This window comes from Globicephala melas, chromosome 6, assembly GCF_963455315.2.
Source record: "Globicephala melas chromosome 6, mGloMel1.2, whole genome shotgun sequence".
Lineage (NCBI taxonomy): Eukaryota > Metazoa > Chordata > Mammalia > Artiodactyla > Delphinidae > Globicephala > Globicephala melas.
In genome coordinates, this window is record NC_083319.1 from 94,562,967 (window position 1) to 94,635,055 (window position 72,089).

General features: G+C 38.9%; 1 protein-coding gene across 1 annotated transcript; it reads right to left on the reverse strand.

The window, feature by feature from the left end:
* Positions 1–19,748: 19,748 nt before the first annotated feature.
* DIRAS2 (DIRAS family GTPase 2) lies at positions 19,749–46,997 on the reverse strand. The gene is made up of 2 exons (XM_030832531.2): positions 46,737–46,997; positions 19,749–23,702 (listed from the first exon to the last, which is right to left on the reverse strand). Exon 2 carries the CDS (start codon positions 23,664–23,666, stop codon positions 23,067–23,069), a length of 600 nt encoding a protein of 199 aa, XP_030688391.1. The 5' UTR covers positions 23,667–23,702; positions 46,737–46,997; the 3' UTR covers positions 19,749–23,066.
* Positions 46,998–72,089: the final 25,092 nt, after the last annotated feature.

Sequence of the window (72,089 nt, forward strand, 5' to 3'; positions counted from 1 at the left end):
CTCCACCAGGAGCACTTCCTGGAGGATAAGGGGGAATGTCCTATCAGGATCAGAGAGGGAAGGATGCAATTTGACAGAAAAAAAAAAAAAAAAAGGAAAGAAAAAGAAAATGCAAGTCATTCTGAAATACCACCCACTGCATTTCCCCTGCCTTCCTCCACTGTTTTTAGTGGACACTCCCAACCAAGATAGAATGCTGGGATAGTGTGTGGTCATTAATTTCTTAAGAAACTGCATCAAAAAATTCTGATGTTAAATTATATAGCAAAATCATAAAAATGTTCTTCTATCAAGAGACTGGTAAACTCATCTCTGCCTCACTTAGCTCCAGGTTTTCCAGTGTGCCAAACTCTCGCTAGTCCTTGCTGTTGATGAGAGAACTGACTTTTCCTTTCCCCAACCCACTTACTGCAAGGCTCTGAACAGATTTCATACAAGGCCAAAAGCATGGAGACACCTAATTAAGCTGTTTTATTCTCTTAAAAATATGAGACATTTATATGCTGAAAGAACCCAATTTTCCCCTTCACCCACTTCACCCCCATTCTTAGTAGATAATAGGACTTCCTTGAGATTCTAATCAAACTTTTATAAGCAGAAGTGTTGCTTTTTCTGGTTTTCATATTCTTAGGAAGTTTCTTATTTCAGGAATTACCTAGAGGCAAAATTTGATGGGAACTGCAGAGAGGGAAATTGAAGGAGTTAATTGTTGCCACCGCAGGCAACAATAGGAGGATCACCTGAGATGACATCCTGCCTTGAAACCCCACTTTTATCTATGATACCCTCAATACCAAGGGAAATTAACTTTATTTATCATTGGTGGGAAAGAAATGGAAGCCAAATGGCATCTGGGGCACTATGAAATAATCATTTCTGCAATGAGTTGAGAAACATGATGAGACCTGAGCCAGCACTTAGCACACTCTGCCGCAGGCATCCACACTGCAGAATCAGAGCCATGGGTGCCTCACGCATCTGAGAGCAGCCACTGAGGATAAAACCTGTTCTCCATTAAATCAATTATGCTAATTTGATTTTAAGTGATTGCAAATATTGATAGTTTTGTTTGAAATTGGTCGGAAATTTTGTTTTTGTTTAAAGATGCATAAAAGCCAAAAGCTTAAGAAGTTCAACCAAGTTCTGTATTTTACATATTAAGTAACAATTAAAATACAAATAGTGTAGATCACTACCCAGAGGTTCACCAACCTCTTTCTTTTCAAAGTTATCCATTCATTATTCAAGTTAGAGAAGCGCTGTTTTGCAGTGAATAATTGAGACTTTGGGTAACTGCTGAGGATAAGAGCATAATGTGGTGAAGTTCAGAGACCCTTTTGTGTGTGTGCATTTGTGTGTGTGTGTGTGTGTGTGTGTTTGTGTGTGTGTGTGTTGGGTGGGAGTTAGGGGTGTGTCCTGAATTTTTTGGAAAAGACATTTTGACAAGGACAGCAACAAAGTCAAGCTAGGAATGAGGTTGTTTTTTATGATTCAGTCGCCTTTAGTTACCCCAACTCTTCAAGGTTTCTGACAGACAAATACAGTTGTGCAGGGTGACAGCGTAAATAACAAAGGGACAAGGCAGGTATGCCCTCTCTCCTTTTCTACCAAAATACCAACTTCATTGTAGGTAGCCTGGTCTACCAGTAGTACTCTCACTTCCTTTGTGGAGGGGTGGCCATGGAAGATAATCCTGGCAATGAAATACAAGCGCAGGTTGTGAGGTAGGGATTCCAGAAAGCTCCTTTAAATGGGGCCTGCCTCTGCATGCTCGCTTCCCCTTTGTCTTTCCTCTTGCTTGCTGCATGGAATGTTGCACAGTTACTGGTGCTGAAGCAGCTATCTTTCAAGTAACAAAGATGGAGGTGCCTGGAGAAATCGGAGGACCCCTGCGATGCATCCCTTCAAGCTTGCTGATTACCAAGAGGAAGATCTTGTTCAAGCTATTGTCACTGGAGTTTCCTGTATATACAACTGAGCACAGGCCTTCAGAAGAAGGACACTCCAGCCCATCACAGCCCTCTGCTGATACTGTGTGGGGAGGGTAGCAACCTATCACAGAGACCCTGACCTGCAGTAAGGTGGCCACTGGCGTCAGTTGGCCTGGCAGCTGGAGGAGGAGGTCCCAAGACAACATGAGGGGCCACTGGAGTTTACATCAGGAAAAGGAAGTGAAACCCTCCCCCGAGCAAAACTTCTTCTCAAAGAACTCAAAGGGAACAGGATCTTGAAGGGAAGGATAAAACTGGCTCTTCCAGATTACCTATATTTAGCACTTCCTGAAAGCAGCTATTTTGAGTTGTGTGTGAATGAAAGCAACAGAGGATTTTAAAAGAGGAGAGAGAGATAGTGTGGAAGGAAGCAGTGTAAATTTAACCCAGAAGAAAAGTAATTCAGGGCGCCACATATTTTGTTTCGATTCTAGTTGATTCATGGAAAACATGGTCTTACAATTATAAAAAGAAAGAGGAAGACAAAGGAAAGTAGTATTCAAGATTGAATGTAGGATTCAAGATAAGGGGATTCAAGGTAAGGAATGAGATACTATCTCATGTGCCCTGGCTGGGAACAGCTCTCCCTGATTGAGGCAATCATTGCTGTGACATTTTGAGTGTTTACTATGTGATGACATTGTGCCAAATCTTTTGCCTCTGGGGTTTTATTCAATCCTAAAAGATATCCTAAAAGATATTGCTCCCAGTTACAGCTGAGGAAATGAGGGTATCCTTTTGCCCCCCATCACAGGGCAGAGCAGAGCTTACCCAGCCCTCCAGAGCTAGGCTTTGGCATTGTTATTTTCTTTTTATCAAGTTTTATTTTAAAAATTTCAAAAACTGTTGTAAAGCTAACTCAGGTGAAAAAACAAGTACAACATGTCAATGAAAGATTAAAAAATAAGTATAATGAGTGTGTATTGTGATAAGTCTAGTAGACAGCATACTAAGGAATGAGCTAAAAAAACAGGGACACATGCTAATGTATGTATGTTTAGATATTAGGAACATTATTAAAATGTGAATTGTTCAATAATTAGCAGCAAAAAACTGTTTAATTTCTGAATTGGAGAAAGAGTCTTACCCCAAACCATATTTCCTCTCTCGTCTTCTCTCCCCAACCCCTGAAATTCAAAAAGTAGAAAGAGTTTCTGTCAATTATTTAAGAAAGGTTGATTTTTAAAATATTATTAAGGTTCTTATAATCATTAGGAAAACAGATGACCACACAGAGAAAAAATGGTTAGAGGGTGGTATCAGGCAGTTCTCCAAAGTAATATGAATGGTCAAAAAATTTTTGAAAATGTATCAGCATTTCTTGCAAATTAAAGTCAGACCTAATTTTTGCATATCAAATTGACTATTTTTATTATTATTATAATACATAGGATTGGTGAAACTGCTGGTAAAATGCATTTATACCTTGATGTTGGAGTATGAATATACATATTTTTGGAGGTCATAAACTGCCAAGTCTCATAAAACAAAATTAAATGTACAAACCTTAACCCTATCTTTTTCTTTCTTTTAAAAAAAAAAAAATATTGGAGTATAGTTGAATTACAATGTTGTGTTAGTTTCAGGTGTACAGCAAAGTGAATCTGTTATACATATATCCACTTACATATATCCACTCTTTTTTAGTTTCTTTTCCCATATAGGCCATTAGAGAGTACTGAGTAGAGCTCCCTGTGCTATACAGTAGGTCCTTATTAGTTATCTATTTTATATATAGTAGTGTGTATGTGTCAATCCCAATCTCCCAATTTATTCCCCCCCCATCCCCTGGTAACCGTAAGTTTGTTTTCTATATCTGTGACTCTACTTCTGTTTTGTAACTAAGTTCATTTGTACCTTTTTTTTTAGATTCCACATGCAAGCAATATTAAGTGATATTTGTCTTTATGTGACTTACTTCATTCAGTATGACAATCTCTAGGTCCATCCGTGCTGCTGCAAATGGCATTATTTATGGCCGAGTAATATTCCATTGTATATATGTACCACACCTTCTTTATCCATTCCTCTGTTGATGGACATTTAGGTTGCTTCCATGTCCTGGCTATTGTAAATAGTGCTGCAATGAATATTGGGGTGCATGTATATTTTCAAATTATGTTTTTTTCTGGATATATGCCCAAGAGCGGGATTGCTGGATCATATGGTAGCTCTATTTTTAGGTTTGTAAGGAACCTCCATACTGTTCTCCATAGTGGCTGTACCAAATTACATTCCCACCAACAGTGTAGGAGTGTTCCCTTTTCTCCACACCCTTTCTAGCATTTATTGTTTGTAGATTTTTTGATGATGCCCGTTTTGACCGGTGTGGGTGATGCCTCATTGCAGGTTTTTTTTTTGCAGTACGCGGGCGTCTCACTGTTGTGGCCTCTCCCGTTGTGGAGCACAGGCTCCGGACGCAGTCTCAGTGGCCATGGCTCACGGGCCTAGCCGCTCCGTGGCATGTGGGATCTTCCCGGACTGGGGCACGAACCCCTGTCCCCTGCATTGGCAGGTGGACTCTCAACCACTGCGCCACCAGGGAAGCCCCTCATTGTAGTTTTGATTTGCGTTTCTCTGATAATTAGTGATGTTGAGCTCCTTTTCATGTGTTTGTTGGCAATCTGTATGTCTTCTTTGGAGAAATGTCTGTTTAGGTCTTCTGCCCATTTTTTGATTGGGTTGCTTGTTCTTTGATATTAAGCTGCATTGTTATTTTCTATCTACACTAACTACAGCAGAAACAGCCCAACTCTAAAGACTCTGCAAAGCTTCTTGTTTTAAATGTGATTGCAAAAGTCTCAGTTAAGAGTCTTCAATTAATCGAGTGTTCCGGGAAATTTAATTTCCTGTCTTAATTGAGCACTAACCAGAAAAACTTTTCCAAATGTTTTTCCAAAGTATACAAGACACACTTTCCTGACTTAGTAAACCTGATTTAAATTTTCTTCTATAATTAAGTCACTGACAGTGCCTCGGGCTGACTGTTCTCACCATCCAATAGCACACAGACAGCTTGGTGTTGTATAGACATTTTTAGGTTTTTCTCCAATCTTCTACTAATTAAGGCTGAAAAGGACATCTCTGAGCAGAAGATTATTTCTTCTATATTTCAAATTAGTTTCAGATGTGCCTAAAATGAAATATTAGGTCACTGGGTTATAACATATTTCAGAGTTTTTTTTAATGCTTCCAAAAGTATTTCCAAAATGCTGAACCAGTTTTCACCATAGTGTTGCCAGCCCTCAGTATTATAATTTTTAAAAAATCTTAAAATGTAGTTGTTTGTGATAAATATAACAATAAACTGGTAACTGATGAGCTGGGACCCCAGTGAAGAAGATTCTAGTCCAAGTAGGATGAAGATGGGTAGCAAGCAGGAGGGTAAGAAAACACTCAGAGAACAAAGTCTCAGAGGGCAAAAGAAGTAAAACACTTTCATACATTGCAAGCAATAGTGTCCTGGTAAATGTTTAACAACCAGCTCTTAGGAGAGGAAGGGGAGGGAAGGAGAAAGGAGGGGAGGTAAGGAAAGGAAAGCCCTAATCTGCAGAGATTGTTAGGATGTACATGTTTCTGTTGTGGCTGATCTCAACTCACTTAACTCAGAGTTAGGAAAAAATGGGCCCAGTTGACTGTTGTGATGCAGTAGGAGCTGGCACCAGCACACCACTGACTACAGGGACCAAGGGGACTATTGGAAGGGGTAGTAGGGATGAGGACCCTTGGGTGTGGATGTATCACCACATCCTCCACACTGTGCCCTGTGAGACTTGCCATCCAACAGTTCTGGACACTTATAGGGACCTCTACACAGAGAGCTGGGGGCTGGATGCTCTGTGTGGTCAAGAAAAACTCATATCCCTTGACCATGGCACAGCTGAACCCCACATGAAATTTCCTATGCTTGAGAAGAGGTGTCCTCTAGGAACCATCATGTCCCCTAATCTTTTCATGAGGTCTTTTTCAATCTGACCAGACAAGGGATGCCTTGAACCATGCATCAGACTTCATAGCTTAGTCAGTATCTCTCTCTCTCTTTTTAAAAACATTTATTTATTTATTTATTTATTTGGCTGTCTTAGTTGTGGCACGTGGGATCTTCATTGCTGTGTGTGGGATCTTTAGTTGTAGCATGTGGAATCTAGTTCCCTGACGAGAGATCAAACCCAGGCTCCCTGCAGTCTTAACTGCTGGACCACTAAGGAAGTCCCCATAGTCAATATCTCTTATTGCTCACCTATTTCTACCAAATTAGAAAAACCTAACAACCTAACAACGATTTTGGTTAGGGAGCAAGTAACACTCAAAAGCCAGAAGTTAAAAGTTTCAATGGAGAGATCACAGCAAATGAATTCTTAATATAGTCACATTTGGCTTTAGAAAGAGCTTCTTCATTGTTTGTTTGTTTGTTTTCTAGCATTTGGATATGGTTTTAAAATATTCATTGCTTTATTTCTCTAACAAAATTAGAAAAACATAAGGTATTGGGAAAATGTTGATGATTGAGCCATCTCATGAAATCTTGATATCCTATCCATGACAGGGATTGCCAGTATATTTATCATGTCTTGTATTTTGTGTATTTCTGATGCTTTGACATCTGGGGCTTTATTGACCCTGGAAGGACTGTCCCTCCCAGGGTTAGCCAATTCCCAGAGACAATAAACAACTCACCTATGAGCACACCTTTTTTATGCAAGTCAACTGATGCAGAGCCCACATCCCAACCACCTACTTTCTGGGGCTTTCACACTCAGGTCCTTCCCTAATCACCCCAAAGCCAGATAACAGACAACCAAAGACAGCCCTTTTGCCCCAGAGTCTGCTGAAATTATTCAAACTAGCCAGTCCTAAACTTGTTCACCCTGTCTTGCTCAGCTCATTCCTTCCCACAGAAACCACTATAAAGGCTCTTGTCCACATTTTCCCTTCTCCCTCTGCCTCCTGGTACTTCCCTGTATGCTCCCCCACCCCACAGCATGGCATGTCATGTCCCTCTTCTTAAGATCTATGAGTATGACAAACTATCTTTTCAATGACAATTGTTTCCTAATCTGTTGGTCTAACCATACCTGAAAAATAAAACCAACATTTTAAAATAGCCAGTTGCCTCTCAATACCCATTTCCCCCCTCTTAATAGCAGATCCCCAACTTCTAGAGAAGCACACTGCCTCCCAGATAGAAAGACAGTCTTTCTGGAGTGTTCCTGGCCACTAGCAGTGGTTATATGAATAATTTCTACTCAGCGAGGGGACAGAAGTGCTGTGGATTATGCATACTTACCTTTGTGTCCATCCTCTTACTGTCAGCCTGCAAAGAGTTTGATGCCTGGAGCTCCAGGAGCCATAATGGGTCATTAGTATGTGTCCCACACCCCAGAGAAGGGGAAGCTGATTCATCTAATGAATCTAGATCCCTCATGATTTCATGAAGCCATTGGACTCCTTTCAATGAGAAGGAAAAATATATATATATTTTGTTTCAATAACTATCATTTGAGATTTTCCTGTTACATTCAGCCAAATAAGTACATATAATACATTCTCCTTAATGTAAAAATATCATAATATCTTGACCTGAAGTAAGAGTTCAAGCCTGTCCAGGTACTCAATGTGTCCCCAAAATATATCACTTGATCATGCTACTGACATTATCAGTATCAAAAAGAAAATAGTTTAACTCATCTTTAATGTCAAAAACTTGGTAAATGCCTTTTCTTTCAGCTGTCAACATACTCAGTGCTGAAAAGCAACATGCTATATGTCCTGGCCTCTCCACTTTTTCTAAACTTAGAAGACTGCCAAGGTGCTGGTGGCTGTGATTTGATCATATTCCCAATTTTCACTTCTTCTTTGAACCATAAATAAGGAATGGGAGGCAAATCATTAACCACCAATTGCTTTGGAGAATAAAGCAGAGCGTGATTTGGCACTCAGGTGAACCCTTTCCCTACCAGTTCTGACCACAGTGTACCTTCTGCAGAACATATTTCCTTCTACAAAATAATCACAAATTAAACAAATGACAGCAACAGAATATCTTCTTTTATAGCATGAATTCTCTGTTGACCCCCCACGTGTCCCACTAGTACACTATGAACTGACTCAAGTATGGAACAGAATCAGCAAACACACTAACACATTGGTCACTGTCCTTCTACATGGTAGGCCATTAGTATTACACAATATCTAACAATAAATAAAGGAATTTTAACAAAAAAACAGTTGTGCTTTCTCTCTGAGAACATCTGTAATAAACGTAGAGTCTGGTCTTAGAGGCCTCTCTGTGATAATATGACTTGTGTCTCGTTCTATGACAAAAATACAATTTGTGGCTTATTCATTTTCTTTATCAACAATTCATTAATTTCACACTTAAAAATATTACTTTGTATTTGTTCTGTAAAAAAAAATAAATCATGATTGCTTTACTCATGATGGTAAAATTTTGATGAATTGATTAACTTTCTGAAAGGACAACTCATTGACCTGATGAGTCCAGACACATAATATCAAATTGTCAGATATTGTCCTCTTATTTCTTAAACACCTTTGTTTAAAGGGTGAGGCAGGAGATTCCTGTCTTAGAAAATGATCATGCTCACAGATTGACAGATTCACTATATTCACAGAGAGACTCCAGTGGTTTATGACATTATATGTTTAGTGTTTTGCTATTCTTTCATCTTGCCATTATGCTTCATTGAATCATGAGTTAGACATTAAAGAATGCAATTTAACAAACCAATAAAGTCCATGCAACAAGTATGAAAACACACTAGCAAAGGTGAAGTGCCTAATACCTGCCCAGAGAACATGGCAAATCCCATTGCCTCTGGAACAGCTGCTGAGAACACAACTATTAGGATCTCAGTGGGATTCTGTGAAAGTCAATTTGTTTTATAGTTCACATCTGTAAATTGTATAGAATTAAACAAAAACTGTTTCACTGTCTTTCCCTTGAAAACTATGAAAATCCCTACAGGCTACTCAATTGACCACATTTTGAATCATACTGGCTTATGGGGCAAAAGCAAGACATCCTGGAATGCCTGAAGAGGCCTCCGATGCACCAACTTTTTTGCATAATTTATGTAAACTAATTCATTTTTAGTTGACATTAGTCAACCTAAAGTTGAGAATTTTTTTAATAACCTGTCAAAGGAGAATAAATAAAAAAAACACAAAACTTGAGGGCTTCCCTGGTGGCGCAGTGGTTGAGAGTCCGCCTGCCGATGCAGGGGACACAGATTCGTGCCCCGATCCGGGAAGATCCCACATGCCGCGGAGCAGCTGGGCCTGTGAGCCATGGCCGCTGAGCCTGCGCGTCCGGAGCCTGTGCTCCGCAACGGGAGAGGCCACAACAGTGAGAGGCCTGCGTACCGCAAAAAAAAAAAAAACCTTTACAAGTGTGACTCTGGCATGTTCTAAGAATTTCATCCTTTATAGTACCATATTTATTTGTATTGTATAGGTTTTATTTATTCACTTGCTATTTTAAGAGGAAAAGTTTGATGAGAAGGAAATGCTAATCTTTCCTAAAGAGATCATAAACCAGGAATAATGTATTAGTCAAGACAGAGTGGGTTACACTTCTATAACAAACAACCCCCAGAATCCAATAACACAAAATAACAAAGGTCTATTTCTCCCTTGGGGTATGTATACACTGCAGGTTAGCAGAGGGCTTTGCTCCCATCTCACCCTTGTCCGCGCTCTGAGATGCAGGTCAATGGACCAACCCCTGTCTGGAACATCGCCACTCCTGTGCGAGAAGTGAAGCAGAGCTCAGAAGGGCCCCTTATTGAGGATTAAATGCTCCAGCCTAGAAATGACAGGTATTTCTTCCATGCACACACCCTGGCCAGAAATGGTCAGATCCAACCTGATGATAAGAGCACCAGGAAGTGCAATCCTACCCTTATCCATAGTGGGAGGATGAAAATGTTTGTAGAACTGCACAGAATCCCACCATGAGTGATCAGGTGGGGTTGGCTGCTCCTTCTAACAAGTGTTTACAGGGCATACCTGGTCCAAAGTACGGTTCAGGTTGCCAAGAGAGTTCAGCAATGATTTCAGGTTAAATAGTATGGAACAAATCCAGACAGACTCAAAACTCAATTCAGAGTAACAAAACATGTCATAAGATCCAGAAAAGACAGGAAAAAATGAATCAAGAGGAATTCTGAATAGGGAGAGAATTCTTTTTTGATTTAAATGACGGGGGAAGTCTTCACAGAGGAGATTTTGGATAGCAGCCTTAATATAGGAAAAGATTTTAATATGCAAGGATGGGACCAGGAGACAGAAAGAAGGGATTTCTGAGCAGAACAAACAGCATGGTGAAAGTAATGAATTTTGACACACCCACTTTATAATTGTATGTTGTCAGTTTTACAGTGACAATGATATCTTAAAGTTCATTTCCTCACCCTCCATGGAGTGCCTGATACTTACCTTATGGTTGTCTTATTGGGGTATTGGGGATACTCATATCAATAGTATCTAACTCTGAAGGCTGTTTTATTACTATGGTTGACTGGGGGCTATTGAGCACTTGGAGAGGTACTTCCTGAAACTATGTGTCTTTGTTATTAGACGAACCATAAAGAACGTAATCTTGAATTTTGACAGGAGGGAAATAACCATTTCACATCTACTTTATATCCCTTGTTGCCCCTAATTAAGAAACTGCAGAAATTTCATTGTAAATTCATTATGAGTGGCTCTATCTCCACTTAGGAAAAAGTAATGGAATGGGAAAGCAAATGAGAGAAATACAGAAATGTGAAAATAGGAAAGCATGCGAGGTCATATCCCGTCTGCAGCAGGACAGCTGTGGGGCAGAGCCATTGCCTCAGGTCAAAGGAATGAGGTAGTCACTGAGTGTTGAATGTAAGAAGCACTGAGCACTGATCACATTCATGTTATTGGAATCAGGGCAATAGCTAATCAGCAGAGCTAAGGCATGATTGATAAGGGGGCCATGGGACTTTGGTATTTGCAAGCACTGAAGAAACATGAGGAGTTGTCAAGAATGGAGTGCATGGCATGCTGGGATTGGGCTAGGTAAGGATGGGACACTCCAGACTGCTGCTGGAGTTCAGACCCAAGGCCAGTGAGATCACCTCACAGTTAGAGCTGACCAAACTGCTCTAGGTGGGGCGGTGGGTGGGCACTCTCTACCTGGATTATAATTTCCTCTCAATGCCAATCTTGGGAGATGCTACACATAGAAGAGGTTATGACCCTCACACCAATTTCACCAGTTTGATTCCTGGAAAATAGTCATTGAAGGGGAACTTAACTTAATAAGCATCTCCCCCACCCCAGGAAATTTATGAAGCTGACAGGCCTTCCCAATTAAACCTGGCTAACAGTAGTGGTTCTTAATCTTTATCCCACACTCCAAAGCCAAAGCCACATTCCAGACCTACTAAATCATGATTTCTGGGGTAGGGCATGGATGTTGATGGGGCTCAGGGCAGGCCGGGGCAAAATATGTCAAAGTGGCATACTGATTATTTTGAATTAAGGTTCCTTAGCAAAAAGCCAGTGCAAGAAGGACACTCTGACCCTCATTTGTCCCCCTGAAAGCAGGAAATAAATCTCCAATGTGAAAGGTATGCTTCCCTGCACCAGGAAGTACAGAGAGACCTTTATCACCAGAAATAGGGAATTCAGGGCCCAGTGTGTAAACAAGCTCTGCTTAGATGCTTCACTAATTAGTACCCAAATCTAAGTTTCTTTGTCATGTCAGTTCTCAAAAAATGTAGTTTCTTTGTCTAAAAGGTATAAAAGCTGTCCGCTTTGGTCACTTCTCTGGGCCTCATATCCCTATGGAGCCCCTATAAGTACATAATTAAATTTGCTTTTTCTCCTGTTAGTCTGCCTCGTGTCAACTTAATTATCAGACAAGCCAGAAGAACCTAGAAATGTAGAGAAAAGTTTCTCCTTCCCAACAATTGGTTTAGTTTGTAGGATCTTCACTGGCTGGAAACTGCTTTCTTTCAGGACTGGTGCAGATAAAGAGATTCTGGGAACCCTGACAAAACGTCACAGAATGTAAGAATTCTTATCGCATGAGTCTCCTGAATCTCTGTTTGCAAGGTCTGGTGGAAGTAAAAGTGGTGAGAGTCCTTCTTCTCTTTTTCTAAATGTATTTATTTATTTATTTACTTGTAATCTTTATTGGAGTATAGTTGCTTTACAATCTTGTGTTAGCTTCTACTGCACAGCAAAATGAATCAGATATATATATATATATATATATATATATATATATATATAGCCCCTCCCTTTTGGATTTTCCTCCTATTTAAGACACCACAGTGTATTAAGTAGTTCCCTGTGCTAGACAGCATGTTCCTCTCAGTTGTCTATTTTATACACAGTATCAATAGTGTATATGCGTCAATCTCAATCTCCCAATTTCTCCCACCCCACCCTTTTCTTTTTCTAAATTTAGATTAGCAGAAAGTATTTGTGGAGTTTGTTCCTTGGATTTAACAACTCTGGTGAAAATTTGGTAATGAGTACGCTTATTCATCCCTTTTTTTCCCCTAGAGATGGTCACTGCTTTCCCTTTCCTCTGTCGTGTTGTTCATCATAAGGAGGAAAAAAAATAGGGCAGAACGCTGGCATGGGCCCCATAAGGCTACTGTTCAAGCCGACCTCTGGTACGTTCAGGGATCTCATCAGACCCACATCTGTTTAGATAAATTTTGCTGGGTGTCTCCTAGGTAAAAACTAGATGAGGTTTTTCCTTTTATTTTACCTTATGTTCTGAGACCTTGGCTTTGTGACCAGTGAGAATATATTTTCTGGCCTCTGCCATTTGGGAGGTGCAGCTTACTGGGGTGCATCTGGTGGCCAGATGAATGAATACACTGGAGTTCCAAGACACAAAGTCAGAAGCAGCACTCTCTTTATCTGGCTGTGCGAGATTTCAGGGGAGTTTGTCACAAAGGGTCACAGTCCATCAGGGGCCTTTGTTGTCTCAACTATTGTTGTTTTGTTAGTGCTGGAAAATACCATTCATTCCATTAGCACCTGCTTGGTGTCATAGATTATTAGATTTGTAACTGGACACATCTCATGGTTTCCCTGTGAGACCTGAGACACCATTTTCACTGCACCATCCTTACTTACCACCTGTGCAATTAAGGTTTTTGCTTTCTCAGGTTATCTTTGAGAATGAACTTGCTGAATCTTGTGAGGGCTGAACTCTTTTGTGAAATGCCTCCCGCATCCTTGGTTAAGCCATAAAAAGGCTTATTATTGGTTTGGGTCACTATTAAGATCCAGCGTGCCAATAGCCAGATGATAACCCTTTAAATTGAAAATCTAAATTGATATTTTTTACAATTGTCTTATTGGTGTCTGTGGACAGACCAAATTAAAAAGTGGATACAAAGAAATATAACAGCTAACCTTACAGACTCCCTAACAAGATGAAAGAACAGAAATTAAACTTAGAACAAAATTGAAGTTCCCATCCAATATAAATTTCTCTTCTTAAAATATAGCCCCATCTCCTCAGCAAATTCCCTTAACTCCCAAAACTCCTTCACCTTTCACGGAAAAGCCTTAAACACTCAGCTGCTTATTTTAACTTCCCTTTCTCTACAAATTTTACAGAGAGAGCTCCAGCCTAATTTCTAGAACCAAAGTCTACAGGTTACTCATATTAGTGCTCTAACCAGGAAATAAATTAAGCAGCAGCACCCAGGATGGACAATAAGGTTTTGCCCTCCTGTCCTCCATTTTGCTGAGCCCTATAATCAGGCTTTCCAGCTTCAGGTCTTCCTATGCAACGTTCTTTGCAGATATATCCTAGACCCCCATCCCAAATAATTAATGTCCTCTAGACAGCAGAACATAAAAAACATAAAAATGTTTTGATTTCCATCTTAGCTGGAAGTTTTCTCCCTGATATAAGAAGGCAAATTCAAAATAGTGTGATTGAGTGAGCAAATCAACCTCGTTTAAACATAATGAAAAAGCCTACCTGATTCTTTGAAGACAGCTTACAGAAATGCAAAAAAGTGTAAAATCAACAATATTCAATTTACTACTTGAGTCTTTAGAAAAACAAAAACATAATCCTGAAATATCTCAGAATCCACTCAGACATTTTCCTATTTACCACCAGACATTTGCAGATATTACAAAAATCAGGATACTGGATGTACAATTGGTCTGTACTTAACAAAAAGAAGATAAAGTTTAAATAGTAATTATGCTAGACTTCTATAATAGTCAAATACACCCCAAACTCCTAAGAGAAAACTTGCATTCTTTCTGTCTTCTGAAGTTGTAAATTTTACCATGTCTATGTAAACATCCTGGAAGGTAATTAAAAATCTGCCCAGACTGAAGAAAAAAAGTGAGGTGGTGGGGGGAGTTGCCTTTTTAAAATACATACTGTTGGAAAGACTGTCTTGTCCAAAATCTAGTGCTTGGCCTTCTTAAGATTACTTGTCGAAAACAAATACAAAGCTTAAAAGTCTTCCCCATAAAGAGTACAAAGCTTTAGCCATCTGCACATGTAAACTTAACTTATTCCAACTGTTATTTATAAACTGGTGAGTTTTATATTGTTATATGTAATTCATGACTGAAATTTTTAAATGAAAGCTATAAGATCTCTGTTTGTGTTTGTATGTCTATATATGTGTATTATAGATATGGTATTTTTCTACCTTCAGGTACAATTGCCAAATTTAATTTGTAAAAGAGCTCTATTTAATTGGCTTAAAATTAAGCACTTATCAATTAAGTATATTTAAATCTCATAAATATAACAGAAACTAACCCATATGTTTTTCAAATTTATGTGATCTACAATAATTTTTGGTAAATAAAATCTAGTTTAAGTTTGTTGGTTTAATTAATACAGGTATGTCTTTAGAGTTATCAACATTAAGTATAACACTTTTTTTCTACCTAGGTATACTAAAACTCAAATAAGTTTATCTTATCTCTGTTATAAAATTTGTTATCAAGAAAAATAAGGTGATGGTTAATAGCTTGAATGTATTGTTAAATCTTCAATCTTCAGGAGTAATCTAAGTATGATTATTTTTTAAAAATGAATTAAATAGATGTAAATAAGATAAGAATGTTTAGGTGAACTTTTTAAGTTAAGTTAATTGCTTTACGATATATCCATTTAATTTCCCAAATCTCTTTAACTTCCACCCTTAGAATTTTGCTAATTGAAATGATGGGGATTTATTAAATGCCTGATAATTTCCAGATAAGATAAAATACTGAGACATTAATTGCTGAACAAGTCTATCTAATTTTGACTTCTTATTACAGAGGCTAAAGATATTTTAGCCTATTCATAAACATGACATATGCCACATTGAAAATTTGTGCTATGAGGAAATGTATGTTTCTAGAAATTATGGAATGTATTCATAAATTTGCCAGTCTAAAGACTGCTGGTGTAATAGTTCACAATTGCTTACTTCATAGTTTTCACTAGAAATTAAAGTTTCTAAGGGTTAAGAATTCTAATTAACATATATGATTAAAGCTACTGGAAATAATAATGGAAACAACTTTATATGCAAGGAAAGTAGGATGTGTTTTTGGTTAGAAAAGGTATGAGATATGAAGATGCATTTTTGTTGAGGGAAAATAAAATAATTTTTTCCTAAAATAAAGCTGAATGGTAAAAAAAAACAAGGGATGAACTAAAATGGACATAGAAAGTTGTAGAAGGTTTATGAAAAAGGAATCTAAGAAAGAAAGTTTATGTGTGATCAATGAATTTGTTATAAAGTTTTTAAAAATAAGCTTTAATATCAATAATGTACTTAGGTAAAACTAAGCCTTAATTTTCCTTCATCTGCTAAAAGAAAAAGGTTTATTGGACTATTTGTCTGCTCTTGTGAAAGGTTTTTTTTTTTTTTTTATCTTTAATGTAATCTGCCTAGAAAAACAAAGATTCTATGTTTTGCCTTTATCGGCTTTTTGATCATTTTTAAAAAATTGTATCTTTTCTATATTAAAATGCTAAAGCTTTGTACAACTATTTAACCTTCTGTATTTGCCTGTGAAGTCTTTGTTGTCATGGTTAAATGAATAAGTATTGTTTCACAATAAATTACGATCCTATTTGGCCAAGTGTTCTAAAATCTCCGATATTTTTGACAAACTTCCCCCAAAATCAAATTCTAAATGAAGTCTTTTTGACCAAAAACTAACTTTGAGAATTTTTAGAGGGCACCTGGAGCATCCCAAAGGATATATTCTCTCTACTTACAAAAGGAGAGAGATTAAACTAATTAGGTGTATTTGATATGTTAAATTACACGGGAAACATTATCAAATAAGTGATAATAAACCTTCTGAGGTTATATTGTATGGGTAAATGTTATTAATGTAAGTGTTCTAGAAAATATATAAAATTCCTAAAAATCTGATATGTCCTAGTATAATGTTATTGTTTGTAATTCTAACTACTATTGTAAAATGTGTGTCACAAAAATAACCAAATTTCCTTGTCAATTACATTAATGAATTCTCATTTGATAATCATGGTCATTTTTAAGTCTATTTGCTTTTTCAAGTATGGTTCATCTTCAGAGAAATTCATGGAAAGGACTCTTAACATATTCTAAAATACTGTCTCTGTTAACTTTCAGACTGTACCACTAAACTAGGCAAGAAGTTACAAAACACTAATAGAGAAACAGATGGCTTCATAAAACTACTAACTAAAGATCAACAAGAATTAATTACATGGGACTGAATGAATAGGATGATTATAAATTTTACGACTTTTTTGTTTGAAACATTGTTAATGTTTTGTTTTCCAGATATAAGGAAAACGTTCCTCTTAAACTATGACTTACAGAAGTTTGGTAAATTATTCCTTTGAAGCAGACATTTACCTTTTTCTCCCTACCTGATTCCTCCAGAATTTGAAAATTCAATGAGTATTCTTTATGGCAATATAGTTATTTGCATAAGTTCACTAAGAATCTGTTCTCTTTATAACAGGACACAATTGGAAGCACTGGCTATATTACCAAGGCTTTGACTGGGATGTCACGCCTTTGAGAGAAGCATGCATAAACTCAGATATGACTAAACAGGTTTAAGGAACTAAGGTTGACTTAATGGAGCCAATAAAGCCCCTTGAAAAAAGTCTGGTACCTTGCTTACAGGGTTCCCGATAGCCTAACCAGGTAAAAAAGGTCACTTCTTGGCAAGTGCAGGAACCTCTGAACATGTTGTGGACCTCAAAATCAAAGGAATTAACCCAAACCTTTAGATATTGCGGGGGAAATCTGATGACAAACAAGTCCTTAGCTTTGCCTCCTAGTCTTGCGAAGCATTTAAAAGTTCAATCTGGGATTCCTTATGAAAAATTCCAGCAAAGCAGAATAAAAGAGTCTATGTGGTCAATCACTATTCTTGCTGCACTTATATAAATAGCCAGGCCAAGTGTAATGAAACTAGACTCATTTTTCAAATAAGTTCATCTTAATTTTTTTCTCTTTGGTAAAAATGAGGGTGATGTTGAGAGAGAAAAATTATGTCTCAGTAATATTCTTTTGTGGATATTAGATTCTGTTGCTGGAGAAGCGGGTGCAGGAGAATGGTCATGTCCCATCTCTCCTGCGAGTTGGGAGAGTTCCTGGGGCGGGTTGCCAAATGAGGAAAGAATTCAAGAGCGAGCCAAAGTAAAGTGGAAGCGAGTTTACTTAGAGAAGTTTTTATGGGCTGGGTAATTACATATGCTAATGAGGGGAAAGAACATTCTAACAATTTAGAAGATGGGGTGGGGATTCCCAGGAATTGGGCCACCTCCCAGGTTTTGGCCTTTTATGGTCAGCCTCAGAACTCTCATGGCACCTGTGGGTGTATCACTTAGCATGCAAATGTGTTACAGTGAGCATATAATGAGGCTTAAGGTCTACTGGAGATCCAGTCTTCTACCTAGTTTGTTCTTGGGCCTAGTTTGTTCTAACTAGTTTTGTACGTAATTAAATTTTGTTTTTCTCCTGTTACTCTCATGTCAATGTAATTATTAGGACTGTTACTGAGTCCAAGCTCGCTCTGCTCGCCACACGACAGGCCAATAAATAGGGAGATGAAGAGTTGGGGCAAGGAATAGTGACTTATTCAGAAAGCCAGCAGACCGTGAAGATGGCGGACTAGGGTCCCCAAAAAATCATCTTATTGGGGCCTGGATGCCAGTTTTTTTTTATAGAACAGAGACGGGGAGGAGGTGAGGGAGTAAAGTAAAAAGGCCATTTATCTTGCAAAATCAGAGGGGATGTGTTAATTTCTTCTTTTCTGCAGCCATTCACAGGTGGGCAGGGTCAGAATGTCTCTCTGTGGGCTGAACAAAGGCCTTTTAGTTTAACAGTCAGGCAGAGGGGCATGGTTCCCTGTGGCAGGCCATTATGTATGCTTACAGCTATAGACAGTGATTATAATAACAAAAGCAAAGAAAAGCAAAGGTTAAAGTAAAAGAAACATATCCAACAAGGAGTCAGAATTGGCTCTTCCCTGTTATAGGCCAGCCAGAAGAACCTAGAAGGGTAGAGGAAAATTTTTCCTCCCCAAAAGCATCAATAAGTTCCAAAACTCCACATGATTCCAATGTGCAACAAAATTGGAGTATAAGTAGATTACAACCTTGCTACTCAAACCGTGGTCGGTGGGCCAGGAGCATCCATAGAACGTAGGAACCTGTTAGAAGTGCAGATTCTTAGGCCCCACCCCATCCTGCTGACTCAGACTCTGCTGAAGCACAGGTCTCAAGTGCTTTATTTGCACGTTAAAGCTTGATAAGCACTGGATGGGATGCCCTTTAATGGGGCCTAATGGGGCCTGCTGGTTGTTAATTATTTCTGTAAATGGAGAAATCCCTGAATAATGTAGTATTAATGATCTTGGGGGGGGAGGAGGGGTGGAGTGTGCCGAGAGCCAGACTGGAGAAAGCTGTTAAAGAGGCTTAAAGAAACTGAAAGGTTCTGGCTGATTGCTGTATCTGCATAGATTAATTTTCACACTGCCACAGACCTTCGAAAGAGTCTTACATAGTCCGAGGGGGTTTATTTCCACTGAAGGCTCAAAATGTGACAAGATAGCTCCAACTGCTTTGTGCTTATAGTTAATTTAATTCTCATGGCCACTCATGCTGCGGATGCTAATGATTCCCATTTTGCAGAAGCACAGGGAGGTTAAGAACCTGCCCACGGTCATCTAGCTATTCAGTGGCTGAATGATGGTTTTGTTGTGTTGATAGTTGTTGTCTTTCAAAATCAAAAGTCAGGTTTATTTTATAGTTGGTGTTGAGAAGAAGGAGTAAGGACCAAGGGTGTCAAACAGAAATTGTGCCCGGGAACAGTGCTGGGACTTTGTACATCAACTCCACTTAACAGCCTGGCTTTCCTGAGGAGGCCAGGAGATTTGGGGGAAACAGGATTAAAGAGGAGTTCTTCTCCACTTCACTACTCCTATTCTAAGCCAAGGAGGGGCCCTGACCCTACTCCTTCCCTCTCACCTCACTCTGCCCGTAGCATCATGTCAGCCCAGTGACAAACAGTGAGGAAATTTCCTTCGAACACCGCAGGGCAGCTGCGGTTGCTGACCCCAGACCTGCAGGGCCTGACAATCTCCTATGTGGTCAACAGGTGCAAGAAAGCAGCTGCAGAAGAACTAGGGCGAGACCACCACAGACCCACTATGCCCTGAAGACTAAGAAATACCACCACCTTCCAGCCGTGTGTCAGAACCGAAGCTTTATTTTAATATTCTTATTTTCAGAATATCACTGGCAACTAGAAACTTGTATGCAAGAATGATTTTTACAACTGTAAATAAAATAGATAATGGAATTGTAACAGTAAATACACCTTAAATATAAATATACACATTGCTATCCCACATGTATAAAAGTCATGCTCTGTAAATGTTCTGTCCACACACTGTGGGGCACTGAATTCCAGGATGGATCTTTGAGGGTTTACATGTGTCCCATTAGTTATGGACATTTCCAGAGAGCTTATGTAGGAGTAACACATTACAAATTTTGAAAAAAAAATTAAGTATCACAGAGCATTTTTGGGGGATATTTAATACTTCTGTTCTATAAAGAGAGCATTTCTTAAATATTACAAATGGTGAAACAAATATACTAGCTTACAGATATGTACAATGTACTACTTTATACTTCAAAATGCAGGAAGATAAATTATATATATTTTATATATATGTAATTTTAGATCTAATGAACAATTCAATATTGCTCTTGTGTTGGTCTTGCTGTATTGCATGCATGCCCAGGGCACGCCCATGGCTTGTCACCAGATGGAAGAGGGATTGGCAGGGACAGAATGGGACCCATGGAGCCCCAAGCTTATTCCCGGAGTGCCATCTTCAAAGCAATATTTTGAGTTTTGTAACTTACTGTGGCAAGGTCAAAATCTTCTGTGTCCGTCTGCAATGCAGGACGTGTCCTCAAGAACCACAACTACTTATTCGGGGACTGGCCCACATAAATGCTAAAAACATCTGGTTCAGTGGGACTAACTCCTCGAGCCCTGAATGTCCATTGGGGAGCTCCGAAAATATTATTTTGAGATAATCATCTATATCCTCAGTGCAGTTCATAAAAAATGATCTCAGAATAAAGACCCATGATTGAAGCATCAATGGCCTTCCAGTAAACTCACAGGCAAAATACAAAGGAAGAAAATGTGTCCTGAATGAGATCAGATTTTCAATAATTACAAGCTTCTCATATTGATCAAGCTGTAAACACTTAAAAATGTAGACACTGCCTTGAGAGGGCTAAATGAATTTCTAACTTGGATTAGGAAGAATGGGACAGTGACAGGGAGCCCACACACTGGGAGCCTTACGGACATTACAGCCTGTGGCAGACATCACATTTTACCATTAGTTTAACCCACCCAAGATCTCTAAAGTTCATTTTGGCCATGAAGTCCTGTTTCTTCTTCCACTTAACCCATATCCAGACTACAAATGGATGACATCTCTCTGAGAATAGAAATAGAAAAAAAAAAGGTAGGGACAAGTTGAAAAGCAAATGTTCTAGAAAACACACCAATGAGATCTCACTGTGAAGGCTGTGGAACAGCCACTTGGAACAGAAGGAGCCCATCAGAAGGTGTGTCCATTGGGACTTGGAGAGGGATTTGGTGGCACCCAGGCCACTTCTCTACCCTCCCTGTCCAAGTTCTGTTCTAGGAGGCCAGAGAGTTGGGCTGACCATGGAGCCAATCGTTCTCAAAGTACCTCCCACACACTAAATACATCACAAGGACGAGTTATTAGCAGAGGAGAGGGGATGAGATGAAGGCAAGAAAATTTAACCAGAAAAAGGTTAATTTAGGATCTGTTGAGAGCACAGAACTGCCCAATAGTTGCTGTAGCAGGAGGCACAGGAAAGACACAGCAAGTGCAGGAGAGAAGGGTATGTGCAAACGTCCGAACTTGACCATCCTGCCCCAGCTGGGCGCTGCTGCCCAGAAGCCGAGAAGCTCCCCTTACATGATCCTGAGGGCATCACTCTCTCTGCCTGCCAGGCAGGCAACAGGAAAGTGTGCTGAAAGGGAAAATTCCAGAGGAGGCCCGAGTGGGATGCAGACTGGAACAAACAGGAGAATTTACAGGCTCTGTCAGTGGGAATTTTCAGGAAGCAGAGCCAAAGCAGCCTTGAGGACGGCAGAAGAATAAGCTGAGTGGGCTATGCCCGGCCTGTGACAGAGCCTGCTGGACCCATTTCCACCTAGCATGCAGGAACCAGCAGTGGCTGTAATTTGGTTTGAAGGATTGAGGATGCACACGAGATCATTAGGAGGAAAAGATAATCATTTCCAGAGTGAACCCTGCATTGAACAGCTCTTAGAAGACATTTCTAATGGAACATGCACGATAATCTATTACTTGAATACATTTCCCAGGAATATACTCGTGATAGATAATCATCAAAACCACAGTGAACAACCTTTGTTTCAACGTATTTCATTAAGATGCAAAGTATGGCACAGACATGTCCGTGTCTGTTAGAAAATGGATGTGGCTTTTGGTCTTCGGATGGCCTTTGTTGGCTGTTACCCAGTTGGATACAGATCGAGTTATTGAAAAGAAGAAAATCATGTTGGAGGACAAAAATGTCTAAAAAATAGCTACTTTAATTGCTTTTATTTAAAATCTGAGGGCTGGAAGAGTTATACCCCTCATGGGTCAAAGGAAGGAAACTTCACATTTCTAAAACTCTCACAATATAACACACAGGAGCGTTATTGCAATGTTTTAGTATTGTCCACAATATCCTTACGCAAACATTTTAAATGGAAATTGAAGAATTTCTGACAGAGCGGCACACTCTTAGTGAATTCATCATTGTATGTGAAAAGAAATACCCTAAAAGGCTAAAACGATACTTGCTAATAACTAGACTTAGTGAGGTGAGGACCTCCCCTCAGAGTGGCAAGGCTCACAGGTCAGCTGGGAACTGACAGTGAACATCCTCTGGCAGGTAGAGAGGCTGTGTTATTTTTAATTCAGTAAAAGAACCATGGAACCGAACAACTTTGGCCTGGTCTTCTCACCTCTTCCCACCCCTCCCCTCCCCAAGGGTTGTCACTGGCTTCTGAGCAGAGGGGATGCCTGGTCTGGGGGTGGTGCTTGCAGTTCTGGGTTAACATGCTCTCACATGTATGCAGATAGTATTTCCCCCTATCGGCACACGCTGCTTCCGAGGGCACAAGCCCTCATGCCTCCTGATGGTGAACGATGCCTCCAGAAATGTCTGGCACCCCATCCGGTTCCCTGCGATGCTGAACATGTTAGTTTTCATTTTAAGCATTTGTCAGATTCCCTGATTCTGGAGAGGGGGTGCTTATTGGTGGTAGTGTAAATTGCCCTCTGAGGACAACAGCGCACATCTCGGTCAAAATGCAATATTTAACACGTGGGCATCTGACATGCTACCCTGACGACTGTGGGTTTCACGTGGAGGGGGAGGGGAGGAGAGGGAGACACACAATTGCTGCTCCCACGGGAGGGAGTTCACATGATCACGCACTTGCCCTTGAGCTTTTCTTTCCTCTTCTGCTGCTTGCTCTTTTTCCCATCGATCTGGAGGCTCACGGTCCTGCGCTTCTCCAGGTTGAGCAGCTCCTGGAAGAGCTCCTTCACATTGTGGTTGAGCTTAGCCGAGGTCTCCATGAAGGCGCACTTCCACTTGCGGGCCAGCACCTCGGCCTCACTGCTCTCCACCTCGCGGTTCGGGCTCTCGTCACACTTGTTCCCCACAAGCATGATGGGGATGCTCTCCACATCCCCTTTGATCTCACAGATTTGTTCATAGATGGGTTTGAGCTCCTCTAAGGACTGCCGGCTGGTGATAGAGTAGACCAGAATGAAGGCATGCCCTTTGGAGATGGACAGCCGCTGCATGGCAGGGAACTGGTGGCTGCCTGTGGTGTCCGTGATCTGCAGGGTGCAGATGCTCTTGTCACAGCTGATGACCTGCCGGTAGGTGTCTTCCACAGTGGGGATGTAGCTCTCTCGGAATGTACCTTTCACAAACCGCAAGACCAGAGAGCTCTTGCCAACACCACCTGCGCCGAACACGGCCACCCGGTAATCGTTGCTCTGCTCTGGCATGTTGCTTGAGGGCTCCAACGATCAACTAGGAAGCACCTAGCAAAGGAACCAGATGTTGTTTGAGAGAATTAGTAAAAGAAAAATCTAGGAAAAGGTTGCTTTACCCTCTCTTGATAGCTTAAAACAAAATCGAAATGGTACAGTTTGCTTTCACTTTCCCAACACAAGAACAATTCAAATTTCATTTTATAATTCTGTAATTCTAAATCCAATAATTATAGCTAATCCCCAGTTTTCAACAGGGCTATTGATCTACTGAGTGGCTAACTGGAGCCAGTCTATTCCTCCTTATTGGACCATGGTTCTGAGCAGCTTTGCTCTCACATCACCCTGTGCTCAGGGAAAAGATGCCAAGTCAGCCCAAGGGAAACAGAATCCAGGAAAGGTAATGGGGAGATGGAAATTAACCAAGCCCCACACACACACACACACACACACACACACACACACACACACAATCACAATCACAATCACAGCAGATCTTTACTATTTAACCTGAAGTACTGTGAACACCCAATACACTGGTCATAATATGTAATTTTTTAAAAGTACAAGGAGGGGGTTAAAGGCGAGGAGAATGCAATTTTTACTCAGTGTTTATGTTAACTCATGAAATCCTCACCAGCCTGCAGAACTGGTGTCATTATCCCTGTTGTGAAATGAGGAAACACAGAAGGAATAGGGGAATGTAATGTCCCCGACTTCACACAGCCAGCGAGAGGTGAGGCAGGGATGCAAACTGCAGTATCTCTGTCCCACAGGCTGCTGTCCCACAGGTTGCTGGACAGAGAGCTGGTCACAGGGGCCTGGGCACTACTCAGGCCATGGTGTGGACTCTCATTTAGCAGTAGAAGTTGACAGTTAACTAAGAAGCTTGGAGGGTCCTTTTATTAATCAAATTTAAAATGATTATGGGTGCTCTATTTTTAAGAATTATAAGAAGTCAAGTGTTACTAAGACAGTGATATAAACCACTATTAATGGTCATTAAAATGGAGTAGAATGGGGTTTCCCTTCATCACAAACATCACCCGTTTCCTGACATACAGATTATCAAACATCTTTCATCCCGTTCCTTCTTTGGTAAGAAAGGACATATGACATGCAAAAAAGTAGACAGTCAAGAAAACAGCCAACATTTTTAAAACAAAGTAGACACGTAATACGGTAATGCGAAGCATGGAACCCATTTTCTCCAGGCAACATTGTGCTGACTTTCACTTTTCTAATCTTAGAGTAACCAAGGGACAGTAATAAAAGGCATTGCTCAAAGTCATTCTCAGAGACCAGTAAAAATTAAATATAATTAGCCATGGAAGGAAATGGGTATGTGCAGCTAATGTCTACTGGCAGACAGATCAGATCAAAGCCCAGGACTGTGGCATCTCATCTCCTGATTTTTTTCTGAGTTCACCATGTACATCTGACTGCAAATCTGCTCAATTAAATACTCAGCTGTTCTGTGTGCACTTGGTATCCCTAACCTTGCAAAAAACCGAAGAAGCATCTATATGTATATACATATATATGTATGTATGTATAACTGATTCTCTTTGCTGGACACCTGAAACTAACATAACATTGTAAATTAACTATACTTTGATGTTTTAAATGGTTACAATTTTTTTTAAAAAAAGAACAAACTGAACCCAAAGGAAGAAAAATGAAAGATTAGATAACAGTGGAAAGTAATAAAGAATAGAAAACCAACAGAAAAAATTAATAGAACCAAAATCTGTTTTTTTGAAAATATCAACAAAATTAATTTTTGCACTAGACTGAAGAAACAAAACAGTGAAAAGACTCAAATTATTAAAATCAGGAATGAAAGAGGAAACATTACTGATCTTGCAGAAATGAAGATTACAAGGGCATGACCAACTGTAAGCCAACAAGTTAGATTCCTCAGATGAAACAGATGGAAACTACTCAAGTAGACACAAGAAGAAATCAAAAATATGAATAGAACTTTAATTGAATAGTAATCAAAAAACTATCTAAAAAGAAAATGCCCAGGTCCAGATGGCTTCACTGGTGAACTCCAACAAACATTTAAAGAAGAATTAATACCAATTCTTCACAGTCTTCCCAAAAACTTAATAGGAGGAAACACTGCTTAATCTTTCTGAATCCAATATTACCCTGATACCAATACCAGACAAAGATGTCATGAGAAAACTACAGACCCGTTTCTCTTATGAATATAGATATAAAAATCAACAAAATACTAACAAATTGAATCCATCAATATACAGAAAGATTATACATCATAACCAAGTAGAATTTATGCCAGCAATGCAAAGTTGGTTTCATATCTATACATATATATATATATATACACACATATATATATATATAAAACATGTATATAACGTAACACACCATATCAATAAAGGACAAAAACCATGATACCTCAGTAGATACAAAAATTTGACAAAATTCAGCACTCCATTATGTTAAAACAAAAACACTTAAGCCAGCAATGAAAGGGAACTTCCTCAACCAGATAATGGGCATATAATGAAAAATACCAAACTAACACAATACTTAATGGTAAAAGATTGAATGCTTTCTCTCTAGGATCAGGAAAAAGAGTTTCCACTCTTACAGCTTCTATTCAACATTTTGCTGGAGGTTTTAACCAGGAGAATTAGGCAAGCAAATGAAATAAAACCATCCAGATTGGAAAAGAATGAAACAAAACTATATTGCAGGTGGCATGACTTTGTAGATAGAATATCCTAGGGACTCCACTAAAAACTATTAGAACTAATAAAATAGTTCAACAAGTTTTCAGAATATAATACCCATTTAAAAATTAATTGTATTTCTACACACTTGAAATGAACAATCTAAAATTAAGAAACTAATTCCATTTACAATGTCATGAAAAAGAATAAGATACTTAGGAATAACCTTAACAAAGAAGTACAAAATGTATACTCTGAAAGTTACAAAATATTGTTGAAAGAAATTGAAGACCTACATTAGTGGAAAGACATCCATGTTTATGTATCAGAGGACTTAATTTTGTTAAGATAGCAATAGTCCCTGAATCACCTACACATTCAGTGCAATCCCTAAGAAAATCCCAACTGACTACTTTACATAAATTAACAAGCTGATCCCAATATTCACAGGAAAATTCAAGAGACCCAGAATAGTCAAACCAATGTTGACTGAAAGAAAAAAAGAACAAAGTTGGAGAACACATACTTCATGATTTCAAACTCACTACAAAGCTACAATAATCAAGACAGTGTGAGATTGGCACAGGATAGACAAATATATGAATGAAAATCTTCAGAGGTGAGAAATAAACTCTGACTTTTACAGTCAACTTATTTTTGAGAAGGATGTCAGAAAATTCAATAGAGAAAGAATAGTCTTTTCAACAAATGATGCTGGACAACTGATATTCACATACAAAGGAATGAAATTGGATCCCTCCCTTATACCATATACAAAAATTAACTCAAAATGGATCAAAGACCTAAATGTAAGACCAAAAACTATAAAACTCTTAAAAGAAAATATAGGCATAAATTTGTGATCTTTGATTTGGCAATGGTTTCTTAGATGTGATATCAAAAGCATGAACAAGATTAAAAATAGGTAAATTTGATTTCAAGAAAGTAATAGGCAACCCAGAGAAAGGGAGAAAATTTCTACAAATCATATATCTTACAAGTGATTAATTCCAGAACATATAATAAACTCCTGTCATTCAATAACAGCAAGGAAAACCCAAAAACTAAAAATGAACAAAGCACTTGAATAGACATTTCTCTAAAGAAGCTATACCAATGGACAATAAGCACTTGAAAAGATACTCAACATTACTGTTACTAATTATTAGGGAAATGCAAATCAAACCACAATGAAATACCACTTCACTGCCACTTGGAAGACTTTAACAAAATCACAAATTAAAAAAAACAAAAACAGAAAATAACAAATGTTAGCAATGTTGTAGAGAAATTGGAACCCCTGTGCATTGCTGGTTTCAATGTAAAGTGGTATAGCTGCTTTGGAAAACATTCTATCACTTCCTCAAAAGGTTAAACAGAATTACCATAAGGCCCAGTGTTTTTCATAATTCTATACCCATGGGAAATGAAAACATAGCCACACAAAAAATTGTATGTGAATATTCATAGCAACATTATTCATAATAGACAAAAAGTGGAAAAAACCCAAATGTTCACCAACTAATGAAGGGATAAGTAAAATGTGGTAGATCCATACAATGAAATATTATTCAAGAATAAATAGATATGAAGTACTGATACACACTACAGCATGGTTGAGCCTTGAAAATATGATGCTAAATGAAAGAAGCCAGTAACAAAAGACCACACATATTGTATGATTCCATTCATATGAGACATGCAGAATTGCAGATTTATAGACAGAGAAAGGATATTTGTGATCGCCTAGGGTTGGGGTGACATGGGCATTGGGGAGAAATGGGAAGTGACTGGACAGAGTTTCCTTTTGAGTGATGAAACATTCTAAAACTGACTGTGGTAATGACTGCATGACCCTGTGAATATACCAAAAACTACTAAAGCGTCTACTTTAATTGGGTGAATTATATCTCAATAAAGCTGTAGTTTTAAAAAAGACATTGTATAGGGCAGCATTCCACTGTATGTGATAACATTGTCTACTGATTCTGAAACTGATTCGATGGGAGAAATAATGTGCTAAACGTTAACAGGCTCGGCTTTATTCCTAATAGCCAGATGATGGAAACAACACACATCTTCACAGTAGAAATGATAAGCAAAGAATGGAATATTCATACTATAAAAAGAAATACACTGAATTAACTTATTCATGCCATAAGAAAAAGCAACACAAAGAACAATACAAAGAATAATACATGCAACAACCTGGTTGAATCTGACAGTTGAGATGTGCTAGGCAGCCTGCTGGGTGCTAGAAATGTGCATATTTTCACACGGGTGGTGGTTACAAATGTTAACACTACACTGTTATAAGGTGGTTATACAGATTATTCTGAATGATTTTATTCTTTTAAAATTATCATGGAAATAAAATCACAATTTTTTTTTAAAAACTGGGAAATCTAATAGGATTCATTCTCAGACCCCAGTTAAAGGAATACTATTGTTAGAGTTCAAGTATGATAGACCTAGAAAGTAAGGCTTTGATTTTGGAGACTAGGAAGTTGTTCAAAGATAGGGATATTGAATAACATTCCCCAAACTGAGAAGGAACTTCGAGACTGAAAAATGAAGCAGGCAACTCAATATATGAAGTTTATTGAAGTGAACTTACATACAGGTTGGATCAGGCAGACAGCAATCCAGAAGCATTCACAGCTGCACTCCACCCTGCTGAGAGGGGTACAGGGGAATTTAAAGGGGCCAAAGTGAAATATAGAATCTGACTACCAAGTGAGAAGCACGTCTGTACCTGTCAGGAACCGGGAATTTTTCCTCCCCAGCGGGGGTCTCATGAACATCTGTGCCAGCAAAGGCACTCTTCTAGTTTTCATATCAGATGAAGGCAAGGGTAGAAGTTGATAGGAAATTTATCTGGCTTGGATGTATTCTTTGTGAGTTAGGCAAAAGCTCAGTCATGCAGAGAAGAGAAGGGGTAGGATTGCAGAACTAAGATGGAGCTGACAAAATGGAGTCAGTGTGGCTCAGCCGCACAGAAGTAAAGGAAGATTGGCAAAGTTTCAGTTATGTGGTGTTGGGGAGTACAAGTCATTCTGCATTGGGTATGAGAGTGACGAGATGAGACAGCTACAAAGACAAGAAGTGTAGATTTCTCTTTAAGGAAATTTGGAGATTAAGGAAAGGAGAAGGGACAATTGGCAAAGGTTAAGGTAAGGGTTAGATGGGTGGGAAAGAGTATCTGTCTGGGTCTGCTGATGGATATCTGATGGAGCAAATGTGGAGAAAAACAGGAGCCCCTGGGATTCAGGATGCACACACAGAAGGTTGGTCTTCAGGGAGAGAAGGAAGGGTAGGTGATGGCAGAGGAAGTCCCAATTAAACCTTCCCAGACCAAACCTGCTGTTCAGCTTAAAAACTTTAAAAACAAATAAATTTAAAAATAATGACATAATGCATGTACTTGGTTAAAAAAAAGAATAAACAAAATTGTAAAATACTCTTTTATCCACACCCAGACCCCTTCCTTCGGCAGCCCTAGTCTCTCTTTCCAGAGATATCCACTGTTAAAAAGAATGGAAACTCAGTTGTTTCCTGGTGTTCACGCTTAAATTTTAAATAATGCACTCATTGCTTGAATAATAGATCTTAATGTCTTGACTTACTGACTTTGGAACATCTCTCTCTATGAAATTAGCACTATTACCTTCCTCCATTGCCTAATTTTGTTAGGTATACTCTGTTTTTAAAGTACATACCAGTATTTGTGTTTTCCAGATATAATATTTGCAATTAGTTTCAAAATTTAAATTGTCTTCTGTGGTTCTTCTACAGGTTGTTTCTAAACCCTATCAATAAACAGCATTAAAAGGACTTTGTAAAGATTTTTCCATTGCAGAAGTAGACAGGACTGGACCCACTGAGAGGGAAAGGTTATTTTCATTAAACTTTGCTGATTGCATAATTTTCTGTGTCAGCAACACTGGAGTCTTACTTTTTCTAGCTTTTGTGTTTGTTTTTTGCTTAAGTAATACAACTTTTGTATTTCAATTTATCACCTTCCTTGGACTCATTTTACGCTTTGGTATAAACATTACTGATAACTTCTTTTAGATGATGTTAAAATTTCTGAGCTCATGCCCTCACTTGATTGATAGAATTCTGCAGTCAAACTAAGGTCAAATTCTTTTTCTTCAGATTTTAAAAATTATTTAATTTTATCATCCATGGTTACTGACATGAAATCCAAAGCCAGTACGATATTCTTTCCTTTGTAGCAAAGTTGTATTTTTCCCTTCTCTGGCAGGGTTAGGATATTCTCTTTATTCTGGGAGTCATGACATTTCACTAGGATATATCTAGAACTGCTTTTTAACTATGGTGGGTTTTTTGTGGGGGCGGGGGGGTGAAGTAGATGGTTAAAAACATAACCCTTTCTGCAGCTTGGGAAATTTTTCTTTTTCTTTTTAAAATTACATCATCCCAAGCCCTATATCTTTTTCCTCTTTCTGAAACTTGTATTACAGGATGGACCAAGTATATCTGTTCTTGATTTCTCAAAATCTTTTCCTTATGTTGTCAATAAACTTTCTTGTACTCTGATATTTTTCTTTTTTAGAGAAGCACTTTGTTATCTCAGGAAAGGTGATACGATGCAGAATTTCAATAAGAATGCTAATTGAGATTTGTTGCTGCTATTCTTATCTGAGATACCTCTAGTTCCATTTCTTCATTGTGTTCCTTCTCTTTCATATGGTTGGCTTCACCATATGTCTGTTGGTCTCTTGTAGCCCACTGATTTAAAGAAGAATCTTATTGGCTGGGAAAGGCAGTTAGAGTGCGTTCTCTTGATGCGCAGATCTGTTCACCAACAGCCTAGTCCCTGTATAGGAAGGTTGTCTGGAATGACTTTACATATACCCTGCTACTTTCCTTTTCTTGAACTTGTCTGGACTAAACTGTCTCTACAGTCCCTTACACTTCTAAAAAGCATATACATAAACAGACAAATGAAGGAAAGTATCAAGGAAAGGCAGTAAACTATCCATCCCAAAATATCATAAAATATAAAAATGTGTGTCTTATAATAAAGATTCAAAATGAGACATTTTAAATACTGAAAATCAGGTTAGAGATGCAATATTTTGATTTATAAGAAGAATATATTTGGTCATTCAGACGACCAAAATGCATTTCTCATATATATATTTGGTCTTTGTCTATGGTTCCTGGCTCACAGCTCCCAAAACTCTTCGAATTTCATGAGTGGTAAGAGCAGCAGGAGCATCTTTTGTTAAAATATTTGGCCTCTTGTCCTTAGCTCCTAAAAACACTTCAGAACCATAAAGGTGTAATATGAGTGTTTTGTTATTCATAACAAGCCCCTTTCCATCACCTGGGTTGAGGTTAATAAGGTGACTTTGGGAAAGTACTTAAAGACTAGGGTTTGGTTGCCAGGATAACTAACCAACTTTCAGCCCCACCTCCCACCTCCTGGGAGGAGAAGGGGAGGAGAGAGCCTGGAGGTTGAATCAGTAGTCAATGGCCAATGATTTAATCAATCATACCTGTGTAATGAAGCCTCCACAAAATCTCAAAAGGACAGGATTAGGGGATCTTCCAGGTTGGTGAACACATGGAGCCATGGGGAGAATGGTGCACCTAGAGAGGGCATGGAAGCTCTGTGCCCTTTCCCCATACCGTCCCTATACACCTCTTTCATCTGGCTGTTCCTGAGTTGTATCCTTTTATCATAAACCAGTAATCTAGTCAGTAAAATGTTTTCCTGAGTTCTGTGAGCCACTTTAGGAGATTAATCAAACCTAAGGAGGGGCTAGCAGGAACCTCTGATTTACAGCTAGTTGGTAACAACCTGGACTTGGCAAGTGGCATCTGAAGCAGGGAACAGTCTTGTAGGTGAGCCCTCAACCTTTGGAGGCTGATGCTATATCTGGGTGATAGTGTCAGAATTCAGGCAAATGGAAGGACATCCAGCTGGTGTCTGAAGAATCGTTGGATGTGTGGGGAAACCTCCTCCACATTGTAATTGGGTGCAGAATTAGCAGAGGCTTATCCTAGGCCCACCTAGGATTGTAGGGAAAATGGACCTTGATTTCCTGAGTCACAAAAGTTGCCTATTCAAGTATCCTTTGGAAGACACATTAAATTCACGTGCATGAGATTAAAAATAAAAAAAGAAGAACAAAGAAGCAGCAGCAGCTCAGGTAAAACCACCATCTTTATCTGCATTATACCCTGAATTAAGCCTGCTTCAAAAAACAAATAATTGAAACAACGAGGTGCTACTGTATAGCACAGGGTCTTATATCCAATCTCCTGGGATAAATCATAATGGAAAAGAATAGTAAAAAAAAAAAAATATGTGTATAACTGAGTCACTTTGCTGTACAGCAGAGATTGGCACAACATTGTAAATCAGCTATATACTTCAATTAAAAAAAATCAATGACAAATGCAGGAAAAAAAAAAAAAAACAACAGTTGAAACCACAGAAAAATCATAGATTACAAGAATTCAGCTGTCAGCCTTTGGAAAAGCCGGACAATTTAGTATACTATCCTGCCAAAAAGTCCCATTAACAGTCTGAGATCAAGGGTACCTTCATTTCCTGAAGTTTATACAGGCTATAACTGCTCAGTTTTTACCTTGGTTTTCCACAATGCTTTCTCCTCAGGTAGATTTGTCTTCATTATAACATTTAAACTTTATTACCTTTAAGCAAATTCCATATTTAAAGTTGGTACTTGAGAGCCTATATTTAAAACTACTACTAACAAAAGGCAAATGGGTCATTTAAGTAAAAATAAGGACTATTGCTGATACTACAGCATAAATAAGTATAACAAAAAGAAATTAGCAATTTTTAACAGAACTTACATTCTCTAGGTAAGAGAGTGTACTTTGACATATTTTTAGAATCTTAAATTTAATTAAGGATCCATTTCACTACCTTAGCTGAACATAAAAAATGAGAGATTTATTAGTGAGAAATGCCTGCCTGATCATAAAGAAGAGTTAAATATCCATGGCTCATCCTTCTCCAGAGAAGCAGAATCCTTTTTTCAGGAATCTTGTTTCATAGTGTTATGGAGACACCCACCCTAGCAATATTAGCAGAGATGCTAAAGCAGGTGACACATCTGTACCCAGATAATGGAGCCCCCATCCCATACATGGGGGGAATCCTTAGGCACTCATCACAAGACTCCTAATATCTGCAACAATGAAATAGAGAACTTGTAACATTTCTTGGAATGGAAGGGGGTAGAATAAATTTTTCTTTAAGAGTTTCATTACTGAGAGGCAAATAAGCCCACAGCTTAGGCACAGAAATACAGCTCACTGATGTTTGTCTAAAACTATTCCACTTGGGGAAAATATGACGGCCAAGAAGCCCAAACAGCCCAATAAAATGCACTTAGTGACATTTTTCAGACTGCCAAGAGCCTATGTTTGGGCCATTTTCTGCTTATTTCTTTTCTATGTGGGTAAGAGAGTCAAAAGGTAAACTATGTGGATTAAAAAGAGTATTGTCCTAGTCAAAGGATCAGTTACCGAGTTTGATCCTGAATGCCCAATGCAGCATGATAACCATGGGGGGAAATAAACACCAAAAGATGAAGACAACTGGAGGATGCAAACTCCACCAGCAAGGAGAAGAAATTGCTCAAAGCAATTATATGAAATGATATTTCATATATATTGGGTAAAATAAAACATATGATTTAAATTAACTTCAGTTGTGTATTATTTTAGATGTGATTACTAGAAAATACACAATTACATATGTGGCTCACATTGTTTATCTATTGGGTTGCACCACTGTAGAACAAATCTCTACCCTTTTTTAGCAAAGTTTAACACATTATACTTAATCCGGTATGTTACAAAATTTAACTAAACTTGATTTTTTTTTTTTTTTTTTTGCCGTATGCGGGCCTCTCACTGCTGGGGCCTCTCCCGTTGCGGAGCACAGGCTCCGGCGCAGGCCCAGTGGCCATGGCTCACGGGCCCAGCCGCTCCGCGGCATGTGGGATCTTCCCGGACCGGGGCACGAACCCATGTCCCCTACATCGGCAGGCGGACTCTCAACCACTGCGCCACCAGGGAAGCCCTAAACTTGATTTTTTTAAATGCTTAGAATCTTATTATTAATATTGAAAGGCAAAATGCCACACGTCATTGGAAAAAGTTATTTTTCTGCCATAGTAAAATATATAAAATAATACACCAAAATGCATGATGACAAACTAAAATGCATGCCTTTCTCAGAGTCCTGTATGAAGATAATTAGAAAACAATGCTGAAGGTGTAAAGAACCAATATTAGAAGTTTCCACAGGGGAGATATTTACTAAACAGAGCAAAGCAGAAATATTTCAAACACACTTCAGCACATCTATTATTTGTTGGAATGATTCTCTTTCAATAATAAAATACTTATTCTTCTCTCGGTATCTATTTATTTGATTTTTCTCTCTTGGTATTTATTTGTGTTTTCTCTCTCCCTCTCCCTCCAATATCAGTGCCATTAAGGCAGGGACCCCATGGACTTCACCTGCCAGCACATTATTTTATCCAACCCAAGCCGGACACATCAGAAACACTTTAGCGCATGTTGATTATCTGCTGTTGAAATACATTTTTGTGAACTGACCAAGGAAAATTGTACCAGAAAAGATCAATGAACTCTTTAAAGTAACAAAATCAAGTTTTGAAAAATCTACGTAAGAGTAACCACTCATAGGTTGGCAATGTCAAGTGAAATAAAAAATTACACAAGGATATGTGGTGACATTATATAGACAGAACCAGAGGTAAATGAATTTATTGCATTGTTCATCAGTCAGTTCTTGCAGCAAAGAAGCTGAAGCCAAAAGCAGGCAGGAGCTTCTGGATATCATGCATTTGGATATTTTATTTTTTAATATATAGAAATAAGACCTTTACGATGTAGTAGATTCCTTACAATACTTTATAAGAAGATGAGGAACCACCATGAGAATATTTTCTACTACATGATGGTTCACTAGTCATCTTGCCGCAATAAGTGTTGCAGAACTAAAAGGCAAGTCATGTTTTTCTATTACACAAAAAGCAATTGTTCTACATTCATAACCATTTTCTGGGTGGCAGGTGGCTGTTAGTAGTATGCCACACAGCAGGTATTTTCCAAAAATAAGTACCCTTCTCCATCCCTGTAATAGAAAGATGACATTTCAAAACATGAGGGAGGGATCAGTACCTGCTTTGGAAAAACAACTGTCCTATGGAGAGAGCATTTTGAAAAGAGATGTAATGGTGGAGGCATTTTTATACATGATTTTACCGAAAGCAATGCAAGTGTTTCCCTTAAAAGCTCTCTTATCTGCACAATTAAAAACTTGAAAATCATTATTTTATCATCTTAGAAGTCTTTCAAATGAAGGGTTTCCATGGGTGTGAGTGCATTTGATCAAAATACATCAACGCAGTATCTTTCAGTTACATTTTGAGGAGGTACAGTGGCCATCAGAGGTGGCCAGAAGCCAGAGAAGGGCTCCCTGGCAAGCTGCTATTAGAGCAAAGATTTGAGATCAGTGATGGTATGAATTCTGAATACCTGGGAGGGGAAAGAACAGCAGGTGTAAACACAGATGCTAGCATGACATGTTCTAGGAACAGGGAGGATTCTAGAATGGAGGGAGGGAGGAAGGTAGATGAGACCAGCAAGGTAATGGGCAGGGGATGGGGGGTGGTGTAGAGGCAGCTTTTACTGTGAGAAGGACAGGAGGCCATGGAGGACTTTGAGCAGAGAATTGATAGGTCTGACTCACGCTGTGCCAAGGATTCCTTGAGGACTCTGAGGGGCAGGAGACAGTAAGGAGGTCCACCCGGGGCGAGGGTGGTGGCAGGGGAGGTGGGTCAGTGTCATCACTCCTATTTAACAAGCCAGTAAGACTACCTCACACCTCCATCCTTGCTACCTCCCCCCACTCCCCACTATGATCACCCTCTCATCGGTGTCATCGGGTTTCACGTCTTTAGCTGTCATCCACATGCCAACAATGTCCAACTGCATACCCATGGGCAGGCTTCTCTCTTAAACTGCAGAGTCATATGTCTCTCTCCCTCCCAAACATCTCTACTTTGTTGCCTTGGGGACATCCCAAATATAATATGTGCAGAACTGAAACCCCTATATCACCCTAAACTGCTTACAATTTTCTTTATCTCAATCAGTACGCACATTCTTTCTCCAGCTGTCCAGGCCAAAACCCTTGGAGCCCTCCTGAACCCCTCTTGTTCTCTTGTATGTCATGTCCATCCCATCAGCAAAGTGTGTCAGCAGTATCTTCAAAACATGCCCAGACTTAGCCACAAATCATCATCCCCACTGCCCTCACACTCTCGAAGCAACCGTCACCTCTTACTTGGATCACTGCCGCAGCCTCCTAAGTGGTCATTGCTTCAGGCCTTGAGCCACTCCAATCAGCTCCCCACCCAGACACCAGATCACATCGTTCCTGTGATTAAAACCCACTGGCTGCCCTGTCTCCCTGAGAGTAACAGGTGAAGGTTCTGCCCCCACCCGTATTCTCACTTCCTACTATTTTGCCTCCCCAGCTCACTTCATTCCAGCCACATCTGTCTCCTTGTTGCTACTTGGACATGCCTGCCATGCTCCTGCCTCAGGGCCTTTGCACTGGCTGTTCCCTCTACCTGGAGCACTCTTCCCCCATTACCTCCCACACACCTATGTTCACATGTCACTTTCTCAGTGAGAATTTCCCTGACCACCTCATCTGAATTTATAGTTCTAGCCTCAACCCTGGTAGTCTTTAGCCTCTTCCTGCTTTATTTTTTTCCATAGCACATATCCCTTTCTGACACACTTTGCAATTTGCCTTTTTAAAACTGTGTTTATTTCCACTACATTATATGCTCCATGAGGGGTTTTATCTGTTTCATTCACTGCTGTCTCCCCAGTGCTTGAACACTGCCTGGCCCATAAAAAGTGCACAATAAGAATACGTTCAGTGTGTGAATGAATCTGCGCTTTACTTCTAATGAACAAACTGGGAAGGTCAGGCCAAGCAATGTGCCTCAGGCGAGAGCAACGTGAGCAGAGACCTTGGGCTTCATCTCTACCTGGCATGCACCTGCGGTAGTTACCCCTGCTTTGGTGGTGGGCTGGACGGGACCTCAGACATGGCTTCCAGGCTACAATGACAGAGGACTAGTGTGGACCATACCACTATATCAATGGCAGGGCAGTTCTGCCACTGGAGAGGTCTCGTCCACGGCCCTCTGCTACAGGAGTGTATTAAAAAAGCTGGACAAAGACCATGTGAGGGCCCTGTGGAGACAGAGCCCTCCAAACACTCTAAGGAGGGTGGCATGAACATCACTGTCAGCAAGAGGAAAGTGATATGAGGTGAAGCTAGTAGAAGGGAGGCATGGCCAAGATCATATGGGCTTTCAGGGGGCAACCCACAGCCATTGAAGGGGTCTGGCTTTACCATATAAAGAGGACAAGAAGTCTATTATAATAAATTGGGTCCATTGGGATTGACATACACACACTACTATACATTAAATAGATAATTAATAAGAACCTGCTGTATAGTACAGGGAACTCTACTCAGTACTCTGTAATGGCCTATATGGGAAGAGAATCTAAAAAAAAAAAAGAGTGGATATATGTATCTGTATAACTGATTCACTTTGCTGTACACCTGAAACTAACATAACATTGTAAATCAACTATACTCCAATAAAATTTTTTTAAAGTGGATGAATAAAATAAAATAAAAAGGGCCCAAAACAGACAGTTTAAACTAGCAGGAAAGACAGAAAACAGTTAAAGTGACATCAACAGCAATGAGTGATGGCTGGTGGAGGAAAGAGTTAAGACGTGGAGTAAGAGAGAATGAAGTGTCAAGGAAAACTCCTAAGGATTCCAACTGGTGGCACTGGAGAGCTGGAATAAGATCAAAGGCCAGGTCTGAGGGGAAGATCATGAGCTTGATTTTCAGCAGACAGAGCACCAAGTGTCTTTGGGACAGTCAAGGGCTCACATCAAGTGGGCAAGTGGAAATGCATTCAGGGCAACTCTAGCATTGGGGGTTGGAATGCACAGGTGGGAGTCATCTGTGCTGAGGTAGGGATTGATGCCAAGTCTATGGATCACATGGCTTGTAGGAACAGAGAAAAAAACAACAGGACTTAGAGACAGCCTCAGGAGCCTCCAAACTGTACTGTTTGAAAAGGCAGTGGATCTGCAAAGAATTAAAAGAAGGAGTGAACAAATAGTAGAAACAAAAGCAACTGCACTGAAGGGCATTTTGTGGAAGCCAATGAAAGGGAGGACTTCAAAAAAGAAGAGGGCTTGACCATGTAAACTGGTAGGAAGACGTAAAGTACAGTGAGAACACAAAAGCACCTGCTGGTTGAGAAGCAATGAAGGTCACTGGCGACACTAGCAAGAGATGCTCCAAAAGCACCCTGGGCAGAAGCTAGATTGCCATAGGTTGAGGAGTGATCATGAGATGCAGACATTGATACAGGCAGCTTGGAAATATTTCCTGAGACTTGTTGTGAATTGGTGGCTGAGTGGTACCCAGTTTTGATTAAATATAGAGACATGAACATGCTTAAATGTTAATGGGAAGGTAACAATATATTAGCAAGATAAAGTGTAAGTTCTGGGAGAGGTTCAAGGAGAAGTTGAGCACGGATGCTGCAGAATCAGATTGCTGTGGTCAGAGAGAAGATTCTCTCTGGAAGTGGGAGAGCCTCCAGCACTGATGAGATCCCCTGTGACTGTGGGTGTGGAGCTTAAGAGGGGTGGAGGGAAAATACTGAAGTCACTTGGATGACATTTGAACATAAGGTGAGTGAGAAGACTAAACCAGAGGGCAATGCCCTTGGTGAGTGTAGAATATCCAGGAGTTCCAAAGCTGATGGAATGAGAAAAGGCAAGGGCATACAGTCGGGAATTGGGAACCATTAATCAGTGAATACATACTTGTGTCTGTTCTCTGGTTACTAGGCAGGTCAGCAAAATTCGCTGTAAAAGGCTATAGCTCCTGATGTGTCTAGAATCCAATGACAGACAGCATAACACAGGCCGTAGAACCACCCGCCCCTAGCACCACCAGTCCTTAGCAGGCTTCAAGGCCAGGACCCCTGAAGTCATTACACAGATAAATAGCTCAAGACCAGAATGACAAAACTATCAAGCAGGGATATTCTTGCATACTCAAAACTGTGAGTTCAGTTACAGAGTCAGGACTGCCTGAGGGGAGATGAGCTCAGTCAAAGACCAGAGGAAAAGAGTGCTCGTGAAGGAGGGAACATGGATTTAACCAGATACAAAATAGGGAGTCCTGTAGGTCTGGCTTAAAGACAAAGATGTAAAGAAAAAAGTCAATATTTTTAGATGAATTGGAGAGTGTACATACTAGGTAAATTAGGAAAAGCTAAAACTAAAGGCCAGAATTCCATCCAGAAGTAAAGTGCAACTATGAGACAATGGGCTTCATGCCAGGTTGTAATAGCAACCACCAACACAGCCCAGGAGTCCTGACCATCTAGCCAGTGTTGAGAGGTCCCAGACAAGCTTGATCTTTAAAACGTCTCTGATTTGGGTATCAGCAGCCCCATTTCACAGATAAGGGAAGTGAGAACTTAGGTGGTTAAAGTAACAGTGCACTGATGCACAGCTAGTAAGTGGCAGAACCTGCATTCAACTCAGGTTTAGCAAACCCAGTAAGACATTCAGGCCAATCCAAATTAGAAACAACTGAACAAGGAGCTCTGGATTATGAAATGTTGGAGGAAGATTTTTTACACTAACATGTAATATTGCCAAGCAATTTTCAGAACATCTCGTATTTATTTTAAAAAATGTAACAATGATGTTAGGCAGGGAATAATGGATGACTGTGATGTTTTCTGATTCATCAAAAAGGTTAGAGATGCCTTATAAAAGGTCCACATCAAAAGCTGAACTCTGAGCAACGATACCAGGTGGCTAATATAACACCCGCTTGTAGGAAAACATGGGTTATACTTACGTCATGGATATTTGAATCAGTATTTTAGCATAGTCCCAATGCCAGGGGCAAAAGTGTCCTGATAAGGCTGACCAGTGAAGGGCCAGGCCACATGAGACTGTAGTCAGAGTAGGAATTCTGATTTTGCTGGTCTTCACAGGTCTTAGGAAAAGGCAATGAGATGATACAAAAATGTTTATGACTCACATGCCTTTCAATGCTGAGTTAAAGACTCACAGTTCCTAATTAGTACAAGCCCTGCAATTAAGGTTTGGGTCACACTGGTCATCTCAGGGTTGTAGACCAAGATCCCTGGGCCCCAAACCTGGCTTGTGTTTCCATAATGGAAACAGAACAGCTTCAATGGAACCTGGAATTGTCCTAAAGGACAGAGAGAAAATTCTCAGAATGTCCATGTAAGAATGAAAATAGTATAAAATGATAATCAGTGTAAAAAAAAAACCTATATGTCATGTTTGGAAATGAAATTATATATATATGATATATATATATAGTGACATTATATATATAATGACATATATATATATATGACATATATATATATGTCATTTCCAATGCATTAACTTGATCAGGCTTGTTTTTTCACATTAACTCACAGTGGCATCTTATACAACATGATCTCTGTTTCAATCACCAGAAATAGTCAAGAGCACAAATCAAATGGGAAAGGAGGGTTTGTACTGAAACATTTAGTATGTGTTACGAGTTTAGTGGTATCAGGTGTTAACAAAATGGTATCTAGGCAAAGAGGGATAGATATCAACTGACAGCTCATTAGTGACAGAAGCACGCACACACAAATGTAAGTGTGGTACCCAGTGTTCATGCAGATCCATATTAGTACATACGGAGCCATATTGTGCTTTTTACCAGCTGCATAGAACTCCTGAGATGGTCCATCATTTATCAACCAGTTTCTCACTGACTGCTTTCTTTGCTCAACAAACATATAATTATCTCATCACGTTTTTGAGTCTACATGTAGACTAACCTCCTATAAATGGAACTACTGGATCAAAGTGTATGTGCATTTTAAATTTGGTAGAGATTGCCAGTTACTCTCCAAAATTACCACCAATTTGCCCCTAATTGTGTGTGACAGTGCTAGTTCCTCGCACCTGGCATAGCCCAGTGGGCCTATATTATCAATTCTTGGATCCTCCCCAATGTAACAAGAAGGCTGTTTCTCATGGCTGTTTAAATTGTATTTATTTAATTTGTGTGAGACTGAGCATTTCTTCATATGTTAAAAGTAATTTGTATCTTTGAGACCTGCATGATCCTGTGCTCTGCTCAGTTTCCTATTAGTTTCAATGATCGTATCTGTCCTATTTCAAGGCAGCCATTCTCAAGCTGTGCTCAGCAGACCAGCATTGTCCCCCTCACCTGGGACTACGCTCCAACTGCCATCGCCCCACTGAATCAGAGTCTCTTGGGTTGAACCCAGCAATCTCAGGTTTAACCACCCCATCAGGTGATTTGAATGCTCAAAATCTGAGACCTACTCTATTAAGGAAATTAGACCTCACCTTAAATAAGTTGAAAATGTTTATTCCCAGCTGCCATTTGTCCTTCGATGGTGTTTCTTTTTCCTGGACAGAAATTTTAAATTTCTGAGAAGCCAAATTTAACAAGCTTTTCCTCTTTAGAATCCCAGTTTGGTATCATCCTTAAAAAATTCTTCCCTACTCTGAGATCATTAAACATTCTCTATATCTACATTTTCATTCTTTATGTTTAAATAGTTGCTCCAACAATCTGATTCATTTCTGCATCTTGAAATTGATGGTATATTTAGAGGAATTTAAATTAACATTTAAAAGAAGGGCAGAACAAAGAAGAGGTGCCCAGAGTGCCATCTGTAAATCTACTTTGAATAATCAAAAATATATAAACATGTGGTTGTCATGATATCCTGGAAAATTTAGATTCTTTTCAAAATCTAGGTCACCCAGTCATTTCTATCATTCAACATTTCCAGGCTCTTTTTTCCTTGCATAGAGCTTACACAGGCCTTACACAGATGTACACTTACATACACCTCACAAAAACAGTAAGGTCAGTTTTACATTTTGCGATGCCCTCCCACTACTCTGTGGTCAAGAACCCAATGAAGCCCAAAGGGGCCTCAAAAGAGAAGCACAATTCTTCTTTAAGTGTAGGGGACTATTCCACAAACACTTTTCTTTAAATCTCAGGGGACTATTTCAATGATATAACCCACTGCTCTTATGGGTGTATATGTAAGTGGCAGGGTGAGGGGGGTGGCAGCTGGGTGGTGGTGTTGGGGAGATGAGTTCAAGTTTATACCAAAAGGAAAATGCCTTTGAGCTGGATTTTTAAAGTAATAGAGACCTGAGAGAACTCCTGACTTTGCTCTGGATGCAGAGTCCTGGATATTGATCATTTTTCCTCTTTGCTCAGCATCATCTGAAGATAAACTCCAAAGTCAGAAGTCACAGAGGTGCTCCAATAAAACACCTCTGAATGTAAAGAGGACATAAGTTACCCCTGCAAAGCTTTCTCTGTCTAAATGCTGATGAATATCTGTACTCTTCTGGAGCCCAGCTTCGGAAGTTAAGGGGTGGGGGGGAAGAGGGATGAGGGAGAGAGAGAGACACACAGAGAGACAGACAGAGACACACAGAGAAAGACACAAATTACTATAGGGAGGCCTAATGGAGTGTTCCTCTGTTCTCTTATTTCCTCAGAAAAACATCACTTTCCAGACATTAATTAGTTTTAGAAAAACAGTGCATAAACTCCTTTCATACACAAAAAAAGCTCTCTTTAAAGGTCCTGTTATGATTTCCGGGGCAGAAAGCCATGCAATGGAAATGGTACCCAGCACTCATTGATCACAAAAGCTATCCAGAGACTGGGTGAAGAAACTGACATCTTTTCATTAAGGTATTCATTTCTGTGTTTCAGGAAGTCAGTACTCATGGATCAGTCAATTATAAAGCATTACCTTTCACCAAACTTTGTTTAATGGTGTTGAAATAGATAAGAACAAAGATATGCATGTTAGTGAAGGATAATATTAAAAGATCTAAATACTAGCTCACTAGTTATCTATTTGATTTTACAGTGGGTTTGCTGCCACTTGTCCAGTAAAGTAATTTAAATATGAAAATTGAATGATCTCCAGTGAGGCATGGGACCTCAGGCACTGGACTAAAGCAAACTTGGTGCAAAATGGAAATGCCCACCACTAAGTCTGCTCCCTTTTTTTCTGCTACAGTAGATCTCTAGGCTGCCTGCAGGTTGAATTCACATCTACTGGTTATTTTTCATAAAACCAGGGGAAGTATTTGACCCAATCCTCTTGTTTTACTGATAAAGTAGTAAAAATAGGTTCAAGACTGCACAAGTACTTAATCGCAGGGCAGGGTAGGACACAGGTCTTATAGCAATTTGAGATCATTTATATATTTATTTTTGATAGTGTGTAACCAGTTTAATTTAATATTTCAGCTTTTAAATTGTTTTGTCAAAAGGTTAACGTTCTATAGTTGTGCTGGTCAACATAACAGCCTCTAGCAACATGGGCTATTGACCTCTGGAAACATGGCTAATCTGAATTGAGATGCTCTGTAAGTGTAACCCTTAACATAAAAAATGTAAAATATTAGTATTTTGTATTGACTACTTCTTTAAATGTTCATTTTTTTATACACTGGGTTAAAGAAAATATATTATTAAAATTAATTTCACCTGCTTATATTTACTTTTCTATTATGACTACTAAGACACGTTAAATTATGCATGTGGCTCAAACACTTTTTATTTCTATTGGACGGTACTGATTTATGGGAAAAAACTGCACTAAGGAGAGAGCTACAGCAATCTTCCTTTCCTGAATTTGCTAGTGACAAGAGCAAAGGAGGAGAGGATGAGACGGCATTTGTTCCGAGTACTTTAAAAAGTACTTACCTGGTCAAGGAAGCCAGACTTGCAAGCCACATAATAAAAATAAAAACTAAAACATAATTTGAAATCAAATAATTTTTATGTTAATCCTTAAATGTGCATGCATGTGTCAATTTTACTTGTAAAAGAATGTTAGCAATTGTGACAACATGACAATCACCACCTCCCCTTTTAAGAGCAGCTATTTTCCTAGAAAAATCAGAACAAAACCAGTGTCCTAGAAATCAGCTCTGCCTTTAAAAAGACATCTGTCCATTATAAACATCCATACCAAGTAGATAAATAAATGATTAATAGCTGGATGATAAACAGATGATAGACAGACAAGACAGACAGATAGACTCGATTCACCATATAAGCGGGAATGGGGCACCATGGTCATCTGAACTGAATGTTACAGGTCAGCACTGAGCCCATTTTAACTTAAAACAGCTGGCAGGAGGCAACCTCCTCACCCAGACAGGCAAATGTTCCTCTTTGTTACAAAGAAATTCTCTACTGCAAAAATTGACTTCCTTTATCTTGGGGGAAAATAATGATTTTGTCTAAATTAATGTTATTTTCCAATATACTAATATATATCAACTATGGCCACAAAATTAGAAAAATGAACATATGTTTATTATCACAGCTACACTCCTGAAAAAAAGAACCCTGTTATTTTTCAAAGGTTTTAGTTTTTCAATAAGATATGCATGTATTAGATTAGAGACAGTATTTACTCCTGAAATAATACATTTCTAATAAAGTCAGGTGTGGTTTCTAGGAGATGCACAGCATAAAATGAATAAAGTCTTCTCTGTTCTCATGGTGAGATGGCACTGCTGATTGCTGAGAATGCTAGCTTGCTAGACACAAGCTGAAAAGGGACTTCCACAACTTGGAATTCAATTCAGGTGTTTTCTGAGTCTCTTCTTTGGAACAACTCTATTAAAGATGTAACAAGAAAAGATTCTGGAGGTTTCTGCAATAACCGTGCACATATATTTGCCATCTTGCAGAGATAACTGAGCAGCAATACTGTGCGATGGTGGAGACAATCACCTCTCTCTCCCCTTCCTTCCTGTGTTCACCAGGCACCATGGTCCCTATTACCAAATTAAATGCCATGTGTTAAATGGGATGAAAATGCTTCCCTGCTTTGTGTCTTCTGTTTCTATAAAATGAACTATGGATTTTCATTTACCTCAGCCCATAGGATCTCCTGCATTTCCAGAGATAGAATTCTTGACAATTTGCAATTTCAGGCAACAACCAAAAAAATAGTATTCCCCCAGAAATTTGTTAAATTTATTCTAATTTTATCCTCCTCTTTTCTCTCCCTCCCACTCCACCTCTTCGAATCCAAATGCCACTGGAAAAGAAGCGCATTTGGACTGATTTGGAATGTAAAATTCTCCAGCCTTTTACTGTTACCTAGAAAATCTTCCTTAAAAAGAATATATATATTTTTTAAGTTTTTAGTTCAAAGCAAAAAAGGTCCCCTATGCTAAGACTGGCTTCTCACACGTGGGCAAATATGTAGAATAAATTCCTAAGGAAGGCAAGCTGTGTCACTGCACAGCGGGAAGAAACAATTCCACCACAACGGTGTATTTCACCATTCAATGAATGTAACATGATTCACAGAGCTTCTAGTTTTAAAAGTCTCCCAAACCCCCATAGAACGTGAATAGGAGTTTTAAAGGAGGAAAACAGCATTTTTCAGGACGGAAGACTCAGGCAGGTTCCCACACGTGAGAAGCCAGCAATGCTTTGCAGGCGACCCCGGGAGCTGTCAGCAGTCATTGTCATCTTAATGGGAACCACAATCTTACAACTAAAGATGGGATGCGGCGCCTTTCCCATCTTCTGTTCTTACAACAACGAAACAGGAGAAAAACACTTGTAACGTCACGAAACACATTCTTTAAAAGGAGAATTAAAATATTTAGCCAAGTCTCAGCCAAGTCTCAGCCAAGCCCGCGAAGGGCTCCGGTCTAGTAGGAAAACACGCTGAAACAAAACAGCAGCCCCTAACGTGCCTCGCATTTCACTCACTTTGGACCACATCTTTTCAGGACTTTCCTAAATCCATTAAATCAACTTCCACATTAATAGAAACACCTGCACCGTAGAATTTTCTAAAACACGAACTCCTGCTTTGGAAGGAATCCCAAATAACGTGCACGATGCAGATTTCTTTTTAAGGACATGTTTTAGAAAAGTGTACCAACATGCTCACCCTCCCTGACAAGGATACAGAAATGCAGCTTTTTCCCCCCTCGCCAACCCCAATCTTTATATTGCTGACTCGCCCTCCCAGATAGCGTCCCTTCTCAGGGGCTGGCAAACAAGGATGCCAAAGCCGTCGGTGCCCCAGTGAAGAAGCAGCGAAGCCACAGCAAAGGAAGAGAAATCGGTTACCTGAGGATGAACACAACTCTGCTCTGGGCTTCTTCCGAGCTCGCCTCGCATAGGACAGGGCAGCGCAGGCTGTGAGGATGCGGGCTCCTCCCGCAGGCAGGCGGGGCGCTCCCTCGCGCCGCCGTGACGATGCTGTCAGCTGCTCGCCCGCCCGTGCGCCCCGCGCCCCCGCGCACCTGCGCCGCCCAGCCCGGGCGGGCCCGGGGTGGTCACAGCCGCCCCACAGTCCTCCAGCTCCCTCTCCTTCTTCCCCCTTCAATCTCGGACTTCTCAGCTGTGCCAGCTGCTGCAGCGGCAGATGCTCCTGCTTAAATGGCGTCTGCTCGCCTCCAAAGAGCTTTTAGGTGCCACCTACTGCGTGCTCCTGGAATAGATGGTCAAGACTGGAATTCTCAGCGAATTCAATGAGTTAAAATAATTTCATTGAAAGTGCACCAGATTCTTTTGTTTTAGTTGTTCACATTACCAGCTATAATTACTACTAAACGCGTAAGGCTCTCTTTCAGTGTCCAGCTACTAAATTAAAAACCTCATTTATAAGGCAGATGAAATCGGGCCATGATGAACAGCCAACCACACACTGCAGATTAATACATTCTAATTTAATAGGCTCCTGTAACAATCTGGGGCTAAAACTGCTTTTACACTGAGTAGTTTCACATCAGTATTTCAGGGAAATAACCAGGTATATTTTCTGACACTGATAAAACATGTCAAAGAAGCATTGACCAAAAACAGGTAAATCAGCAAGAATTAGGTTCATGGCTAACAATTCTGTGCCGACACTTAAAGAAAATGCTTTCCTATAACACTGATCCATATTTAAACTACACCTGAGGAAGATTTCTTCTCCCTATTATAACTCATTCTTTTTTTAATACCAAATTTTCTAAAAGAATTGGGCAATATTTTTTTGTTCTTTAAATTTGATTTTGCTTAAAGAATTGCATTTGTCAGTTCTAAGACTGTTTCCAATTTACAATTTCAGTTAGCATTGTCCTTTGATGTTCATTTCCAAAGTAAATTTCTGCCCTGCTATTCACAGGAAACATGTGTTGTTGTTGTTTTTAATCTTACTTTAGTATGTATGTAATCAAGAAAATTTATTTTGCTCACTCATTCACCCTAATTCTGACCTTGAAGCTATGGCCATTGGAATATGAATAAAAAACCATTTTTGTCATTTAAGGCTACCATCAGCAAATCTACTATTTTAATGATGCCTGAAAACAGGGTATCACTCTCTTCCCAGTTTTCTCTTCATTACAAAGGAGTGGATGGCCATTAGGAAAGCTGTCCCAAATGAGGTCTCAGAGACACAGACCCTCGGTGTCTGCCTCCATTTCTCCAATCTGAAAGAACCATCAAATCGAGGTGTTTCCCATGACAATCCCAAAACGTAGGTTATCAGGTTAAATGATAAAATGGAAGTTGAGGGCTGAATAGAGAAGGGTGAAAGATTTAAAGAGGTAAACATATTAAAGGTAAAAAGCAAATTCTGGCACCAAATTAGTAGGGAGCAAGAATATGGAGATGGTGAAGGAAGCCAGTTTGATTCTGCAAACTCCACACTGCAGTGGAATTCTGCATTTTGCCACATATAATCATTATTTGTTCTGAGAATATGAAGCAAGGGTCCCAGAGGGCACATTTAAACAAGGAACAAAATACTTCAAACGATGGCCCTGGTGTCTCTTGTCACTCTCCACAAGCCCTGACTTTTCATCAGCCAGAAGGAACAGATTGCTCCCAAGGCTACAGTCTCAGGATCTGATGTAATAAGATCCTCAGATTTCTAGGCTTGTTGGAGGCGGGATGCCAGTGTCTCTCAAACTCTAACTTGCATCAGAATCACCTGGGGGGAGGGAGCTTGCTAAACAGCCAGCTGGGCCACATCCCAGGTTTTTTGATTCAGCACAGCTGGGGCGGGTCCCAAAATGTGTGATTGTAACAAGTTCCCTGGTTGCAGCTGGGACCCACTGAGCTCAACCACCCAGGTAATGAAGACACTGATAACAAGTGGTAATGTGCTCAGGTATGAGAAGCATAACATTCCTCTATTTTCTAAAGCACATTGAAACTGGCTCAGTCAACCCAGTGTCCCCTGTTCGGAGCAAGCCCCGTGCTTCTCCACAGACTCACACATGTGTCCCAGGACCTTTTGAGGGGTGGTTGTAAAAAAGAAGTTCCCCAGCTTCATTCTCACTTTGCCCTTCGACTTAAGACTCTACACGGGTACACTTAGCCTCTGTGCAAGTTAGAAAAAGGACCCTGCTCTAGGTGCACACAATCTCTCCCCACCTCATCCCCAAGACAGCACATGGCTTAAGGGACAGAGGACCCTTTGTGCAGAGAACATGCCTGGGGCAGGTGTAGCCCACGCCAGGTCCCCAGCTGGGTGAGTGGGGCACCTGCTGAACCCCAGCACCACTCTCGCCCTCAGCTGGTGACCTTTGTACATCGTGCAAACCGCACAACCAAGCACATCAACTCTGCTCCTCCTCCGGGGCAGCATAGTCCAGGTGAAGGCTGGCAGTTCCATTGAGGACCTGGGTCTACAGATCCACAGAGTGCCAGACACCATCAAGGGAGAGGTAGAGCCACCTTCTAACAATGGGGTCACGAGCTGAGGGATAAGGTGCGACGCGCTCTAGTTTGCTGCTGAGCAAGCAAGCACATAATGCAAAGATACACCTTTGGGCTGTGCTCTTTATGTGTCTCGTCGTCTCACTTTCATCCTGCTTTCTCTAAAACAGTGGTTCTGGGCACCAGCAGTATCAGCATCATCTGGGACATTTTTAGAAATGGACATTTTAGCCCCACCCCAGATTTACTGTAAGAGAATCTCTGAAAGTGGTGCACAGCCATCTGCATTTTAGCAAACAATCCAGGTGATCAGGTAATTGTGATGATGCAGAGTAGAGTTTGAAACACATTGCACTAAAGTTTGTTTTTTAATTATATTTTTAACAAATGCTATGCCAACATATCTCCTTACAAATTGTTGAAAGGGTATCATCTGGATAGAATGTGCTCTGGAAGAAATACACCCCCTTCCCAGATGTTTCTTGTCCTTCAGATTTCCCCAGCACCATAGTAACTGGCTGTGCAGCCATCCCTTCTAAGTTTCTACCACGTAAGGGTGGGGTGCAGGACTCCACTGCCCAGAAGACCACCCCATTTCCCAGCAATCTTGTGAGGAGTCAGGATGTCCACCTCTGGGAGTGGCTCTCTTCTGCTCAAACTCCTACCTCTATCTTCTTCCCCATGGAGTCACTCCAGCCTAACCCCTGTATAGGTCAGATCCTCCAAAGTAAGATCTCAGCCCTGAAATGCAAAAAGGTTTTCACATCTATGTGGAGAAAAAAAACCCATGCCCATGAACATAAGAGAAGAAGAAAATAAAATTTTCATTGATTTTTGTCCACAAGTTCCCTGGCCCCAAAACAAGACCTCTGAAGTTGGGCTGGCCCTTCAAAGATGTCCCACATTGAGAACCACCCCTGGATTAGTCATTGTATGTATGCTATTCTCCCTCTAGGCCCTTTTGAGGGCAAGTCCCAGGAAGGAAATCAGTTGACAGCCTTCAACAGCAACACTCCAGCTACTGGGGCAATGAGGCTTCAGTCCTGAGGGGTGATTGTGGTGGGTGGCAGTACCCTCTTCAGAAGCCAAGGGTGACTTGTAGAGAATAGCATCAATTTGTTATGAATAAAGAATTTCAGAGGCAGATCTTTTTACAGAGAATAAAAGTTCTATATTATTCCATTAGTTTTCATTCTGCTTCTGTATTTTTAATCATCCTTCCAGGCTCTGTACAAATGTACCAGATGCTTTTAAGTCTAAGGTGTTTTTGCGTCTCTCCTTGCCTCCCTCCATACTATATTCAGCCCAAGAAGGACAAAGCACCATGCTTGCTATCTGTTATTAATCTTTTCAGCTTACCCCGGCTACACAGATACTAAAGCTGACATCTGTTTTCTGTAATCTCAGAGAGTTTCTCATCCCTGCCTTATCTAAAGTTGACCTAGTTCTCTTGGTCTACTAAAATATTAGTGAATACATACAGATGATTCTATCCGTAAAATGCAACCCTGTGCACTGCTCTGCACATCCCTGGATCCAGCCCATCAAACCCCTTGCCTTCCCTTCTCCCCTAACCTTCCATTCTAGCCAATGGAACACTTGTGCCTTATTCATCAAGTTCCTCTAACTCCTACACCGCTTTGTGGGAGAGTCTGCCACCCCTTTGCCCTAATTAAAAGCTGATTGTTCTCCAGTCCCCACTTTTCCTGTAGCATCTCAAACAGAGATTGTTTTTTCTCTCTGCTCCATTACCTCCTTGGTTTCAATGAATTGTATCTTCTGAGCCATATCTCCCTGTCTGGCTGCAAAATACTGCCTGCTTTTACACTGTGACAACTTCTTCCATTCATCTTGCCATGCTTTGGGTCTGTGGTCTTTCTCTCTACCTGGATCCAGTACCACCTAACAGATTCATCCCACACTCTGCTCTCTTCTTTCCATTATCTCCTTGTTTCCAGTGACTTTTTCCCCCACCATACCCCAGCCATCACCACTGATGGCCACATCCTGCTCCCTGGCATCATTATGTAAACATTACAGGACAATGGAACATTGGTTTCAAGCATCCCCCTTTCTAGCCACTCACACAGCCACTCCTCCTCCTTAGCAGGACAGTTTCTCCACTGTGCTCAGGATTACCTTCATTCTAAGCATTTGTCTCTTCCACATCATCATTTCTCCCTTTTCTATCTGTAAAATATGTAGCAGAAACAAGTCTTCTGTCCCTCTCACTCTTGTCCCCTTTGAAGAATCAAAAAGACTGACGGTATCATCGGATGAGTCTGAGCTTCTAAGCTCTCCCCCCTCATCTATGCTTGGGATCTCCTGTCTGTTCCCCAAGCAGTGAGGAGGAGTGAAGCCTGGAGGAGAATTCCAGAACTTTTAGAATCAAGCCCAACATTTATGTTGGCTCCCAAGGCTCTCATGATCCAGTGGCTTGCTGCTTCTCCAATTTCATTTCATGCCCTATGTCCTGCTGCTCTCAAGTGCCAGCCCAACTGGCCTTCTTTCAATTCCCCAAATGCACCAAGGCTTTCCTCCCATCAAGGCTGTTGCCCATGCTCTGCATCTTAGCTCTGTGAGCATATTTTGCCATGGTCATTCCACTACATTCTTTGCCTCAAATCTATTCCTAAATGCATTGCCTGGAGAGAGGCCTTTCTTGACTGCCCTGTTTAAACTTGCATCACCTCCTGCTGTGGGCTGAATTGTGCCACCCCCTCAAAAAAAATATGTGAAGTACTAATTACTAGTAACTCAATACGTGACTTTATTTGGAAAAGGTTTGTGGCCACAATAACTAGTTAAGTTAAAACGAGGTCATGCTAGAGTACAGTGGCCCTTACTTTAATTTGGTTGGCATCCTTCTAAGAAGAAGAGAAGAGATACACAGGGAGAAAGAAAGCAGCTATCTGATGATGGAGGCAGAGATTGGAGTGATGTATCTACAAGTCAAGGAAAGCCAAGGATTACCAGAAAACACTAGACGCTAGAAGAGGCAAGGAAAGATTCTCCCTGGGTTTCAGAGGGAATCTGGCCCTGAGAACAACTTGAAGCCTCTAGAACTGTAAACTGTAGCTTCCAGTCTTCCAGCCTCCAGAACTGTGAGACAACAAATTTCTGTTTCTTTAAGTCCCTCAGTATGTGGTACTTTGTTGCAGCAACCCCAGCAAACTAATATACCACCCATCACCCAGTCCCTAGATTCTGCTTCCTTTAGAGTCTAGATCGTGATTAATTTACATCTTCTATTTGTTTATTTATTAGCTGTTTATACTTATTTATTTTGCCTTCCCCTTTTGACTGTAAGCTAAATGAATGTGGACACCATGAATGCCTCATTCATCACTGTCTCAGTATGTTGGGTTGAAGAAATTTGAGGGTGAAGTACATAAACGCCATGCACTCCCCACCCAAGATCTAAACCAATTAAGAATATACAGGGGTCAAAAAACTTGAGCAAGGGCTTCCCTGGTGGCGCAGTTGTTGAGAGTCTGCCTGCCGATGCAGGGGACGAGGGTTCGTGCCCCGATCCGGGAGGATCCCACATGCCGCGGAGTGGCTGGGCCCGTGAGCCATGGCCGCTGAGCCTGCATGTCCGGAGCCTGTACTCCGCAATGGGAGAGGCCACAACAGTGAGAGGCCTGCATACCGCAAAAAAAAAAAAAACTTGAGCAAGATGGCAAACTGGGAATGTCCAAACCCTTGTTCTCCCATGGAAACATCAAGTAAATGACAACAGACTGAGTGAAGTAAGTTTATGGGAGCTCTAAAAACCAGTCAAGAATATGCAGCAACAAAGTGAATGCCCAGTCAAGAAAAGGCCACACTCAAAGCAGTAGGGAATTATGGGTTGGTTTTGCTCACCCTGGTCCCAGTCTGGAGTCAGAGGCAGGAAGAGTGTGGTCCAGAGGAAGGCACCCAATTCCTAGTACCTCCCTTGGGTCAAAAGAAAAAAATGAACTTATCTGCAACATTCTAGCTTGTCTGGCAGCTGTCCAAAAGACAAAATTTCTGTCTTGCCTGACTCAGAAATCACATAGGAATGATGATGAAGGCGTTCAGAGTATGCCACCCCCAAATATACCACTTTGGCATATGAATTATTTTGAGCTGAAGGCAATAGAGAACCAGCAGACTCAGGAAAAGCTCTTTACTTCCCCCTTACCTGCCTAAGATAAAGTCTAAATTTCCCTATTTGTAAAGGAAATATACTTTTATACAGGAAATTTCCATTAGAAAAGATATCTATACCAGAAAGAGAGCTATTTCCAGAGAGAAATTTTTCCTGAGAGAATCTTATGTGCATCATAAAGCAACATTGATTTAACATACATTTTCTTTCCTTATCTTCCTAAAATGTGCTTTCCCCACACCTAGAAGTCCCAAACCCCTACTCTTTTCTTATCTCAGGATGGTATATAAACCTCCATCATCTGGCTGCCTCTTTGAGTCTCATATTTTTGTGAGACTCCTGTTCATACATAAATAATTTAAATTGTTCTTTCTCCTGTTAAACTGCCTCTGTCAATTTAACTTTTAGACACAGAACCTAAAAGAGCAGAAAGAGAAGTTTTTCTTCCTCTACAGTGGCAATATTTGTATATCAGGTGCCACAACACTTGAAAACTGCAGGGAGACCATAGATTACATAGAGGAACACAATAGAACATCTAATGCCATGGGAAAAAGCAGGGGTGAGACTCTTACGCACATTAAGACATTTAAAAGCCGTCATGTATATGGGAAAATCAGGGAAAAAGCACATGTACAGTCCCAGAGAAGATGCATGCCCCCAAAAGGCCTAAGAAGACATTATGCCAGTATGCCAGGCTAATTAGTGTAGGTCTTTCCCTGCACAGATCCAGTCTGCAAAGACTGGGAAAGTTGGCTGTGTTTTTGAATTGCCCAGTTTTCCAAAAAAGTTCACAAAGCATACGAAGAAATGGGTAAATGTGGCCCATTCAGAGGAATAAAATAAATCTCTGGAAATGGACACTAAAGAAATTAGCTAAAGTAGAACATGGACAAAGAACAAAAAGAAATCAGAAAAACATATGAACAAAATAAGAATATCAAAAAAGAGATCAAAATTACAATAAACAAACAGAAATTCTGAAGCCTAAAAATACAATTATAGAATTGAAAAATTCATTAAAGAGCTTCAATATCTGAATCAAATAGTCAAGAAAAAGAATTTAAAAAAAAAAGAATTAGCAGACTTGAAGAGAGGTCATTTCACACATTTTATCATGTGTGAAGAATAAAAAGAAAAAAAGATTAAAGAAAAGTGAAAAGAGCCTAAGGAACTTATGGGGTACCACTAAGCAAATCAATATAGGTATTAGAGGAGTCCCAGAAGTAGAAGAGAAAGAAAGGACCATAGAGATTATTTGAAGTAATAATGACTAAAAATTCCCAAATTTGAGGAAACACATGTATATGCAAATACAAGAAGCATAACAAATTGTAAATAATATCAATCCAAAGATACTTACACTGAGACAAATTATAATAAAACTGTCAAAAGTCAAAGACAAAGAGAGACTCTTGAAAATAGCAAAAGAAAAGCAACTTGTCAATATGAAGGATCCTCAATAAGATAATCAGCAGATTTCTCAGCAGAAATCTTGTAGGCCAGAAGGCAGTGGGAAAATGCCAAAAGAAATGCAACTATCAACAAAGAAATTCTGTATCCATCAAAACTGTCTTTCAAAAATGAAGGAGAAATTAATACTTTCTCAGATGAACAAATGCTGAATGAATTTATTATCCCTTGACCAGCATGCAAGAAATCCTAAAGGCAGAACTTCAAGTTGAAATGAAATGATACTAGACAGTAACTCAAAGCCATATGAAAATATAAAGTTCTCCAATAAAGATAAAGACATGGGAAAATATAAAAACCAGTATTATTGTAATATTGGTTCTTAACTCCACTTTTTAGTCTTTTACAGGACTTAAAAGACAAAAGCACAAAAGCTAATAATAAATCTATGTTAATGGGTACAACATATAGATAGATAATTTATGACATTAAAAACATAAAGTAATGGGACAGAGCTGTAAGGGAGGAGAGTTTTGTAGGTGACTGAAGTTAACTTGTTATAAATTTGAAATAGATTGTTATACTTTTAGGATGTTATATGTAATTCTCATGGTAATCACAAAGAAAATATTTATAAAATATGCACAAAATAAAATGAGGAGGAAATCAAAATGTGTTAATAAAAAAAATCATCTTAAAGAAGTGAAACACAGTAAGAAGTAATGAAGGACAAAAAGGTACAAGACACACTGGAAGCACATAAGAAAAGTTCTATCTTATCAATAATTACTTCAAATGTAAATGGATTAAACTCTGCAATCTAAAATATAGATTGGCAAAACAGACAGAAAACAGGACACAATTGTATCGTGTCTATAAAAGACTCACTTTAGAGATAAGGTCACACATAGGTTAAATGTGAAAATATGGGGAATTTTTTTCCAAAAGAGAGCAGGGGTGGCTATACTAATATCAGACAAAATTAAACTTTAAGTCAAAAACTTTTATGAGATAGAAAGGATATATAAGAAGGATACTATATAATGTTAAAAGGGTCAATTCACACTGAAGATAAGACAATTATAAACATATATGTGCCAAATATCAGAGCTCCTAAATATATGAATCTAACATTGACAGAATTAAAGGGAGAAATGGACAGCTCCATAACAATAGGAAATTTTGGTATTCCACTTTCCCTAATGGATAAAACAATGAGAGAGAAGATAATTAACAAAAGAGAGAGTGTGAACAGCACTATATACCAATTGGTCCTAAGGCACACATACAGAATATACCACTCAATTTCCACTCTAAGGTGCGCATGGAGCATTCTCCAGGATGGACCATATGTTGGGTCACAAAATAAGTCTCAATGGATGTAAAAGACTGATTGGAAACAAAGTATCTTTTCAGATCACAGTGGAATGAAATTAGAAATCAATAGAAGAAGGAAACAGAAAAATCCACAAATATGTGGAAATTAAACAACACATTTTTTAATTTGTTTTTGCTTGTTTGTTTTTTGTTTTGTGATATGTGGACCTCTCACTGTTGTGGCCTCTCCCGTTGCAGAGCACAGGCTCCGGAGGCGCAGGCTCAGCAGCCATGGCTCATGGGCACTGCAGCATGTGGGATCTTCCTGGACCGGGGCACAAACCCATGTCCCCTGCATCAGCAGGTGGACTCTCAACCACTTCATCACCAGGAAAGCCCAAACAACACACCCTTAACAACCAATGGATCAAATAAAAAAATCACAAGAGAAATTAGAACTATGAGATGCAGTGAAAGCAAGGAAAGAGGGAAGAGGGAAGCAAGCAAGAGGGAAATGTATAGCATAAATCCTTATATTAAAAAAGAAAGAAGGAAAATCTCTAATCAACAATCTAATTTTACAACTTAAGGAGATAGAAAAAGAATAAACTAAACACAAAGTTAGCAGAAGGAAGGAAATATAGTGACTAGAGCAGACATAAACAAAATAGAGAATTTTTAAAAATAAAGAAAAAATCAATAAAACAAGAGTTGGTTCTTTGAAAAGATCAACAAAATTGATAAAATTTTAGCTAGAATTTACTAAGGCAAAAGAGAATAGACTTAAATAACTAAATTTAGAAATGAAAGAGGGGTGCATTACTACAGAATTTATAGAAATACAAAGGATTATAATAGAGTACAATGGACAAGCATCTGTCTCCAAATAGGGTAAGCAAGATAAATGGAAAAATTCATAGAAACATGTAATCTACAAAGATAGTCTTATGAAGAAATAGAAAATCTGAGTACACCTATAACTAGTAGGGAAATTGAATCATAATTAAAAACCTCATCCTCATAATTTTAAACAAAGAAAATCCTCAAATTAAATAGGTTTATGGGTGAATTCTACCAAACATTTAAGAAAAATTAACATCAATCAATGTAATCCACTATGTAAGCAGAATGAAGAAAAGAAAAACCATACATTATCTAAATTGATGCAAACAAAAGCATTTAACAAAATTTAGCACCCTTTTGCACCCAACTTTCGCAACAACAGTTTCCTTCTATTTCCTTCTTTACTCAGTGGTGATAGGCCAAGGTTTTCCTCTAATATCAAGAAAAGGATGCCAGCTTTTGTCATTCCTATTTGATATGTACTGGATGTCCTACCTGGAGCAATCAGGCAAGAAAAAGAAATCATATATAAATTTGAAAGGAAGAAGTAAAATTGTCTCTACTTACAGAAAATATGACCTTATATGTTAAAATAAAAAAGCCCTATAGATTCCACACACACAAAAAAAACTTTGAGAATTAGTAAACTAATTCAATAAAGTTACAGGATACAAAATCAATATGCAAAATTCAGTTGCATTTCTATCCACTAAAAATAAACAATTTATAAAGGAAATTAAGAAAACAATTCCATTTACAATAGCATCTGAAAGAATAAAATATTTATAAATAACATTAACCAAGGAGACAAAGACCTGTAGACTGAAAACTATAAAACACTGTTCATAGAAATCAAAGAAGACACACAAATAAATGGAACAACATCATAGTTCATGGACTGGAAGACCATATTGTTAAGATGCCAACACTACCAAAAGGAATCTAAATATTCTATGTAATTCCTACCAAAATTACAAGTTTTTATAGAAATAGAAAAATCAATTCTAAAATTCAAATGGATCTCAAGGTACCCTGAATAGCCAAATCAATCTTGAAAAAGAACAAATCTGGAAGTCTCACACTTCTTAATTTCAAGACTTAGTACAAAGCTATGATAATCAAAACAGTGTGATACTGACATAAATATAGACATAGAGAACAATGTAATAGAATAGAGAACCCAAAATAAACCCTGCCATCTACGATCAAATGATATTAAACATGAATAACAAGACCACTTGATGAGTAAAGGCAGTCTTTTTAACAAATAGTGTTGGAAAACTGTACATCCATATTGAAAATTGTGAAGTTTGACTCTTACCTTAATACAAAAATTAACTCAAAATGGACATAAAATCTAAACATAAGAGCTAAAAAGTATAAAACTCTTAGAAGAAAACATAGGGGGAAAGTGTCATGACATTGGATTTGCCAATGACACCAATAGATACGACATTAAAAGCACAGGTAAAAAGAAAAAAATAGATAAATTGATTACATAAGAATTAAAAACTTCTGTGAATGAAAGAATACAATCAACAGTGTGAAAAAACAACTGATGTAATGGGGGAAAATATTTGCAAATAATATATCTGATAAGGAGTTAATATCCAGAAACTTAAAAAACTCCTACAACTCAACAACAACAAAAACAACCTGCTTAAAAAATGGGCAAATAATCTGAATAACCATTTCTCCAAAGAAGATATGCAAATTGACAATATGCACATGAAAAAAATGTTCAACATCACTAACCATTAGTGAAATGCAAATCAAAACCACAATGAGATATCACCTTATGCCATTAAGATGGCTATTAACAGAAAATAAAAGTTTTGGGGAATATGTGGAGAACTGTTTGTGGGAATGTAAAACACATAGCAGCTACAAGGGGAAACTATTATGGATCCTTAAAAAATGAAAAATAGAATTACTATATGATCCCATAATTCCACTTCTGGATAAATATCAAAAATATTTGAAAGCAGGGGCTCATACAAATATTTGTACATCAATGTTCACAGTAGCATTATTCACAATAACCAAAGGAGGAAATAGCAAAATGTCAATGATGAATGAATGGATAAACAAAATATGGTATACATATACAATATAATATTACTCATTCTTAAAAAGAAAATAAGTTCTGACACATGTTACAGCATGGGTGAATCTTGAGGACATTACATTAAGTGGAATAAGCCAGACACAAAAGTACAATTATATGAAGTATCTGGGAATAGTCAAATTCATAGAAATGGGGAGTGATGCCATCAAGATGGTGTCATGGGACATTTCCAACTTCAATCCCCCTCACAAGAAGATCAACTAGCAACTGCCTATGGATAGGAACCTACTATGAAAGTCCCAGAACTCAGGGGTGAGGCTGAAACACCCCTTAGAAAACAGAGACCAAGAAAAAACACATTAGAAAAGTTAAGAGGAGTGTTTACACTCTGTCTGCAACACCTCTTCCCCAGACTGGTACAGTGCTATGCTAAAAAATCTCCCCTGGGACTACAGTTTCTCCAGTGGGAAAAAAGAGAACCCAGTGTGGACATCCAGCTTCCCTAGCATTGCAGGAAGCTTCCCAGGAAGCCCACTTGGTTGTCACTTTATGAGAGTTACTGGGGAAATCTACTAAGCTTGACCACTGAGTATCATATAGAAATGGAGGAAGGGGCAGTGCTTACAGCAATTTACACTAAGGTATTGGCTTCTGCTTTCAGTGCCCCCTAATTAGAAATCTCATCCAGTAATTCTGTCCATCTACAGAGCCAAGCCAGTTGCCCTATCTTGCCAGGGAACTTAGCTGGTAGTTCTGCCTGATTTGGGTCCTTAGCCAATGGGATGTACTGGCATGGAGTTAATTCTATGGTCTCACCCAGGTAGGGAGGCAAATTTGCACTCCCCCCAACTGTACAGCATAGCCTCCAGTTGTACCACACCATGAAGCATAGCCACAGATTCCCAGCAGCCATAGAACACATCCTAAGGCCTACCTAGGAAGGGGAGCATATGTGCACTCCCACACAACTGCTGAGTTAAGCCTCCAATCCTGCCCCTCCAGGAAATGTAATCACAGATGTCTGACAGATGTAGAGTTCATCCTATGATCTGCCTGTGTGGAGCTAAGTTAGCAGCCCCACCCAACTGCCCAACTGTTAAGCATACCCCCAGGCCCTACATAACCAGGAAGACTAAAAAGTGACCCTGAGCAGCCTCAGATCCCAGTCTTCGGTACCATCAGGCATGGAACCCAGCATATAGCTCTGCTTGGTTGCTGAACACAGCCTGTGGCCTTGCCCACAGAATAGTTGGGGATTTTAATACCTCACTCTCAACAATGGAAGGATCACCCAGACAGAGAATCAATAAAGACACTGTGGATTTGAACAACACTATAGATCACATGATCCTAAAAAACATATACTGAACATTACATCCACCAACAAAACTATACACATTTTCTTCAAGCAAACATTAAACATTTTCTAGGATTAATCATATATTTGGCCACAAAACAAATCTCAATAAATTCAAGAAGATATAAATTATATCAAGCATCTTTTTCTGAACACATTATTATGAACTAGAAATCAATAAGAGGAGAAAAGCTGGAAAATTCACAAATATGTGGAAATTAACACATTCCTGAACAAACACTGGATCAAAAACAAAAGAAAAAAATATTTTAGGGCTTCCCTGGTGTTTGAGAGTCCACCTGCTGATGCAGGGGACGCGGGTTCGTGCCCCGGTCCAGGAAGATCCCACATGCCACGGAGTGGCTGGGCCCATGAGCCATGGCTGCTGAGCCTGCGCATCCGGAGCCTGTGCACCACAACAGGAGAGGCCACAACAGCGAGAGGCCCGCGTACCACCACAAAAAAAAAAAAAAAAAAAAAAAAAAATCAAAAATATTTTAAAAATATCTTGAGACAAATGTAAATGAAATATAACATACCACAAGTTGTGGGGTAAGGCAAAACCAGTTATAAGAGGAAAGTTTAGAGTTTATAAATGTAAACACCAAGAAAAAAGAAAGATCTCAAGTAAACAAACTAACATTACATCTCAAGGAACAAGAAAAGGAACAAAGTAAGAGTAAAGTTAGCAGAAGGAAGGAAATAGTTAAGATTAGAGCAGAAATAAGTAAAATAGAGGATAGAAAAACAATAGAGAAGATTAACAAAACTAAGGTTTGATTCTGTGAAATGATAAACAAAAATGACACACCTTAACTAGAATAACCAAGAAAAAAGAGAGAGGACCCAAATAAGTAAAATTATAAATGAAAGTACAGACATTACAACAGATAACACAGAAATACAAAAGATCATAAAAGACTACTAGGAACAATTATACACAAATTGGACTTGGAAAAAATGGATAAATTCCTAGAAACATATAACCTACCAAGGTTGAATCATGAAGAAACAGAAAATCTGAATAGACAAATAATGAGTTAAGGATATTGAATCAGTAATCAAAAACTTCCCAAAAGCTCAGGACCAGATGGTTTCACTGGTGAATTCTACCAAAAATTTAAAGAAAAATCAACACCACTCCTCAAACTCTTCCAAAAATTGGAGAGGAGGGAACACTCCTAAACTCATTTCACAAGGACATTACTGTAATACCAAAGCTAGATAAAAACATTATGAGAAAATTATAGGTCAATATTCCTAATGAATATAGATGCAAAAATTCTCAACGAAATACTAGGAAACAAAGTTCAACACAGCATTAAAAGGACCATATGCCATGATCAAGTGGGATTCATCATCACATTAACAGAATAAAAAATGAAAATTATATGATCATATCAATAGATATGTTAAAAACATTTGACAAAATTCAATATCCTTTCTTGATAAAATAATCTCAACAAAGTAGGTATAAAAAGAATGTACCTTGACATAATAAAGCCATATATGACAAGCCCACAGCTATCATACTCAACAGTGAATGGTCGAAAGTTTTCCCTCTAAGATCAGGAACAAGACAAGTGTGTTCACTCTCACCACTTCTATTCTATATACTATTAGTATAGTATCTAGCCAGAGAAATTAGGCTAGAAAAATAATTTAAAGACATTCAAATCAAAAAGGAAGAAGTAGAATTATCTGTTTGTAGATGACATGACCTTATATATAATAAACCCTAAAAACTACCAAAAAACTTAAAACTAATAAACAAATTCAGTAAAGTTGCAAGAAAAAAAACCAACATACAGAAATCAGTTGCATTTCTATACATAACAGTAAACTAGCTGAAAAAGAAATAAAGAAAACATCTCATTTACAATAGCATCACCAAAAATAAAATAGATATATAGTTATCAAGGAGGTAAAATTTTTGTATTCTGAAAAGTATAAGACTCTGATGAAAAAAATCGAAGAAGACACAAAGAAGTGGAAAGATATCTCCTGCTCATGGATCAGAAGAACTAATAATGTTATAATGTCTATGCTACCCCAAACTGTCTATAGATTCAATGCAATCCCTGTCAAAACCCCAATAGCATATTTTATGGAAATAGAAAAACAACACTAAAATTCATATGGAACCACAAAAGACCCCATATAGCCAAAGCAACGTTGAAAAAGAAAAAACAAGTTGAAGGTATCATACTTCCTGATTTCAAGCTACATTACAAGGCCATAGTAATCAAAACATTATGGTACTGGCATAAAAACAGTTGCATAGATCAATGGAACAGAATCAAAAGCACAGAAATAAACTCATAAACCCATGCATATAAGTTCAACTAATATTTGACAAGGGAACCAAGATTACTCATTGGGGAATGGATAGTCTCTTTAATGAATGGTGTTGGGAAAACTGGATATCCACATGCAGAAGAATGAAGCTGGACCTCTATCTTACACCACTCACAAAAATTAACTTGAAATGGACTAAGGACTTAAATGTAAGACTCAAAGCCATAAAACTCCTAGAAAAAATGTGGGGAAAAATTTCCTTGACATTGATCTTGGTAATGAGGTTTTGAATATGATAACAAAAACACAAGCAACAAAACCAAAAATAAATAAATGGAGTACATAAAACTAAAAAGCTTCTCCACATCAAAAGAAATAATCTTTTCAACAAAATGAAAAAGTAGCCTACTGAATGGGAGCAGATATTTGCAAACCACATATCTGATAAAGGACAAATATTCAAAATACATAATGTACTCATATAACTCAACAGCAAAACCAAAAATAAATCTAATTAAAAATTGGCAAAGGGCATGAGTAGACATTTTTCCAAAGATATACAAATGACCAACAGGTACATGAAAAGGTGCTCAACATCACTAATCATCAAGGAAATTCAAATCAAGACACAACGAGATATCACCTCACACCTGTTAGAATGGCAATTATCAAAAATAGATAAGTTCTGGCAAGGATGAAACCTAGTGCAGTGTAGCACTACAGGGAATGTACATTTGCACAGCCACTGTGGAAAACAGTATGCAGGTTCTCAAAAAATTAAGAATAAACTACCATATAATCCAGCAATTCCACTTCTGGGTACATATCTGAAGGAAATTAAATCAGTGTCTTGAAGAGATATCTGCACCCCCTTGTCCACTGCAGTATTATTTACAGTAGACAAGACAATGGAAACAAGTGTTTGTCAATAGATAAATGATAAATCTTTAAAAGAAAAGCTACAGAGGCTAATTGACAAAGGTAATGTTTTAAATTTTTATGAACTCCAATTTACCAATTTTTTCTTTTATGATCAGGTTTTTGGTATCAAGTTTAGGAACTCTTTGCCTAGTAGTAGATCTTGAAGATTTTCTCCTATTTTCTTGAAAAGTTTTAATAGTTTTACATCTAAATACTTGTTACATTTTGAGTAAGTTTTTGCATAACATGTGGGACATAGTTTATGGTACTTTTTTGTGTGTGTGGGAGGAGGTCTACGGATGTTCAATTGTACAACATCATATTTTGAAAATGCTCTCTTTTTTCCTTTCAGTTCTTTTTGCACCATATGTTAAAAAATCAACTGGACATATTTGTGTGAGAGTTTTTCTGGATTGTCTACTCTATTCCATTGATTGATATGTGTATCCATCTGCTAAAACCATATAATGTAATTAGTGTAACTATAAAGTATCTTGTATCTTCCCCATTTAGTCATTTTTTCAGTCATTATAGTTATGTTTGTAATTTGTCTTTTTATATAAAATTTTAAATAATCTTGTCTATGTCTATAATAAATGTAGCTAGGATTTTGATTGGAATTTATTACATCTATAGATCATTTGGGGGATGGACTTCTTTTCTATGTTGAGTCTTCATGGACAAAAGATGCTTCTCTATTTATTTGGGTTTTTTTTCTTTCAATATGGTAAGTTTTCAGCATAAAAGTTCTGTACATGATTTGCTAGATTTACACCTTAGTATTTAATTTTTTAGCAATCATAAATGATATTTTAATTGTGGTGTCCATGTGTTCATTTTTAGTATAGAAATACAATTGATTGTTGTATGTTTATCTTATATCCTTGCTGACCTTGCTGAATTCAACTATTAGTTCTAGACATTTTTTCTGGTCAGTTCTCATGACATTATATATAGAAAATTATACCATCTATAAATAAGAAAAGTTTATTTTTCCTTTCTGATCTGGATGGCTTTTATTTTCTTTTCTGGCTTTATTGCATGGGCTAAAACTCCCAGTGCTGTGTTGAATGGCAGATGTGAGAGAGAACATACTTGCCTTGTTTCTAATCTTATGGAAACATTGTCTTTACCCATTAAATTGAATGTTAACTTTAGGTATCTTGTAGGTGCTCTTTATCAACTTGAAGTTTTCCTCTATTCTTGTTTTTCTGAGAGTTTTTATCATGAATAATGTTCAATTTTATCAAATACTTTTTCTTCATTGATTGACATGCTCATATGATTTTGCTTCTTTTTGGCCTTTAATTTAGTGGATTACATTGACTAATTTTTGGATATTGGACTAGTTTCCCATGTCTAAATCTTCCAAGGAGGCAGAATTTTGCAAAGCTTTTTGAGAGTAAATTTGAAAAACTTGTTTTCTGGTAAAATATGTTTGAATCAAAATTGACCACAGATGAAATATTAAAACTAAACTTACCAGTTACCAAGGGGAAAAAAATAGATGAAGCTCAAAATCTGCCCCGCTCTTTGTAAGGGAAAATCTCTACCCTTCTTATATTTCTTCTTTACTCTCACACTAAGACCACACTCAGAACACTTCTGACACCAGATATATGAGTTTTACCCACACTAAGCAATTCTGCTACACCAGTTGGTTGTCTTACAATTTTACTCAGTTCTGAAACTATTTACCTGGAGATAGCATCAGATTGACATGCAGTTAAAGACACAGACCCAAAAGACTCTCCCCACCCTACTTCAGACACCAATTGCAAGTAGTAGGCCCCAGGGTTACCCACAACCCCTGTCTAATCTGGTTACAAATTGCAGGTTCCTATGATCATCCCCCTCTTTGGGTTTGATTACTTGGTAGAACAGCTCACAGAGCTCAGGAAAACACTTACTTACATTTACCAGTTTATTACATAGTAAAGGATATCATAAAGGATACAGATGAACAGCCAGATGAAGGGGTACATACAGTGAAGTCTGAAAGGGTCCTGGGCATGGGAGTTTCTGTCTCTGTGGAGCTAGGATGCACCTTCTTGGCACATGGATGTGTTCATCAACCTGGAAGCTCTCTGAACTCTTACTATTGGGATTTTTATGGAGGCTTCATTGGATAAGCATGATCAATCAACTTAATCTCCAGCTTCCTTTTCCTGTCTTTGAGGATGGGGGTGGGGCTGCAAGTTCCAAGAGTCTAATGACGGTTTGATTTTTCTGGTGACCATCTCCCAACCTGAAGTTATCCAGGAGCCCACATAGAGTCACCTCCTTAGAATAAAAGACGCAGGAAATTCCAAGGGATTTAAGAACTCTGTCAAGGAACTATGGTCAAAGGACAAATATTAGAACAAAAGATGGTCCTAGTATTCTTATCACATAGGAAATTATAAGGGTTTTAGGAGCTCTGTGACAGGAATTGGGTACAGAGATCAGTATATATTTTTCTATTATTTCACACTCTTCAATAGTGAAAGGCTCAGATATCTTCACAGGTAAATTTTTTCAAACTTTTAAGAAAGAGTTAATTCTAATATTTAAATTTTTATGCTTAAAAGTAAAAGAGGTTATACAATTTTTACATAGTCAAAATATGACTCACCTTCTAATATGATGCAGATTGAATAAAAAGCAATGTTGGCAAATTATGGACAAATTTCACTTATACATATCTAAGTAAAAATATCAAACAGAATATTTAAAACTGAAGATATTTTAATGAATACAATCACATAACAGATCAAAGGAGTAAAATAATATGATGATTTTATCAGATGCTTAAAAGGCACTGAACAAAAACCCACAGAATTTTGGGATAACAGACACAAAAACAAACACTACTAGAAGAGTTTCCATAAGATAAGGATATCCAAATCCTTATCATTGTTTTACATTTTTCTGGGTTGGTTTATTCTGGTAGATGAGAAATAGATGCAAGGGGTAAAACTTAAAAATGGGAAGAAAAATAATCATTAATGATTAATTATATGATTGTTTATCCAGAAACTCATGGGAGTCAACTAAAGAATAGAATGCAGTAAATTGGCTGCATACATTTTAATACCATTTACAAAAAGAATGTAGATCTTTTAAATCTCTCATAACTGAATTAACAGGCATTTGCTGGAAACTCTTGGCTTAAACCTTACTTCTTTATGGAGAGAGAGAGAGAAAAGGAAGGAAGGGAAGGAGGGAGAGAGAGAAGGAGGGAGGGAGAAAGGAAGGAAGGGAAAGAAAGAGAAGGAGAGAAAGAAAGAAAGAAAGGAAGGAAGAAAGAAAGAAAGAAAGGAGGGAAGGAAGGAGGGAGGGAAGGAAGAAAGAAAGAAAAAGAAAGAAAGGAAGAAGGAAAGGAAGAAATGGAAAGAAAGAAAGAAAAGAAAGGGAGGAAGGGAGGGAGGAAGGAAGGAGCTTCTTGGGTGAAAAGACACATTTAAAAAAACTATTGACCTAATATAAAAACGTTAATTTTTTCTAAGATAATCTTAAATTTGACAACTCCAACTATAGTACAGTTTTTAACTTAATAAAATTATAAAAAATTCTCATGAGAAATTGCTCTTTCTCAGATTCATAAACCATTTTATTATAGAATATGCCAGCTGTCTACCCCACTATGTATTCTCCCCTCTTTCCTTAGTAATATAACCTTCTATTTTATTCTGGGCCATAATGTACATTGATAAAATAGGACATTTGCCAGTGTCTCTTGCAGCTTGGAATCAACAAGCAGCAAGTTCTGGCAAATGGCATCTCTAAAGTATTTTGTATGACTTTCCACCTTAGAAAACAGCATTCCCATGTACTGTTCCTTCTTTGTCCTGCATCCTGCTGACCCAAACATGTGCATACTGTTGGGAACTCTATAGACCATGAAGATCTGGACAATACCCTGTGGATGTCAGAATGCATAAGAGGAGTCCTGGGACCCCATCATCAAAGAAATTGCATTGAGCTCAGGATTGTCTAACAGTTGAGGTTAATTTTTTTCTGTGTGTGCTTGAGAGAAACAAATTACTCTCTCTTTTAAATTACTGTATTTTGATGTTTCTGTCATATTCAGCCAAACCTAATAATACAGATACAGCACTCATAGAAATCAATAAGAAATAGACAAGCAAAATAAAATAACTCAAATAACAACACAGATATTTTATTCAGTTGAGTCCTGGAAAAGGTGTACCAAGACACTTTTTTGTATAAAAAGATGTTCTTTGCAGTATTGTTTGTAAAATCGAACTACAGCCACAACATCTGGAAAGAGTCAAAATATCCATCAACAGGAAACTGGATACACTACTGATACTTCTATATGATAGATTATTTCATAGAAGTGGAAAAAATAGACTGCAACTATAATGCTCATATGGAGAGTTCCCTAGGATAATTTGTTCCATAAAAAAGCAAGGTATAGAAGTTTTTGTTATTTTGGAGGCAGGTAGTCACAGAAATCCTTCCAGTGATAGATGAAATATGCTGAGCTTTCATTTTTTAAAATGATGATGTAGAAGAAAAATAAAGGAGCTCTTTGGAGTTGAGGAGCAAGAAAAAAGTGCAAATCTGCAAGGTCGATTTTCACTAGTGCCGGAACCAATGAGGGCACTAATTCCTGCAGGCCCTGAGCCTAGGTTTCATTGAGCTGCATTTAGGGGATGGCGAAAACCTTGAGCTCTCACAGAGTGGAAGGTCACATTAGAAATGCTCACCAACCAAAGACTCCTCCTGAGGACCATTCCTGGATCAACATGAGATAAAAATGTCTTAAATAGGGAAATAGTGTGGATATACACTAGTCTCAGAGTGAGGGATAAAAGAATTAAAAAATAAAAGGATCTTATCTTAGAATTCCTAATGTAGGGCTTCCCTGGTGGCGTAGTGGTTGAGAGTCCACCTGCCGATGCAGGGGACACGGGTTTATGCCCCAGTCCGGGAAGATCCCACATGCCGCGGAGCGGCTAGACCCGTGAGCCATGGTCGCTGAGCCTGCATGTCTGGAGCCTGTGCGCTGCAGTGGGAGAGGCCCGCGTACCACAAAAAAAAAAAAAAAAAAAAAAAAAAAAAAAAAAATTCCTAATGCAGCTCTACTATGTAAGTTTGGGGCTTGTCTGCACACTATAGGTTTGCCTGAAAAACCTCAAGCAAAAAATGAGTTTACAGTGGTTCCACGTTATCGGTGCTCTAAGTGACTAGCAATAAGTTAAAATAAATTAACCTCCTCTAGCAGAAGGCAATTTGAACCCAAACTCCAACGAATTTCTACAGATGGAGCTCCACATAACATAGAATGAAGTTAGAAGGCATTAAAAACACATGGATATGGGGCTTCAAGAAGACAATTCAGCAGCAGCAACACACTGCAGAACTGGACCAGCAAAGATGGCAGATACTAGAATGATTAGATGTGGAATTTGACATTCTATATTTAATGAATTAAAAGAGCACATTGGGCTTCTCTGGTGGCGCAGTGGTTGGGAGTCCGCCCGCCGATGCAGGGGACGCGGGTTCGTGCCACGGTCCAGGAAGATCCCCCATGCTGCAGAGTGGCTGGGCCCATGAGCCATGGCCACTGAGCCTGCACCTCCGTAGCCTGCAGGTCCAGAGCCTGTGCTCCGCAATGGGAGAGGCCGCAACAGTGAGAGGCCCATGTACAGCAAAAAAAAAAAAAGAGCACATTGAAATCTTATTTTAAAAAAGACATCATTAGCACATGAAAAGTAGTCCAGGCAGCCTGTAGGAACAAAGAGCAGCTCTCAGCTCCCAGCCAGCTGGGAAAAAGGACCTTGGAGACATAGCCACAAGAAACTGGCTTCTGCCAACAACCTGAATGAGTTTAGAAGCAGGTTCTTCCTAAGAGCCTCCAGTTCCCTGACCAGGGATCAAACCTGCACCCTTGGGACAGAAAGCACAGAGTCTTAACCACTGGACCATCAGGGAATTCCCCAGAATCACCCATTTCTTACCACCTCTGCCACCTTCGTCCAAGCCACCATCCTCTCAGGTTTATCCACTGAGAGTGACTGAGGGTGGCAACATCCCAAAGCAAGGAGCCCACTTAGCGACTGGATCTTAGATTCTGAGTACTAAGAAATCTGGCAGAGACCATCTTCATCAAATGAATCAAATAAGCAAAGTTAACATCACAAGGAATGCAACAAATTGAAATTGTACACCACCCAATAAGATGCAGTAGGAAGAACACAGCACCACTTGAGTGATATTCCTCCAAAGTGCATCACTTGAGACCTGTGACTTGCACAAGTGGCACCTCCAGTGGAATCCTGTGGGACATAATTAAGTTTCCATGTGGATAGGAATTATCAAAGCAAAAACTGCACTGGACAGAGTTATAGAGCCGTGTGGCTGACAAGGCCTTGGTGCTCCAGCCAGGTGTCAGGCCTCAGCCTCTGAGGTGAAAGAGCCGAGTTCAGGATATTGGTCCAAAAGAGACCTCCTGGCTGCATGTAATATCAATGGTGAGAGTTCTCCCAGAGATCTCTATCTCAATGCTAAGACCCAGCTCCACTCAACGATCAGCAAGATCCAGCGCTGGACACCCCATGCCAAACAACTAATAATACAGGAACACAACACCACCCATTGGCAGAGAGTCTGCCTAAAACCATAATATATTCACAGACACTCCAAAACACATGACTGGCTGCAGTCCTGACCACCAGAAAGACAAGATCCAGCCTCATTCACCAGAACACAGACACCAGGCCCCTCCACCACCACGAAGCCTACACAACCCACTCAACCAACCTTACCCACTGGGGGCACACACAAAAAACAATAGGAACTATGAACCTGCAGCCTGCAAAAAGGAGATCCCAAAACACAGTAAGTTAAGCAAAATGAAAAGCCAGAGAAAACACAGCAGTTGAAGGAGCAAGGTAAAAACCCACCTGACCAAACAAATGAAGAGGAAATAAGTAGTCTACCTGAAAAAGAATTCAGAGAAATGATAGTAAAGATGAACCAAATCTTGGAAATAGAATCAAGAAAATACAAGAAACGTTTAACAAGGACCTAGAAGAACTAAAGAGCAAACAAACAATGATGAACAACACAATAAATGAAATTAAAAATCCTCTAGAAGGAATCAATAGCAGGATAATTGAGGAAGAAAAATGGATAAGTGACCTGGAAGATAAAATAGTGGAAATAACTACAGCAGAGCAGAATAAAGAAAAAAGAATGAAAAGAATTGAGGACAGTCTCAGAGACCATTGGACAACATTAAATGCACCAACATTCGAATTATAAGTGTCCCAGAAGAAGAAGAGAAAAACAAAAGGACTGAGAAAATATTTAAAGACATTATAGTAGAAAACTTCCCTAACAGAAGAAAGGAAATAGTCAATCAAGCCCAGAAAGTGCAGAGAACTCCCATGCAGGATAAATCCAAGGAGAAACACTCCAAGACACATATTAATCAAACCATGAAAAATTAAATAAAAAGAAAAAATATTAAAAGCAGAAAGGGAAAAGCACCAAATACCATACAAGGGAATCCCCATAAGGTGAAAAGCCAATCTTTCAACAAAAACCCTGCAAGCCAGAAGGGAGTGGCAGGACATACTTAAGGTGATGAAAGGGAAAATCCAACAACCAAGAATACTCTACCCAGCAAGGATCTCATTCCGATTCAATGGAGAAATTAAAACCTTTATAGACAAGCAAAAGCTAAGAGAATTCGGCACCACCAAACCAGCTTTACAACTAATGCTAAAGGAACTTGTCTAGGCAGGAAACACAAGAGAAGGTAAACACCTACAATAACAAACCAAAAACAAATAAGAAAATGGTAATAGGAAAATACATATTGATAATTACCTTAAATGCCAGTGGAATAAAAGCTCCAACCAACAGACATAGACTGGCTGAATGTATACAAAAATCAAGACCCGTATATATGCTGTCTACAAGAGACCCACTTGAGACCTAGGGACACATACAGACTGAAAGTGAGGGGATGGAAAAAGATATTCCTTGCAAATGGAAATCAAAAGAAAGCTGGAGTAGCAATTTTCATATCAGACAAAATAGACTTTAAATTAAAGACCATTACGATAGACAAATAAGGACACTACATAATGATCAAGGGATCAATCCAAGAAGATATAACAATTGTAAATATTTATGCACCCAACATAGTAGCACCTCAATATATAAAGCAAATGCTAACAGCCATAAAAGGGGAAATTGACAGTAACACAATAATAGTAGGGGATTTTAATATCCCACTTTCATCAATGACATATCAACCAAAATGAAAATAAATAAGGAAACACAAGGTTTAATGACACATTAAACAAGATGGACTTAATTGATATTTATAAGACATTCCATCCCAAAACAACAGAATACACTTTCTTCTCAAGTGCTCATGGAAGAATAGAATCA

Excerpts from the sequence above, each read along its gene's own strand:
- DIRAS2 (XM_030832531.2), bottom strand. The coding sequence starts at position 23,666 with ATGCCAGAGCAGAGCAACGATTACCGGGTGGCCGTGTTCGGCGCAGGT.